Raw genomic sequence first — 72089 nt, 5'->3', positions numbered from 1 at the left:
AGACCGATCCCCTTGCAGAGTGGCAGCAGGACCCCCCACCCCCACCAATTGCCCCAGGCCCCTCCCACAATAGGCCCCACCCCCTTGGCACTGCCCGATGCCTGATGGGCAATGCCATGGTGCCCCCTGAGCATGGGCACTTTACCCCTTGGGCAGTGCAGGGGGCACAGGCTGGCACTGCCAGCATGACCATGCCCAGGTGGCACCCCCGCCCCCCGATTGCCCCCCACTTCATTCCGGCAGGGTCTCCCGCTAGTTCCGCGAATGTGGGGAGCTTGTCTGAACCCTGAATGAAGTATTCCTGGCAGGGTGGGAGATTCAATCAGGACCCAAAAGTCCCCGATTATGATATTGAAAATATATTTAAATTACATTAAAAAAGGATTGAAATCACTGACCTGTCTTCCCGCCGGTTTCCAGCGGGGTCTGGTCTCCGACTGTTCTCCGGCTCTGGGAGATGTGCATGTGTTCCCGGCGAATGCGCAAATCCTGGAAAAAGGCCGCGATTTTCCCAGCCCGACCCGCCAGGAAAGCTGCGGGGCTCGATGGGGGAATCGCTCCCGGTATTTCTGAATAAGAATTGTACAGCAGCCTCGGGGCTGTCGCTCGCTCCCAAAATGTTTCTCCATCTCGGAGCCTCTCTTACCATGCTGTGATTCCACACTCTGTCCCGATTGGTCACCCAGGTCAGGTGACCCTTACTCTGCTGTGTTGTCATTAAAGGGACAATCACCACAGAATGTTTCAGCCTCATCTTTCACACTGATAGAACATAGAACATAGAACATAGAACATTACAGCGCAGAACAGGCCCTTCGGCCCACGATGTTGCACCGACCAGTTAAAAAAAAAACTGTGACCCTCCAACCTAAACCAATTTCTTTTCGTCCATGAACCTATCTACGGATCTCTTAAACGCCCCCAAACTAGGCGCATTTACTACTGATGCTGGCAGGGCATTCCAATCCCTCACCACCCTCTGGGTAAAGAACCTACCCCTGACATCGGTTCTATAACTACCCCCCCTCAATTTAAAGCCATGCCCCCTCGTGCTGGATTTCTCCATCAGAGGAAAAAGGCTATCACTATCCACCCTATCTAAACCTCTAATCATCTTATATGTTTCAATAAGATCCCCTCTTAGCCGCCGCCTTTCCAGCGAAAACAATCCCAAATCCCTCAGCCTCTCCTCATAGGATCTCCCCTCCATACCAGGCAACATCCTGGTAAACCTCCTCTGCACCCTCTCCAAAGCCTCCACATCCTTCCTGTAATGTGGGGACCAGAACTGCACACAGTACTCCAAGTGCGGCCGCACCAGAGTTGTGTACAGTTGCAACATAACGCTACGACTCCTAAATTCAATCCCCCTACCAATAAACGCCAAGACACCATATGCCTTCTTAACAACCTTATCTACTTGATTCCCAACTTTCAGGGATCTATGCACACATACACCTAGATCCCTCTGCTCCTCCACACTATTCAAAGTCCTCCCGTTAGCCCTATACTGTTATTCCTACCAAAGTGAATTACCTCACACTTCTCCGCATTAAACTCCATCCGCCACCTCTCGGCCCAACTTTGCAACCTGTCTAAGTCTTCCTGCAAACTACGACACCCTTCCTCACTGTCTACCACACCACCGACTTTGGTGTCATCAGCAAATTTGCTAATCCACCCAACTATACCCTCATCCAGATCATTAATAAATATTACAAACAGCAGTGGCCCCAAAACAGATCCCTGAGGTACACCACTTGTAACCGCACTCCATGATGAATATTTACTATCAACCACCACCCTCTGTTTCCTATCCGCTAGCCAATTCCTGATCCAATTTCCTAGATCACCCCCAATCCCATACATCTGCATTTTCTGCAGAAGCCTACCATGGTGAACCTTATCAAACGCCTTACTAAAATCCATATATACCACGTCCACTGCCTTGCCCCCATCCACCTCCTTGGTCACTTTCTCAAAAAACTCAATAAGGTTAGTAAGGCACGACCTACCTGCCACAAAACCATGCTGACTATCACCTATCAATTCATTACTCTCCAAATAACTATAAATCCTATCCCTTATAATTTTTTCCAACATCTTGCCGACAACAGAAGTGAGACTCACCGGTCTATAATTCCCGGGGAAGTCTCTGTTCCCCTTCTTAAACAATGGGACAACATTCGCTAACCTCCAATCTTCTGGTACTATACCAGAGGCCAACGACGACCTGAAGATCAGAGCCAGAGGCTCTGCAATCACTTCTCTTGCCTCCCAGAGAATCCTTGGATAAATCCCATCCGGACCAGGGGATTTATCTATTTTCAGACCCTCCAGAATATCCTGCACATCCTCCTTATCAACTGTAATACTGTCTATTCTACTCCCTTGCAACCCAGTGTCCTCCTCAGCTATATTCATGTCCCCTTGCGTGAACACCGAAGAGAAATATTGGTTCAATGCTTCACCAATGATGAGCTGGGCTCCGCCATCATTGAGGATGGGGATATTTGTGGAGCCTCCTCCTCCAGTGAGTTGTTTCATTGTCCACCACCATTCTCAACTGGATATCGCAGGACTGCAGAGCTTGGATCTAATCCATTGGTTATGGGGTCACTTATCCCAGTCTAGTACTTGCTGCTCATGCTGTTTCCACACAGGTAGTCCTGTGTTGTAGCTTCACCAGGGCGACACTGCAATATTAGATCTGCCTGGTGCTGCTCCTGACATTCCCTCCTGCACTCTCCATTGAACCAGGGTTGATTCCCTGGCTGGATGGTAATGGTTGAGTGGGGGATATCCCGGGGTTACAGATTGTGCTGGAGTACAATTCCACTGCTGCTGATGGCCCACAGCGCCTCATGGATGCCCAGCCTTGAGTTGCTGGATCGGTTCGAAGTCTGTCCTATTTAGCACGGTGATAGAGCCACACAACACGAGGTTATTCTCAATGTGAAGGCAGGGCTTTGTCTCCACAAGGACTGTGCGGTGGTCACACTTATCGATACTGTCATGGACGGATGTATCTGCGGCAGACAGGTTGGTGAGGATGAGGTCAAGTATGTTTTTCCCTCTTGTTGGTTCCCTCACCACCTGCTGCAGTCCCAGTCTCGCAGCGATGTCCTTTAGGAGCCAGCCAGCTCGCTCTGTGATGGTGGGCGGGGGGTGGCGTGGGCGGGGGTGGTGGGGGAGGGGGGTGGCGTGGGCGGGGGTGGTGGGGGAGGGGGGTGGTGTGGGCGGGGGGTGGCGTGGGCGGGGGGGGTGGCGTGGGCGGGGGTGGTGGGGGAGGGGGGTGGCGTGGGCGGGGGTGGTGGGGGAGGGGTGTGGCGTGGGCGGGGGGGTGGCGTGGGCGGGGGTGGCGTGGGCGGGGGGTGGCGTGGGCGGGGGGTGGTGTGGGCGGGGGTGGCGTGGGCGGGGGGTGGCGTGGGCGGGGGTGGTGGGGGAGGGGGGTGGCGTGGGCGGGGGTGGTGGGGGAGGGGGTGTCCGGGTACCTTTTCAATATGGTGCCCGGAGATGACAATGGGGCAGCCACCCTCCTGTCTGACCCGCCCCGAGTCTGATTTACTCAGAATAACAGGACAGGTTTATTCTCAATGTGAACAGATTCAGGAACAGTCGAGAATAGAGAAACATGGAGTCTTTTTACAGATATCTTTCCTCACACTTTCTGCTTCTCTGCATCAATCACACAAGGAGTGACCCTTCCCCAACTTCACTGATGATAATGAACCGGGAGGATAGTGTCTGCACTGTGACTCTTCTCTCTCGCTGCTGTATCGAGTTCACAGTTCACACTTCGACACCCACACAAGCTGCAGTCCACAGACACAAAGAACGACACAGGAGCAAGTCCATCCCAATCGGCCTTCAGAACGACAGCCTCCCGGCTCCAGAGCTTTTCAGCAAAGTGCCTCTCAGGAGCTGTCAGCGTTCTCTGCTCTCGGAAAACATTCCTCCACCATTTTCTACCTCTGATAATCGGGGTTGATTTGGACAGAAGTCAATGGGAGTTTCACACCGATAGATCCAAGTGTCTCTCACACTCTGGGTGAAAGAAATCAGTAACAAGTCTCACAACACCAGGTTAAAGTCCAACGGGTTTATTTGGTAGCACAAGCCACAAGCTTTCGGAGCGCCGCTCCTTCGTCAGGTGAGTGGGAGTTCTGTTCACAAACAGGGCATATAAAGACACAAACTCAATTTACAAAATAATGGTTGGAATGCGAGTCTTTACAGGTAATCAAGTCTTAAAGGTACAGACAATGTGAGTGGAGAGAGGGTTAAGCACAGGTTAAAGAGATGTGTATCGAAAGGTAGTGGCTGGTAGTGGTAGTGGCTCCGAAAGCGAGTGGCTTGTGCTACCAAATAAACCTGTTGCACTTTAACCTGGTGTTGTGAGACTTCTTACTGTGTTTACCCCAGTCCAACGCCAGCATCTCCACATCATGAAAGAAATCAGACAGATCTCTCAGAGCAGGGAGGAGACAAACTGGCAGTCCCTGCACAGAATCAACTGATTCTCCTCTTTTGCTGACAGGTCAGGTTCCTGGTGGATATCACTCTGTAGTAGCAGGTACTTACACATCCCGGACAGCCAGTGTCCTGTTAGCCACGTGAGGCAGTAATATAGAAACATCCAAACTAGAAGCAGGAGGAGGCCATTCGGCCCTTCGAACCTGCTCCCCCGTTCATTCTGATCATGGCTGATCATCGAATTCTATAATCTGATTCCCCCCCTTCCCCCGCCATATCCCTCGATCCCTTTCGCGAGAGAATGTGGATTCCGGAAGATGCAAAGTGGACATTCGGTGAGATCTCATCCACCAATCGGGAAGCTGCTGCTGTTGGGAAGAGGAATGTGGGTGGATTCGGTCAGGATTGAAACAGGAAGCAGCTGAGGATTGGTGGCGATGGAGAGATGGGTGGAATTTTCCCGCCCCGCCTGCCACGGGAATCGGAGTGGGCGAGAGGCGGACAATGGAAAGGTCCGTTGACCTCAGGCGGGATTTTACAGTTTTGGGAGAGCGGGGCTGTAAATTCTGGCCCTTGAAGACAGAAATTGTTTTATATTCTGAGGCCAGTTATGACAGAATTAGTTTGTTGTTGAAAATGTCAAATGATAACTGTTGTGTATGTTGAGGCGTGGTCCCTTTAAGGGAACAGGTCATGTGACCTGGTGTGGGGGTGAGCTGGTTAGGAACCGCCCTGAGTGGAGAGTCAACGTTTGGAGTGTGGAGCGAGTAGGCCGAACAAAGATAGATCTGTGTTCCTTGAGCCCCGGCTGCAGAGTCGTTCTGGAGGAGACACCTCGGCATTAAGAGATTTAACAATGACTTTAACTGGGGACCGGGTCTCGAATGAACTGGACTTTGTTAAAGCTAAACCCACTCTGAAGACCAATATTCCCAAATCCCACGGTTCAACAACATTCACACTTCACTCTCACACAAGCTGCAGGAATTCACTCAGAGGACGGAATCTTGCTGTCCCAGACTAAGTTCCGTGTCGGGGACGGGATGTCAGAGGGATTCCCGTCAGAGAGCGTAGCGGCTAAATGTGCCAAATGGAGAGATATTCAGCTCATTAATTATGCAGCCGTGAGGTTCTTGTTGAATCTCGGGGCGGGTCAGACAGGAGGTCGGCTGCCCCACTGTCATGTCCAAGCGCTGTATTTAAAAGAAACTCGGACACCCCTGGGGAAAGAGGAATGACCCCACCATGACCCCACCATGAACCTGCCATGACCTCGCCATGAATCTGCCATGACCCCACCATGAACCTGCCATGACCCTGCCATGACCCCACCATGAACCTGCCATGACCCTGCCATGACCCCTCATGAAGAGGCTGAGGGGAAGACTGCGTTTTGGAATTCCAACTGTGGGCCTGACTCCGAGTTTTCCTGTCCCGCCCGCCGTGATTCCCGCTGCGATTTCCACAGATTGTCACAGAGCCCCGGAATTGGCCACTCCACATTAATAAAATAAACTGTTTCCATCAGTTGCTAATTATCCCCCTCCCGACACTTGGCTAAAAACCGTGAAGCCCCAATCCCTGAGCAGCTCCCCGGAGACTGGGGAAAGTGGTCCCAGTGTGTGATAGGCTGCTCCCAGCGTTCTGAGCTCCCAACCAATCAGTGAAAGCAGCAGCAACATCTGGAGGAACATCAGGAAATATTCTCTTCACACTTTTATTATGATCCACAGAATACAACAACAACACACACCAAAGGACAGAACATTTACAAACAATAGAATCTCCCAGTTACAGTGAAATGTACAGTCAGGAACCCCAGCCCCCCCCCCCCACCCCGCCCCCCCCCCACCCCGCCCCCCCCCCCCCGCCCCTGCCCCCCCACCCCACCCTCCCCTGCCCTGCTACCCTTATACATGAAGGAGTAAAGGACAATTGAGAACATCTTCTTCAATGGGAATGAGGTCTTCTTGTGTTGACACCAAGCTGGCTCTTTCAGACGTTTCATTCAGGGTCAGTGTGGGACTCTTGAATCATCACTGTGTTCCTGCAATCAACACAATCAGCAGAATGGTCATTTTCAGATGGGCTGACTTCAATCTGAACTCAATGTTTTATTATTGCTGATCCAGAGACAATTCTCCCACACAAATCCCCGTTTCTACTTACGTTTGAAATCCCTCGCTGTGACCAGTCTTTTGATTTGTTTGACACCTGGATAAAAATATTCACATTTATCCGGTTAGAATTGGGGGTTAGTGAGAGATTCTGAATTTTTATAAACTTTCAGATTCATCCGTAAATAACAGATTCCAGTGAAATTCGATTTTCAAAATGTTAACCCCTTCAATTCCCGAGTTGGGATGGAGTGAGTGAGTGATGGAGAATCCCTCAGCAAACACCTCCTGTTCCCCACCACAGCTATAATCATTCCAGCTCTGGGACAGTGGGGTTGTGGCTCGATGGATAAACTAACAGAGACTGAGATTATTAATCAGTGTGTCCCTGCTGTGTTCTCCTGGAACACAGGAATTATTATCTGGTAAATATTCAGAATGTTGACTCTGATGCCTTCACATTGCTCGACAGTGAGGAATCTTCACCGGAAAATATAATCACCTCGACTGAAGCTCATCCCAGAATACTTTAACTGGGGCTGGAAAAGAGTGAACAATATTTCAGTATTCCCCCCCTCCCCCGACTCTGGAACGATACTGAGTTAAATAAAAGCTCATTACTCTCGCAGGGCGGCATGGTAGCACAGTGGTTAGCACTGCTGCTTCACAGCTCCAGGGACCTGGGTTCGATTCCCGGCTCGGGTCACTGTCTGTGTGGAGTTTGCACATTCTCTTCGTGTCTGCGTGGGTTTCCTCCGGGTGCTCCGGTTTCCTCCCACAGTCCAAAAACGTGCGGGTGAGGTTGATTGGCCATGCTAAAATTGCCCCTTAGTGTCCTGAGATGTGTAGGTTAGAGGGATTAGTGGGTAAAATATGTAGGGATATGGGGGTAGGGCCTGGGTGGGATTGTGGTTGGTGCAGACTCGATGGGCCAAATGGCCTTTTTCTGCACTGTCGGGTTTCTAGGTTTCTATATTTCTATGTATTACACTGCAACAAAAGAAATCCAGATATCAACAATTTTGTGTCAATAATCTCTGGTGAAAATCCTGTTTTATACTTACGTTTATAGACTGCTGGCCGTGAGGTCCGCTTGTTTATCACCTGTATTAAAAGATTAATATTTTTATGCTGGGTGGAGATTTGATTTTTACAAAGCATTAGTTTCAGCATCATCCTTAAATCAATGATCGAACTGAGATTCAATGAAGAATGAGATATGTTGGGTGAGATTTTACAGCCTTACTCGATCCGAGACTGGAAAATCCCGCCCCAGGTTAACGGATCTTCCCATTGTCCGCCCCTGGCCCGCTCCCATTCCTGTGGCGTGTGGGCCGGTAGAATTTCGGCAATTAACTCATTAAATTTCTGATAGGTTGCAGTGGGGGATCAATGTTGGAGAGAGAATAGAGCCAATGTTTCGAAGGGTCATCCAGACTCGAAACGTTGGCTCTATTCTCTCTCGATGTGGAGATGCCGGCGTTGGACTGGGGTAAACACAGTAAGAAGTTTAACAACACCAGGTTAAAGTCCAACAGGTTTATTTGGTAGCAAAAGCCACACATCCGAAAGCTTGTGTGGCTTTTGCTACCAAATAAACCTGTTGGACTTTAACCTGGTGTTGTTAAACTTCTTACTCTATTCTCTCTCCACAGAGGCTGTCAGACCTGCTGAGATTTTCCAGCACTTTCTGTTTTGGTTTCAGGTTCCAGTATCCGCAGTATTTTGCCTTTATTTTGGGGTTCAATGTTGATTGGTGAAGATGTCATCAAACATCTGGACAGTTTCTGATGGAACAGTGAAGAGTTCAGCCCTGATAGAGTGGGAACGATGCTTACAGTGTTAAAGTGATGACATGGACTCGGTTGTGTGAACTCCCTGACAGTAAGGAGCAATTATTTTCCTTAGTAACAGGAAGAAGAGATCAAATCTCTGTCCTGATTCACTGCCTGTGAAAGCACCAAGAACAGCTCAGATAGTTCATCCCTGACAGCAGGGCTTCTCGAAGGGAAGCGTTTGAAAGTCTGACAGCTGGAGAAATCCGAACACAAAGTGTCGCAGTGCCATTGTCCTAATGTGTAGAACGGTGACATTACCTCAATGCTGTTTTCACTCGACTCGAATGATCCACTTTTGCTGTCAAATGTCTTCAAACCTCGGCACTCCACATCAACATCCAGCACCTCATCAGCAAAATATTCCACACGGCTTTTACACCAACCTTTCCTCTGTAAAAACAGAAGGGAAATGATTAAAGTTATTGATAACTACAAGCTCAGCACTGAGTTTCTATGCTATAACTCCGTACACACGAGGTAATCGATGTGACAATCTAACTCTGGACTTACTGCGGACATTTTGGAACGGAATCGACAGCTGGGATCATCAAATTCCAGTCCGGAATTCTTGGAGCAGACGGTTTCTTTCACAGAGAATGTTAAATCCACGTTGTATGACAATTTTCCTGTGCGATAAACCTAATGAGTGGAAAACAGGTCATTAGTGTCTGAGTGTATCTCGTGTTCCTACCCTGGGCTGGTTCACCCATCAGTGTGAGAGCAATAGAATATTCTGGTCCTGTTTAATAATCAGTGTCTAACTGCACTCTGCAATATTCTTGTAGACTTTAGACAGTGAAACGCACTGAGAGCTGGACACACTTACATCCTTCACTCTTCTCCGGGTTATCCCACACAGATTGGTGATGGCGGTGATTTCATTCAGCTTTCCAACTGACACTCTCAGAGCATCCTTAGGGCTGGGGATTCCTGTAGAGAGAGAAAAGGAAAGTTGTACCAAACACTCCAGCATTCTCCAGTCAATTCTTTCTAACACATTGGTGACATCTCAGTCAGTGAGTCTCACTGGGAAGAAGGTGTTGCTTTATGAGGTGTCTCTCTCTCTCTCTCCAGTACCTACCTGAGCACTGGAGGATCTGCACTGCAGCAATGGTGAGGAGTAAGGATTTCATTCTATGTCTTGTCTGATCAGCTGGCTGCTTACGAAGAGTAAAGGAGCTGCTTCTCTCTCTCGCTCTGCCGTTTCCTTACAGCGTTCAGTCTTTATATCCTCACCTCCACCACATTCAAACACTGACTCATATTGACTCAGTGCGCTGATCCTGGACAGGGGCAGCTGCTGCCAAGTGGCTGCAAAATGGGCACAACTTCCTTCCAATATCATCACCCTGTTTAGATTTGGTGAGATCAGAGATTCTTCCTGGCAGTTGAATACTGTGAGGATTGATGAAGATTATGGTTATGTTCCTGGATTAGGAATTCAGATGATTGGTCCAATGGTGTCGGGACATGTTTTCAGATTTTTGACAGCATCAGAATTAATATTCAATTAATTAAATAAATCTGTAAGATGTTATCAAACTATTGTCTTGTTTCCAAATCCATGAGGCCCACTTATGTTTTCTTGTTATGGAAATGTTTTGGGAGTTTGGCCTCCACGTGACTCCAGACCCACAGCACTGCGGTTACCTCTGAACTGTCCCATGAAATGGCTGGGCAATCTTTCATTGTACTTGGGAAGGTGAGTGACTGTGATCTTTACAGCGACAGTTAGGGATGGATAATAATTGCTGGGGCGTCATTTTACAGCCCCTCCCACCAGCGGGAATGGAAAATTCCACCCCTGGTCTCTCCATCGAACCTCACCTCCCATGAATGAAAAGTAAAATATGGCGGAAGATTCTGTTACCTCCTGGATATAAAGTCACTCTCCTCTCAGTGGGATGAACGCAGATCCAGAGAGCATGGTTGTCTTCGCAGTTTTCACCAGAATGTCAGTTTATTAATGGATGTAAGTTTCATATTCTTTGTTAGGTGATGCTTATGGAGGACTGCACTACCCTAAGGGGACTCATCCAGCTCCCTGGAGTAGCCCACTCTCCTGATGCCCTGCCAGTGTTCAAACACAATTTTCCCCCAACGATGTCATCTGATTCCTGAAAATCAGTTTAAATGCTCTGTGATTGTCTTTGTCAGGTGTTGTATTTTGATTGGAGGGTGGCTCACTGATGTGGAAATTCCTGTCAGAATGATATCTCCCAATAAAGGCACGGATTGGGTTGTGGAACATTGCAGTCACCTTGTCTTCAACAAGGCAGCAGGTTTGCTCTGCACCATTTCTGGGTGGCCATGTTCTGGGTTGGGGTGTAAAACAAACAAGCACCACCTGCCCAAGTCCCACTCCCCCTTGTACAGATCACTAAAACATTCAGCTTCCTCCAGTATTTTCATGTGCTGGTGTGCGCTTCATCAGCTCTAGAGAAACACGCCTTCTTGGAGTGTTCCTGACCACTGAGGAGTCCAGAACATTCTGAAAGACAATATTTTCACAGCTCAAATGTCACAATTAGATGCTGGACTCTAATTTAGATGTTTTGAAAGCACTGATTTATCACAGAGAACAGTCCTGTCTTTTCAGCCTTACTTTTGCCATCTTGGTGTCAGTGTTGTCACTTGGTACAATACTTTTTGGAAGTACCAAAATGCATTTTTTTAAAAGTAAGAAAATGTCAGCCTCTGCTGTCAGGTTTTGTACTGTGATTTAAACAACTACCATGCCTGGCTATGTTTTTGAAAGGTGAAGAAATAAATCTCCACACCAACTCCCCTCCTGTCCACCAAATTCCTCTGACCTAGACCCTCTGGTTTGAAAAGGAAATTCTGTTCTATCAATTTCAGGCAATGTAACTTGAAGCTTTTGTTATGACAGCTGTAGCCATTATGAATGCTTGGCTGATTTTCAAAATCCGTTATTAGAAACATAGAGAGAAACATAGAAAAACTACAGCACAAAACAAGCCCTTCGGCCCCACAAGTTGTGCCGAACATATCCCTACCTTTTTAGGCCTACCTATAACCCTCCATCCTATTAAGTCCCATGTACTCATCCAGGAGTCCCTTAAAAGACCTTATTGAGTTTGTCTCCACCGCCGCTGACGGCAGCCGATTCCACTCGCCCACCACCCTCTGTGTGAAAAACTTCCCCCAAACATTTCTCCTGTACCTACCCCCCAGCACCTTAAACCTGTGTCTTCTCGTAGCAGCCATTTCCAACCTGGGAAAAAGCCTCTGAGAGTCCACCCGATCTATGCCTCTCAACATCTTATATACCTCTATTAGGTCTCCTCTCATCCTTCGTCTCTCCAAGGAGAAAAGACCGAGCTCCCTCAGCCTATCCTCATAAGGCATGCCACTCAATCCAGGCAACATCCTTGTAAATCTCCTCTGCACCCTTTCAATCTTTTCCACATCCTTCCTATAACGAGGCGACCAGAACTGAGCACAGTACTCCAAGTGGGGTCTGACGAGGGTCTTATATAGCTGCATCATTATCTCCGGACTCCTAAACTCAATCTCTCAATTGATAAAGGCCAGCACACCATACGCCTTCTTAACCACCTCCTCCACCTGCGGGGACGATTTTAGAGTCCTATGGTTGGTTGAGATCAGCATGTGATTCATTAATCCAGGGCTGATTGAAAATTTTAAGAGGCTGTAATAACAGAATGTCCATCTGATTTGATTTTTTAATTTAATGGCGTATTAAAGTGTAACAATTCTTTTGGACTGGAACAGTTTTTTTCCCCAGTATCAATAATATTCGCTATTACATGGTGCCTGGGGACTATGCATGGCATTCTGGGTGAATGTAAATGGAGGATGCATCAGGGACATGGACTGGTATTGGAGATCAGAGGGGATGTGAGGTGGCATGGGGGATGAGTAGGCACATGAGGGATCATGGTGATGGCATGGGGGCCAGAGGGTGCATGAGTGGTTTGGGGTGATGGGGCATTGAAGTGATATGAGAAACTAATGGGGGCAGAAGGTGGCATTGTTGATCTAAAGGGGCACGGGATGGGCGTGGTGAGTGGGTGTGATGGGTGTTAGAACGTAACCAATGTTAACATTGGATCTGTTATAATGTGACCAATGATAACATGCTGCGAGGGTCAGCTGACCAGCTGACCTGGTAGGCTATGTAACCAATGAGAAAATGATGTGGTGGTCAGCTGACCAGCTGACTCAGTATAAATAAGAAGCAGTTGGGAATTGTGGGGAGCTTGGAGTGACCCAGGATGAGGCCTCAAGTTTTTGGAGTAATGAAGTTTCTTCATTTACTTGTTGGAGTAAGTTTTTATTTTATTTTGTTGCTTACAACTGAAGAGTTCCTTCTGCTGGATGGACAGTGGGGGGAGGGGGACATTGAGAAGTGAGTGTTAGGGGCCTTTTCACAATGTTGGGAGCTGTGTTGGAGAATGGAGGCGGATCCCTCTCACTGGCCCATCTCAGCATCCACACTGCCCTCACACTCCGCTGTGTTGGACTAAAAGCAAACCCAAACCCTCCCTGAGAAAATAATGGTTCAAAGTCACACTTGGGGGGTGGGATGTGCATTCCCGAAGACACGGAAATGCACAAGTCGGATTTTCCCTAGTCCACAAGGGAGTCCGGCCCCGTGGGAAGGATTTTTCCCGCTGCGTGTTTTGGCCACAGAAGAGGCTATCAGAAGGATCCTCCTGTTGTCAACGGGAGTTCCTGTTAAACGCACCCCCTGCTGCCGGGAAACCCGTTGGAAAATTCCGGTGTGTAAATGAGGTGGACACCTAAAGGAATGCCGTGAACAACCACAACAATCAGTAAATGTAGCAACACAGACTGACAGGCACTTCCGAAAAGGCAACGAAAGGAAATATCAGTCCACTACTTCGAGATGAAGAAGAGGGAAATAACTGTGAAACTTGTGTAAAACATTGTTTAGACGGCACTCTCTATACAGTGAACTGGTCTCCATGTTATAAACCAAATGGGGGGGCGCTGGAGAAGGTGCAGAAATATTTAATTAGGATGAGACTGGAACTGGTTATTCAGGAATGACTCGATCTCATAAATATAAAATCATTAATACATCCACTGAGGAGATCAGGAGAAATGTCTTCATCCACACTAATGTGGAACTCGAAACCACGAAGAGTGTTTGAAGTGAATAACGCAGATATGTTTAAGGGGAAGATGATAAGTATATGAGGCAGAGTGGAATAACAGACTCTGCTGGCAGGGGTGGATGGAGAGCGGGTGGGAGAAGGTTCTGATGGAGCACAAACACCAACATGGTCCCTATGGGTCAACTGTGCTGTGGACACCATTTGGTTTGTTATTAAACCCTGCAAAGTTTCATACCTGTGCTCAGAGTTTTACTCAGGCTTTCCTTGTAACCTATTTTCAGTAATTTCTCATGACGTGGTTAACCGCTGTCAGGCAGGAGACCTTCTGCCCATCTAGTCCACCTAGCCACAGTATTTCCTTTGTACAACTCTATTGACTTTTCCCAATTCCTGACATAATGCAGCAAATAGGATTGCAATGTTCTGACTTCCGAGCAAATGACTCAAGAATAGTTTCAGTAAGAGACAGAACAAAACTGTCTCCTGGAATCGCGATTTCCGGCTTACAATCAACTCACATCAAATCGCAGAATTCACACAGCACAGAAGGGGCCATTCGGCCCATTGAGTCGGCACTGACTCTCTGACAGAGTATCTTACCCAGGCCCTCTTCCCTGCCCTGGCCTCGTAACCCTGTGCCAATCCCCCTAACCTGCATATCTTTGGACACTAGGGGGCAATTTAGCATGGCCAATCCACCTAACCTGCAAATCTTTGGACACTAGGGGGCAATTTAGCATGGCCAATCCACCTAGCCTACACATCTTTGGAGTGTGGGAGGAAACCGGAGCACCCAAAGGAAACCCACGCAGACATGGGGAGAACATTCAAGCTCCACGCAGACAGTGACCCAAGGCCAAAATCGAATCTGGATCCCTGGTGCTGTGAGGCAGCAGTGCTAACCACTGTGCCACCGTGCCGCTCACTGCTATAAGATGCCAGTCTGATCAATAAGAAGACAAGATTACAACCTTTCGGCCCCTCTCCCTGCTGTTGTATTGACTTCATTCTAAAATAACCAGCAGACTGACAAATATATTGACATCTCCTCAGCATTAATGGCTGTAGGTTTGAACAGCTGCTACACCGGTCAGTTCAGTCCAGCTTCACACTGACTGATCTTCATTTTGATCAATCTGATTCTGTGGACCTCAAAACAGCTGAATCTTGTACATTTCAAAACAGAATCTGAAAAGGAACCATTGAGAGATTTCACGGCAGCCTCGCCCTAACAACACAGGCTATTCAGTTCCACATGTGTAGGAATAACACCAGAAGTTTGTTTTGGACTGGGGCTTGTCGATTGGTTGTGGAGAATTTCGTGGCTGAGGTTTCCTGCTTTCCTGGCTTTAGCTGGCGGGACCCTGTGCAGGTTTTGTGGGGGAGGGGAAGCTGTAAAGAAAACCTGGGAGAAGATAAACATGGGTCGCTGCTCAATATTTATTCCCTCAGGCAAGATAATTGATGTGTGGTCATTTACTCAGCGCAGCTTGCGGGATTATTCGATGTGTATGTTGGCCACCGTGCCTCCCTACAGGTCAACAGTGACTCCCCCTCAAAAAATCTATTGGCTCCGGCACATTTTGAGGTTTTGACGGAGCTTCACGGAAGTAAACTTCCTGCTGAAATTGTGTTGGTTAAAAAGTGAATAGCGATCAGTTTCAAAGCTGGAAATTTCCTCAGCATCTCTAGCCACTCAGCGGATGACTGTTGGAGCACATTTCTTAAACAGTATCCAAAGAAAGATAAAATCCTGCATATATGCCAGGTTTTTCTTCTTTGTGAAGTGGGCGGTACTGTTGGAAGGGTGGCAGCCAGTTTGCACATGGCGAGATTCCCGACACAGCAACAAGATAATGGTCAGGTCATTAAGTTTTGTAATGTGGACAGAGGGGTAAATATTGACCAAGGACACTAGACAATGCTTCCCTACTGTTCCTCAAAGGGTGTCACATTACAGAGCGGATGGAGCACACTATTACATTTCAGACAGATCACTTTTAATCTATGTTCTGTGTCTGCCTCTTTGATGTCTTTTTAAGCAAGTTAATGGAATCAAAAACAATAGGGCATATGGAACAATTATATTCCACTCACAGATAATAAATATTTATAAATAGATGAGGAATGGATTTATTAAAATTTCCTTTCTTACCTTCTAAAATATTATTTATATTAAAATTGGACTCAGTTGATCGACTTATCTGCCAGAATCAGAGTTAATATTATTCACAATATTATCAATAAAGCTGTTTAATATTGTTATCAAGAGATGGCGGCTGGGATTCTCCCACCTCGCCCGGGGCTGGGATTCTCCGACCTTACACCATGGCTGGGATTCTCCGGATTCGCCTGCGGCTGGGATTCTCCGACCTTACACCATGGCTGTGATTCTCCGGATTCGCCTGCGGCTGGGATTCTCCGACCTCGCCCGGGGCTGGGATTCTCCGACCTCGCCCGGGGCTGGGATTCTCCAGATTCGACTGTGGCTGTGATTCTCCGACCTCGCTCCGTGGCTGTGATTCTCTGCTCCCGTTGCAGTGAACGGTGATTTGGTTGAGCGCCAAATTCCCCGTTCTCGCTGGCAGTGGCAGCGGGATGTGAACGGCTGGAGAATTCCGGCCGGCATGTCTGAGAGCGCGGCGCTCTCTTGCCGGAATTTTGCCACCTCGTCCGCCCAAGACCAATGGAGAATGCCGTTGTGTGAGCCTTGCCACCCCGATTCCGGGGCTGGCATGCTGGTAAAATTCCGGCCTCTCATTGGAATGTCAATCGGGATTTTGCATTTAAATCTTTTCAGTGGGATTTGAATCCACGAGCATTTAAATCAGAGGCTAAAGCTGAGGTAAACCTTATACCATCGGGAAATCCATGAGGAAATACCTTAGTTAATAGTGTCACTAACAATTTAAAATCATCTTCAAACATTGTGGCATCGAAACACAGCAATGCACTATCCATCTTGTTAAAACTAGTACTTGTGAAATATGATGATAGTCACGGGTGTGAGTGACTCTCCTTCATCTCCGTGGCTGCAAAACTGAACTCTGGCTTGTTCACTAAACGTCAAATATTTCATAATGCGTTACAGGAAATGCTTCATCTTTAATAGAATTGTCATCAACTTCAAATGATCAAAAACAGAATAAACATTGATGCTTTGGACACGGAGGGAGCGCACAGCTCTCACACTCAATGTTGTGAGCAACCAGCACACACCTCACTTCACTCACCCTCTCTTTAACTGTGAATCACTTCAGTCCGACCGGGAGGAAACAAAACTACACGGGCGGGAATGAGTGGAATGGAGTAACCCTGTGCGCGGGCAACAGTCAACAAAATATCTTGTAGGGGCTGCACCCAGAATGCAGACATGTGGCCCCCAGTCTGCAGGCTGCCCACCACTGTTATAGATTGTGGATTGGACCCGCATTATAGCTGTGTACCAGTTGAGGTTATGTCAATATCTCAAGGATGCAATTTCAGGAGTCGGCAGAGATTTATCCTGGACTGTAGTTATACTGCAGGTAGTGCAAACCCATGATCAGCTGCGTTTGGAACAAGGCCTCATACACAGATTAAGCTGCGTCAATGATGGGGGGATCTGTCTCCAGCAGGGCTCCCAAGTTTTATTATTCACTGGTTCAATCCCCGTGGTGATGCCTTGATCTATCAAAGTCAACTTGCCTGGCTTGAATTCAACCAAAGATTTGGTAGTTAACTGATCCCTGATGCACACTCGATGGCAACATCTCTACCAATCAAAATCCTCTTGTCAACCAATCAGCACCCTCTTCTCATGCAGTATAAATTGTCTCTTCCTTTGAGATTTGGTGTCGGTTCGAATGAGTGCAAAAAAAAGTTTCGACAGCATGTCATTTTTTTCAGTGACCCTTCTATTCCTTTCTCCCGTTGTATACTTACTCAGCCTCTCCTTCAATGTAATTATTTTATTCACCTTAACCACTCCATGTGGTGGCCAGTTTCATATCCTCATCACTTTGTGTGAAATGAGGTTTCTCCTGAATTCCCTTTTGGATTTTTAAGGATTATCTTATACTTATGGCCCCCAGTGTTAGTCTTACCCTAGAGTACGGTTAGAGAGATACAAAATACCCTGGTACTAAAACACCAATAAAGACTATCAAAACAGAGAGGATTAACTTAGGATAAGAATCACAGATTGCCTTATGCATATATTTTACAGAGGTACTGCCTGCATAGAAACACATATAACCACAGTTAGAGAATTTAAACATGTATTTCTGAAGTGTGTTACAGCTTGGCGAATGGCACAGAGTTCTAAGGCATCATGGGAAAATAATCAAATAAAGTGAACCACATTCTTTATAACAATACATTCACAGAAACGCATATTTGATTTTAATTTGATTTGATCCGATTTATTATTGTCACATGTATTAACAAACAGTGAAAAGTATTGTTTCTTGCGCGCTATACAGACAAAACATACCATTCATAAAGAAGGAAGTGAATGAGTGCAGAATGTAGTGTTACAGTCATAGCTAGGGTATGGAGAAAGATCAACTTAATGCAAGGTCGATCCATTCAAAAGTCTGACTTATTGGCATGGACTCTAGATAGTCTTTATCAATAGAAAATTCATAAGAACATAGAACATAGAACAGTACAGCACAGAACAGGCCCTTCGGCCCACGATGTTGTGCCGAGCTTTATCTGAAACCAAGATCAAGCTATCCCACTCCCTATCATCCTGGTGTGCTCCATGTGCCTATCCAATAACCGCTTAAATGTTTCTAAAGTGTCTGACTCCACTATCACTGCAGGCAGTCCATTCCACACCCCAACCACTCTCTGAGTAAAGAACCTACCTCTGATATCCTTCCTATATCTCCCACCATGAACCCTATAGTTATGCCCCCTTGTAATAGCTCCATCCACCCGAGGAAATAGTCTTTGAACGGTCACTCTATCTATCCCCTTCATCATTTTATAAACCTCTATTAAGTCTCCCCTCAGCCTCCTCCGCTCCAGAGAGAACAGCCCTAGCTCCCTCAACATTTCCTCATAAGACCTACCCTCCAAACCAGGCAGCATCCTGGTAAATCTCCTCTGCACTCTTTCCAGTGCTTCCACATCCTTCTTATAGTGAGGTGACCAGAACTGCACACAATATTCCAAATGTGGTCTCACCAAGGTCCTGTACAGTTGCAGCATAACCCCACGGCTCTTAAACTCCAACCCCCTGTTAATAAAAGCTAACACACTATAGGCCTTCTTCACAGCTCTATCCACTTGAGTGGCAACCTTTAGAGATCTGTGGATATGGACCCCAAGATCTCTCTGTTCCTTCACAGTCTGCAGAACCCTACCTTTGACCCTGTAATCCACATTTAAATTAGTCCTACCAAAATGAATCACCTCACATTTATCAGGGTTAAACTCCATTTGCCATTTTTCAGCCCAGCTTTGCATCCTATCTATGTCTCTTTGCAACCTACAACAGCCCTCCACCTCATCCACTACTCCACCAATCTTGGTGTCATCAGCAAATTTACTGATCCACCCTTCAGCCCCCTCCTCTAAGTCATTAATAAAAATCACAAAGAGCAGAGGACCAAGCACTGATCCCTGTGGCACTCCGCTAGCAACCTGCCTCCAATCCAAAAATATTCCATCCACCACCACCCTCTGTCTTCGATCAGACAGCCAGTTACCTATCCAATCGGCCAACTTTCCCTCTATCCCACACCTCCTCACTTTCATCATAAGCCGACCATGGGGGACCTTATCAAACGCCTTACTAAAATCCATGTATATGACATCAACTGCCCTACCTTCATCAACACACTTAGTTACCTCCTCAAAAAATTGTATCAAATTTGTGAGGCACGACTTGCCCTTCACGAATCCGTGCTGACTATCCCGGATTAATCCGCATCTTTCAAAATGGTCGTAAATCCCATCCCTAAGGACCTTTTCCATCAATTTACCAACCACCGAAGTAAGACTAACCGGTCTATAATTACCAGGGTCATTTCTATTCCCTTTCTTAAACAGAGGAACAACATTTGCCACTCTCCAGTCTTCTGGCACCAAGGATAAAGCTAGTGATCCCAAGTGACTTCATTGCAATGTTAATGTAAGCTTTACTTGTGACTAATAAATAAACTTTAAAACTTATTGAGTAGACAAAGTATTTAACCAGATCAGGGAGTCTGAAACGAACAACTGGTGACCATGGGAAAGACAGGAAGGAGAAGCCTGGGAAGGTTTTTGGAGGGTTTAAAAAGGGCTTACCTTGGAGGTTTCAGCCTCATTGTTCCACAGGAGCAGGCTGAGGGTAAGAGAGTGTGTTTCAGCATTTTATTTATTTATTTATTTTTCAGTTAAACTTGTGTTAAAAATCAGAGGTTTTTTTTATCCAAATCAGGAAGTAGGCCCAGGAGAAGCCTGGGAAGGTTTTTGGAGGGTTTAAAAGCAGGCCGCACTTTTGAGCGGGCAGCGTCGGGAGCGGGCAGCAGAGTGAGCGGGGAGTAGAGTGTGAACTGTAAGGGCTTTGGCTCACAGCGCTTCAGCGAGGACAGGCAGAGGCAGGGTAGGGTTTCACTTTTAAATTACACCAACTTATACAAGGTAAATTGGGATGGAGGGATATGTAATGTGCTGTTTCTGCATGATGTGGGAGCAAGTGGACCTCAAGGTGGACCCCAGGGACCATGTCTGCAGTAAGTGCTGGTTGCTGGAGGATCTCCAGCTCAAGGTAGATGAACTGGACTCTGAGCTACAGACACTGAGGCTTATCAGGGAAGGGGAGAGCTATCTGGATAATGTGTTTAAAGAGAAATTCACGCCCCTTAGACTGACTAACTTAGCTGGGGGTCAGGGACAACAGGGAGTGGCTGCGGGTGAGGCGGGCAGTGGGGGGAAGGCGGCGGGCAGTGGGGGGAAGAAAGAAAGTAGTTTGCGGGAAGTAAAGTCCCAAGAACCTCAGCCCTTAAATCTGTGCAACAGATTTGAGGTTCTTGCCACCAGTGTAGATGGAAAAATGACTGCGAGAAGGACGAGCAAACTGTCGGCAGTACCAGGGTGCAGGGTGCTGCTGCAACGGAGAAATCAAAGAGAAATGTAGTAGTAATTGGGGAGAGTGTAGTTAAGGGCACAGACACTGTTCTCTGTGACCAGGATAAGCAATACCGTAGGTTGTGTTGCCTGCCTGGTGCTCGGGTCCAGGATGTATCATCTGGGCTGCAGAGGAATCTGGAGTGGGAGGGTGAAAATCCAGTTGTCGTGGTCCATGTAGGTGCCAATGACATAGACAAAACAGGAACTAAGGATCTGCAGAGGGAGTACGAAGAGCTAGGGAACAAATTAAAAAGCAGAACCAACAAGGTGGTAATCTCTGGATTACTACCTGAGCCACGCGCAAATTGGCGCAGGGTTAATAGGATTAAGGAGATGAATGTGTGGCTCAAGGATTGGTGTGGGAGGAATGGGTTCGAATTCATGGGGCATTGGCACCAGTATTTGGGCAGATGGGACCTGTATAGATGGGATGGTCTCCGTTTGAACCGTGCTGGGACCAGAGTCCTAGCGAATCGTATCACTAGGGCTATTGATAGGGCTTTAAACTAATTTATGGGGGGGAGGGTGCAGAGGTAAGAGGAATTACGAAATCAATGGTAGAGGAGAGGGAGCGAGTGCAAGTGAATGAGGGCATTCAAGTAGTTAAAGGAGTAGAGGGAGAGGGAGAGGTTGATAGTGTTTCATCAAATCGGGTCCAGATAAAAGCTGGAATAAAGACACTTTGCCTGAATGCACGAAGCATTCGGAACAAAGTTAATGAGTTGATGGTGCAAATCAGCACTTATGGGTATGATCTAGTGGCCATTCCAGAAACGTGGCTGCAGGGAGACCAGGACTGGGAGATGAATATCCAGGGGTATCAGGCATTTAGGAAGAATGGACAGGAAGGAAAAGGTAGTGGGGTAGCTCTGTTAATAAAAGATAATATCAGGGTAGTAGTGAGGGATGACATAGACTCTAAGGAACAAAACGTGGAATCGTTGTGGGTGGAGATAAGGAATAGTAGGGGGAGAAAGACATTAGTAGGCGTGGTCTATAGGCCCCTAAATAATAATGTTGAGGTGGGGAGGGCTATAAACAAGCAAATAATGGATGCGTGCAAAAATGGAACGGCAATAATCATGGCGGACTTCAACCTGCATATTGATTGGCTGACTCAAGTTGGAAGGGGTGGGATGGAGGAAGAGTTCTTAGAATGCTGTCGGGATAGTTACCTTGAACAGTATGTTACAGAATCGACGAGGGAACGAGTTATCTTAGATCTGGTAATGTGTAATGAGGTAGGTAGAATTAAGGATGTTCTTGTGAAGGACCCTCTTGGGTCAAGTGATCACAATATGGTCGCATTTCTGATACAAATGGAAGAGGAGAAAGTGTCCTCTGTTTGAACAGAGGGAAGTACGATAGGATGAGGGCTGAATTGGCTAAGGTGGACTGGGAGAGCAGACTGGTAGGCAGGACAGCTGAGGAACAGTGGAGGATTTTTAAGGAGATGCTTTTCAGTAATTAGCAACAATATATTTCGGTGATAAAGAAGGACTGTAAGAAAAGGGATAACCAGCCGTGGATAATGAAGGAAATTAAGGAGAGTATTAAATTAAAGACCGACGCGTACAGAGTGGCCAAAAATAGTGGAGAATCGGAAGATTGGGAAAACTTTAAGAAACAACAAAGAACGACTGAGAAAGTGATAAAGAAAGGAAAGATAGGTTATGAAGCTAGGCTAGCTCTAAATATAAAAAATGATAGTAAAAGCTTTTACAAATATATAAAAAGGAATAGAGTGGCTAGAGTGAATGTTGGACCCTTGGAGGACGAGAGGGGGGGATTTAATAGTGGGAAATGAGGAAATGGCTGAAACTTTAAATAAGTTTTTTGTGTCGGTCTTCACGGTGGAAGACACAAATAGTTTACCGAATATTAACGATAGAGGGTTGGTAGGAGGAGAGGTACTCGATACAATTAATGTTACCAGGGAGGCAGTGCTTGGTAGACTAACGGGACTGAAGGTGGACAAGTCCCCGGGCCCAGATGGAATGCATCCCAGGGTACTGAAAGAAATGTCAGAGGTAATAGCAGATGCGTTAGTGGTTGTTTATCAAAATTCGTTGGATTCTGGGGTAGTGCCGGCAGATTGGAAAACGGCTAATGTTACGCCGCTGTTTAAAAAAGGAAATAGACAAAAGGCGGGTAACTACAGGCCGGTTAGCTTAATGTCTGTAGTTGGGAAAATGCTGGAATCCATCATTAAAGAAGAAATAGCAGGCCATCTGGATAAGAATGGCTCGATTAAGCAGACGCAGCATGGACTCATGAGGGGAAAGTCGTGCTTGACGAACTTGTTGGAATTTTATGAAGATGTGACTGGTGCGGTTGACGGAGGGGAACCGGTGGATGCGGTGTTTTTGGATTTCCAAAAGGTGTTTGATAAGGTGCCTCACAAAAGGTTGCTGAAGAAGATTGGGTCACACGGAGTTGGGGGTAGGGTGTTAGCGTGGATTGGGGATTGGCTATCTGACAGGAAGCAGAGAGTCAGAATAAATGGGTGCTTTTCTGGTTGGCGGATGGTAACTAGTGGCGTGTCGCAGGGATTGGTACTGGGGCCTCAACTATTTACCATTTATATAGACGATCTGGAGGAGGGGACTGAGTGTAGGGTAACAAAGTTTGCAGACGACACAAAGATCAGTGGAAAAGTGAATCGTGTGGAGGGTGTAGAAGGTCTGCAGAGAGATTTGGACAGGCTGAGTGAGTGGGCGAGGATCTGGCAGATGGAGTATAACGTTGACAAATGTGAGGTTATTCACTTTGGAGGAAATAATAGCAAATTGGATTATTATCTAAATGGAAAAAAATTACAACATGCTACTGTGCAAAGGGACCTGGGGGTCCTTGTGCATGAGACGCAAAAACCCAGTCTGCAGGTGCAACAGGTGATCAAGAAGGCAAATGGGATGTTGGCCATATCGCAAGGGGGATAGAATATAAAAGCAGAGATGTCTTGCTGCATCTGTACAGGGCATTGGTGAGGCCGCAGCTGGAATATTGTGTGCAGTATTGGTCCCCTTATTTGCGGAAGGATATATTGGCCTTGGAGGGAGTGCAGAGAAGGTTCACCAGGTTGATACCAGAGATGAGGGGTGTTGATTATGAGGAGAGACTGAGCAGATTGGGTTTGTACTCGTTGGAATTTAGAAGGCTGAGGGGGGATCTTATAGAGACCTATAAGATAATGAAGGGGCTGGATAGGGTGGAGGTGGAGAGATTCTTTCCACTTAGAAAGGAAGCTGGAACTAGAGGGCATAGCTTCAAAATAAAGGGGGGTCAGTTTAGGACAGAGTTGAGGAGGAACTTCTTCTCTCAGAGGGTGGTGAATCTCTGGAATTCTCTGCCCACTGAAGTGGTGGAGGCTACCTCGTTGAATATGTTTAAATCACGGATAGATGGATTCCTGATCGGTAAGGGAATTAGGGGTTATGGGGATCAGGTGGGTAAGTGGAACTGATCCACTTCAGATCAGCCATGATCTTATTGAATGGCGGGGCAGGCTCGAGGGGCTAGGTGGCCTACTCCTGCTCCTATTTCTTATGTTCTTATGTTCTTATTAGAACTCACAACTCCCAAGCTGTCAGAGAATAATTGTAATTGGCCAAGGTATATGACAATTTACTCACGATGATTGGTTCATGATGAGCCTCTGGTTGGGTAAAATGACTTTTGGAAATGGTATAATTATATTGCCAATGTGATGCAACTTCAGAGAAGTGTTGGATTGCCCAGCCCTTCTCTCCCAGCGTACGTTGGTCAATAAAAAAATTTTTTCACCTGGATACTCCAGTTACGAGTCTTTATATTAGCTAAAGTTAGGCTCAATATTTTGCCTCTGAAAAAGTCCCAACATGTACCCTATCAAGTATTTTAATCATTTTGAAGATGTGAAGCCTTCACTTGATTCCAACTTCTTCAATCTCATCTGATCGATAGGGAATTATTACATTCAATGTTAATTCTATGTAATCACGGTCAGAAACTTTTTTAGCACCTTTTTCAGTGCCTCTTTGTTATTTTTATAATGCGGACCCCAGGACTGATTGCAATGCTCCAAGTGTTGTCTCAGCATTGTTCAAAACAAGTTAATTTTTAAAAAATTAATTGACAGGATGTGGGTGTCACTGGCTGGCCAGCATTTATTGCCCATCCCTAACTGCCCTCTATTTTAAAGGGGTAGTTAAGAGTCAATTATATCGCTGTGGCTCTGGAGTCACATGTAGGCCAGACCGGGTAAGGACGGTAGATTTCCTTCCCTAAAGGACATGAGTGAACCAGATGGGTTTTTACGAAATCAACAATGGTTTCCTGGTCATCAGTAGATTCTTAATCCCAAACTTTTTATTGAATTCAAATTTTATCATCTGTCGTAATGGGATTTGAACCCAGGTCCTCAGACCTTGCCCCGGGCCTCTAGATTACTCGTCTAGTGATAATACCGCTGCACCATCTCCTCCCGAACATAATGTCACATAATTACTCCACTTTTCAACTCCAATCCTCTGAAAGTGAACGCTCGTACTTTCTACCCTGCACCAAACCTTTTTAACTGCTCCTTCCCAATTCAGACACGATTATTTTTCAAGGATGACCTCCTTACTCTTTCTACCAAAACATGATCTCACAATTATCTATACTGAAGTTCATTTGCCAATTGCTCGCCCGTGCTGTAAGTTTATTTATGTCTTCCTGTAATTTGTACAGTTCCCGGCTGTAACCAGCTTTGTGTCCTCTGCAAATTTCTGTATTATATTTCCGGCTTCTGAATCTCCATGTTGAACAGTGAGTCGCCCCAGCAGCTGGAACACAACCTCTCGCCCGGGTTCATCACCCTTAACCCCGATTCTCCTCACCATTATTTTGTAGCCAGCTTTATTGACTATCTGCCACTTTGCCCGGCCTTAGTCATGAGTCGATATGAAGCACCATATCAAAGGCTTCATGCAAATCTAATATGTTTTTCACAGTAACTTCATTGCAGTGTGAATGTAAGTCTACTTGTGACTAATAGATAAACGTTAAAATAAACTTTGTTTAATGTCTCAACCTCATCTACTCTGCCCATTACTTTGTCGAAGATTTTAATAATATTAGTCAAATATATTAGTCTGCCTGGTAAACACTGAAGAACAGTAACTATTTCACTCTAATTACCTGTGAGTTTATTGTGTTCTCTTGGTGACCCTATTCCTAAGATCTTGAACAGGTTTGGAAGCATGTAGATAAGAACTGCTTCATTATCTGATGATGTGGAGATGCCGGCGTTGGACTGGGGTGGGCACAGTAAGAGTTCTCACAACACCAGGTTAAAGTCCAACAGGTTTATTTGGAATTGCGAGCTTCCGGAGCGCTGCTCCTTCATCAGCTGATTATCTGAGGAGTTGTATCTGAGACACTGAGTGAGATGTAACATCACTGACAGAAATTCCCAGGATGTGTGCTCCAAATGAAAGGTTCACGTCCCAGTTTACAGGGTAGAAAGATAATGATATGGGGACTGTATTCCAGCCTTGGATGGACCTGGGCTTTATAGAAGATTGATCTCTACTGAGAAGAAAAAGAGAACAACTCAACATGAAAGAGGAAATCTGATTTATTCCTTTTCTTATTTGTCCAAAGTTCTTGTTCCGCTCAATGTGAAATGTCTGCATTTGGGATTCTGTTTTTGAGAAATCTGTCATGGATTATTGCCAGACGCAGCGTGACATCAATAATGATGGGTGTGGAGAAAGCAACTGGAGATTAATCTTCAAACTGTCTGACATGGTTTTCCTGCCTGACAGAATTGTCCCATGGACGAGTTTTTTAACATCCTCACATAGTCACGCTCACTGAATCAGATTTTACCCGTATCGCAGATTCCTCCATCATCATCGTGGGTCTCTCCTGCCCTACCAGGACTGAACCGCCAGAGTCTCATGCCGTCAGGTCAAACACTGGCAATGAAACCTGGCCACCACCTAGCACCACTCCCCACCCCCTCCACCCCCCGCCCATCAGCTGATGAATCTCTACTCCCCAAATCTGGGACACCACTTGGAAGAAGAACTGAGGGTGGTAAGGGCACTGAATGTATTCTGGATGGGAGGAGGGGGGCGCTTCTATGCCAATCATCAAGAGTAGCTCAGTTGCATCATTACTGACTGATCCAGCCAAGTCCTGAAGGACATATCTGGCAGACCGAACCTTCAGAGCTGGTGAGAAAACCAAAAGGAAAAACCTACTAGACCTCACTCTCAACAATAGACTTGGCACAGACACATCTATCTAGGCATGTCAGTTTTGTTGGAAGGTTTTTGAAGTGAGATTACCACTCGAGTTGGGCGGGGGGGGGGGCAATGTGTGGGGAAAGTGGGGGGGGGGGGGGGGGGGTGTGGTCTTGCTCCCACCACCTCCGTGTTTAATCCCTGCCCAGGAACTGCGCTTGCATTTGGCATTTTCCCCAAGGAATGAGTAAAATCATTTTTTATCTTATTCATTCACTGGATGTGGGCGTCGCTGGTTGGCCAGCATTTATTGCCCATCCCTAATGACCTTTGAGAAGGTGGTGGTGAGCTGCCTTCTTGAACCTCTGCAGTCAATGTGGTGTAGGTACATCCATAATGCTGTGAGGGAGGGAGTTCCAGGATTTTGACCCAGCGACTGTGAAGGAACGGCCGATATATTTCCAAGTCAGGATGGTGAGTGGCTTGGAGGGGAACCTCCAGGTGGTGATGTTCCCAGGTATGGGGGCAGCATGGTGGCACACTGGTCAGCACTGCTGCCTCACAGTTCCAGGGACCCAGGTTCAGTTCCGGCCTCAGGTCACTGTCCATATGGAGTTTGCACATTCTCCCCATGTCTGCGTGGGTTTCCTCCGGGTGCTCCAGTTTCCAAAGATGTGCGGGTTAGGTTGGATTAGCCATTCTAAATTGACCCTAGTGTCAGGGGGATTAGCAGGGTAATGCGTGGGGTTACGGAGATAGGGCCTGTGTGGGATTGTGGTTGGTACAGACTCAATGGGCCGAATAGCCTCCTTCTGTACTGTAGGGATTCTGGGATGATTCTATGATCTGCTGCTCTTGTCCTTTGAAGATGTCCCCACACCCCCCCACACACATCTCTGGCCTCATCGCTGGCCCCCATAACCGTGCCCCCCCACCCCCCCCCCTCTCCACACACATCACTGTCCCCACAACCCCCCCACACACATCACTGGCCCCCACAACCAACGCCCCACCCTCCCCCCTCCCCCGGCCCACAGACATTGCTGGGCGCTCACCTCATGCCCCCATGGATCCGGACAATGCAGGTATCCAATCCCTCCATCCATTGCAAAAACTAACCTCACTGCTGCCCTGCAGAGAACTTGCATTATGCTGACATGCACAACCCCAGCTTGTGCTCATTCCCTCTCCTGAATGGGAGCCCTGAGTATTGCAACCGTACTGCCTCCCCCCCCCCCGCCCCCCCCCCCGCCCCCGCCTCCCCCATCCCCTCCCCACTCCCTGCAGATACAGCAGCATATCAATTAGGAGGCCTGCGTATTGCCCCATCCGGACACAGCAGCTTATCGATGAGGACTCCTGAGCATTGCGCCCCCCTCCATCCCCCTGGACACAGCAGCGAATTGAATCAGGACCCCGAGGGTGGAATGACACTCAACAGAAATCAGCCTTCAAAATTTCCCACAAGTACTGTTGCCAAAGGGCCCCTGACTGGCCGCACTCACTGCACCCGCACTCCCCTGACTGGCCGCACTCACTGCACCCGCACTCCCCTGACTGGCCGCACTCACTGCACCCGCACTCCCCTAACTGGCCGCACTCACTGCACCCGCACTCCCCTGACTGGTCACACTCACTGCCCCCGCACTCCCCTGACTGGCCACACTCACTGCCCCCACACTCCCCTGACTGGTCACACTCACTGCCCCCGCACTCCCCTGACTGGCCACACTCACTGCCCCCACACTCCCCTGACTGGCCGCACTCACTGCCCCCGCACTCCCCTGACTGGCCACACTCACTGCCCCCACACTCCCCTGACTGGCCGCACTCACTGCCCCCGCACTCCCCTGACTGGTCACACTCACTGCACCCACACTCCCCTGACTGGCCGCACTCACTGCACCCGCACTCCCCTGACTGGCCGCACTCACTGCCCCCGCGCTCCCCTGACTGGCCGCACTCACTGCCCCCGCGCTCCCCTGACTGGCCGCACTCACTGCACCCGCGCTCCCCTGACTGACCGCACTCACTGCACCCGCACTCCCCTGACTGGCCGCACTCACTGCCCCCGCGCTCCCCTGACTGGCCGCACTCACTGCACCCGCACTCCCCTGACTGCCCGCACTCACTGCACCCGCACTCCCCTGACTGGCCACATTCACTGCACCCGCACTCCCCTGACTGACCGCACTCACTGCACCCGCACTCCCCTGACTGGCCACACTCACTGCACCCACACTCCCCTGACTGGCCGCACTCACTGCACCCACACTCCCCTGACTGCCCGCACTCACTGCATTCGCACTCCCCTGAATGGCCGCACTCACTGCACCCACACTCCTCTGACTGGCCGCACTCACTGCACCCGCACTCCCCTGACTGGCCACATTCACTGCACCCGCACTCCCCTGACTGACGGCACTCACTGCATTCGCACTCCCCTGACTGGCCACACTCACTGCACCCACACTCCCCTGACTGGCCACACTCACTGCACCCGCACTCCCCTGAATGGCCGCACTCACTGCACCCACACTCCTCTGACTGGCCGCACTCACTGCACCCACACTCCCCTGACTGGCCGCACTCACTGCACCCGCACTCCCCTGACTGACGGCACTCACTGCATTCGCACTCCCCTGAATGGCCGCACTCACTGCACCCGCACTCCCCTGACTGGCCGCACTCACTGCACACGAACTCCAATACTGCCCACAATGACTGTGCCCACACTCTTCCTCCTCCCCCTCCCCCTCCTCCTCCTCCTCCTCCTCCCCCTCCTCCCCCTCCTCCTCCCGCAGCTGGTCTCCCCGCTGCTGGCTGATGTTGTGCAGAACGCAGCAAATGATGATGATGCGTGAAGCCCGCACAGGGTCACACTGGAGGGCCGCCCCAGAGCGGTCCAAGCAGCGGAACCGCATCCTCAGCAGGCCGATGCACCACTCTACGACAGACTGCATGGGCCTCGATGTAGCGGGTATCCACCTCGGTCTGGGGCCTCCGCACAGGCTTCATCAGCCATGACCTTAGTGGGTAATCGTTGTCACCCAGTAGCCATCCCAGGAGCCTGGGCTGGTCTTCAAAGAGCCCAGGGATATCCGACTGCCGGATCACAAAGCTGTCATGGACACTCCCTGGGTGGCGTGCTTCGACCTGCATGATCTTGAGCCGATGGTCGCAGACGATTTAGATGTTCAGGGAGTGGAACCCCTTCCGGTTCACAAATCACTGCGACCCTGCATGGGAGGTCCGCAAGGTGATGTGCGTCCCATCCACTGCTCCCTGCACATTCGGGATCCCGGCGATGGATGTGAAGCCGGCAGCCCGGGCCTCCTGCTGTACACGGCTCACATCGAAATTAATGAACTGCCCTGCCCAGGCACACAGAGCTTCTGTGACCTGTCGCACACATCTGTGCACGGAGGCCTGGGAGATCCCGGCTAGGTCGCCACTGGGAGCCTGGAATGACCCGGAGGCATAGAAATTCAGGGCAGCGTCACCTTCACATCCACAGGGAGCGGGTGGCCTCCCCTCCCCTGAGGTGCCGGGTGTGAGAGCACCTCACAAAGGTGTCGCACAGTGGTCTTGGAGAGCTGCAGCCGGCGACAGCACATCTCCTCCGAGAGGGCCTGGAAGGAATTGTGGGGCCTGTACTTCCTTGGCCTCAGCACCCTCCGCCTTCTGTGCACCCTCTCGGGAGGCTGCTCACCCACCTACTGACCCTCAGTGGAGGCCCCCTGCCCTTCTTCCTGAGGGTCTGGTGGTGGCTGCTCCTGCGGTGGTCTCTCCATGCCCGCCACCTCCTGAGCTGCCTCCCTCCTCCTCCTCCTTCTCCGGCCCTGCTGCCACCAACATGGCCAGCTCCAGATCGAGCAAACCCAGATCCATCTGCACAGTGGGGTTTGGAAAGGGCGTAGAATGGGAAGGGTGAGCGGGAGCCCTCGAGGCGGCCTCTCACAGTGCGCTTCAGCGCTGCTTGGTGGGGGACGTGGAGTGGGACTTGCTGACGGAACCTCACCCAGGGAGCTGTGCGGAAATGGAAGCCCCCCTCCTCCCCCCCCCGCACCAAGATGTTACTCGTCAATGGGCCAGCATCTGAAGGCAGCAGGAGGAAGGCAGCAGGAAGAAAGCCACCAGGCATCTCCAGGGCCTGCCTGCACCATCCCCCGCACTCCGCTGGCAGCACTTACCTCCTCACGCCAGCTCAAGGCTGCCACGCCAAGTTGAGACTTTTACAAACCTACTCTGATTCGCGCCAAAGTTACATCACGCCAAAGAGGTGGGAGATGCAGACTTGGGCGGAGATTGCCGTGTGGATTCCGACAATGCCGTGTAAAGGTATGTAAACTCATGCTAATCAGCGGCCCGCTGGTTTCTGTGGGCTCCCGGCAGCGCCATTTTTCTCCGGCTGGGAGACGCGAGCGGGTCGTAAAAGCTGTCGGGGAACCCGCAAAATGGCCGACATGCGCATCTCCTGGCCAGAAAAGTTGTGGGTCGCGATGGGAGAATCATGGCCATTAATTCAATTAAAGTGTGTGTGATATAAACGTGTGTTAAACTCAAACAGGGTCCAATACCAGCTTTAAAATCATCAACTTATTCAGCAGCTTTTAACTGAACAGTGTCGGAATATCTTCAAACTCTGAAATATGGTCAGAAAGGTGCAAAAAACACAGAACACAGAAATTCTCCTTGGAAAGTTCCGTGACAGTTCTGAATGCACGGGGTTTCTGCAGTAACGGGGAGTGGGAATGAACAGAATGGTCACTGTCCCCAGTCACACACACTACACTGTACCCATGGCAGTGTGACACCCCCACCCCCACCCCAGAACCCTCAGATTGGAAAGAGGATGCCAGATTCAAAATAAACACCTGAAGAAAAGAATTCAGAGGAACATGAAAATATCAGGATAAGAAATGTCAATTATCGCCCCCCCCCCCTCCCTCCGCTGCACATACCCAACAGCTGTTACTCTGAGCCAACAGTTCTGTTAAAGGCCACATTAGGGGTCTGATTCCCCACTCCCGCTGCAGTGAATGGAGGTTTGGCTGAGTGTCAAATTCTCCGTCCTCGCTGGGAATGGGGTGTGCGAGACCGGAGAATTCCGGTCGACATCCCATCTTGTACTCATTGGAAAAGAGGACTTGGAAATTCTTTAATATTCTTTTCTGAATCGCTTCTTCTCCTCACCCACTCACTGTCCTGCACTGCCAGAGTGCTTGGATTAAAATGGACGAGCTATCTTTCCTCTGTACACACACTCCCAGAACTCACAGGATCTTTCCAGTGCAGAAGGAGTCCATTTGGCCCATCTAGTCTGCACAGACTCTCTGAAAGAGCATTCTACCCAATCCCACTGCCCTGCCTTATCCCCGTAATCTTGCACATTCTTTCTTTGCAGATAACAATCCGATTCCCTTTTGAATACCTCGATCGAACCTGTCTCCACCACCCTCTCAAGAAATCCGTTCCAGACCACCCTCTGGGTGATAATATTTTCCTCACAGTAGATGGTTTGAGTTATAAGGAGAGGCTGGATAGACTGGAATTGTTTTCTCTGGAGTGTAGGAGGCTGAGGGGTGATCTTATAGAGGTCTATAAAATAATGAGGGGCACAGATCAGCTAGATAGTCAATATCTTTTCCTAAAGATAGGGGAGTCTAAAACTAGAGGGCATAGGTTTAAGGTGAGAGGGGAGAGATACAAAAGTGTCCAGAGGGGCAATTTTTTCACACAGAGGGTGGTGAGTGTCTGGAACAAGCTGCCAGAGGTAGTAGTAGAGGCGGGTACAATTTTGTCTTTTAAAAAGCATTTAGATAGTTACATGGGTAAGATGGGTATAGAGGGATATGGGCCAAATGTGGACAATTGGGATTAGCTTAGTGGTTAAAAAATAGGGCAGTAGGGACAAGTTGAGCCGAAGGGCCTTTTTCCCTGATGGAAAATCTATGACTGTATCACTTTTACACAACGGTTCCGCAAGTTGCCATTTGACCAATACGTGCAACAGCAGCGAGCTCCATGCTGGGGAGAGAGGGGTGATGTTTCCATCTCAGATGGACCTTCTCACCATTTCTGTTCTTTTGCAGCCAAAGTCGCTGCTCCCAGCAGTAGATATTGGACGGAGGAAAGCTGTTGTTAAGTACATGTTCGGCAGGTCACTCACTCTCTGTGCTAGAATTCCTACTTCATCATGAAATGAAACTAACAACAGCACGGTGGCACAGTGGTTAGCGCTGCTGCCTCACAGCTCCAGGGACCCAGGTTCAGTTCCTGGCTTGGGTCACTGTCTGTGCGGAGTCTGCACGTTCTCCCCGTGTCTGTGTGGATTTCTCCGGGTGCTCTTGTTTCTTCCCACAGTCCAAAGATGTGCGGGTTGGGTGCATTGGCCGTGCTAAATTGCTGCTTAGTAACCTGGGATGCGTCGGTTTGAGGGATTAGTGGGGTAAACACATTAGTGGTTACGGTGATAGGGCCAAGGTGGTATTGTTGTCAGTGCAGACTGGATGGGCTGAATGGCCTCCTTCTGCACTGTAGGGATTTGATGATTTCTAAGAACAGTCTGGGGCATGTCAGAGAGAATGACTTTGTTGATAATAACTACATACAGATAAGACCATCTACAAAGCACAGAGATTTTTTATTGTTAGAACATGTTTGCCTTAAACATGAAGGAGTAAAGGACAATTGAGAACATCTTCTTCAATGGGAATGAGGTCTTGTGTTGACACCAAGCTGGCTCTTTCAGACGTTTCATTCAGGGTCAGTGTGGGACTCTTGAATCATCACTGTGTTCCTGCAATCAACACAATCAGCAGAATGGTCATTTTCAGATGGGCTGACTTCAATCTGAACTCAATGTTTTATTATTGCTGATCCAGAGACAATTCTCCCACACAAATCCCCGTTTCTACTCACCTTTACAGACGCCTCTTGTGATGCTTCCTCTGATGCCATCTGCATTGAGATATTAAGATAGAGATCTTTAGCACAGGGAACCAACATTCACAAACTTCAGAATTATCTTCAAACAAAAGATGAAACAATAAATAATATTGCGAAACACGTGTAACTGATATTGGGCTGATTCCAAGCCGTCTGCGCCCCGAGAGTGGAGATCCCTACCCCAGATCAACAGACCTTTAAACCCTTCGCCAAGCTTTCTGCCTCAACCTGCTCCCATTCCCGTGGCAGCTGGAAGCGGAAAGCACCCATCATCATTCCTGAATCAGAGGTGACATTGTGGCTCAGTGCTGGGCTAAATTAATCCTGCTCTGTACAACAATAACTTTCATTTATGTAGCACCTTTAATATAATGCAATGCTCCCCCTTCCCCCCAACAAGATGTTTCACAGGAGCATGATCGAGCAAAGCATGAAACCGAGCCACAGACGTTGGTGGAGATGGCGGCTCAGTGGTAATGACCCTGGGCTAGAGGCTCCAGGTTAACGCCCATGGGGACAAGGGTTCAAGTCTCACCACAGCAACTGGAGGATCTTGAGTAAATCCAGAATATAAAAGTTAGTCTCAGTAACAGTGACTGTGATAGGGAAAGAATTCATAGATTCATAGAATCCCAACCATGCAGAGGGAGGTCATTTGGCCTATTGAGCCTGAACCAACCACAATCCCACCCAGGCCATACCCCCGCAACCCCATGCATTTACCCTGTTAATCCCTCCTGACACAAAGTGGAATTTAGCATGGCCAACTGACCTAACCTGCACAGCCGTCCTTACCCAGTCTGGCCTACATTTAACAACACCAGGTTAAAGTCCAACAGGTTTTGTGTATCACTGGTTTCAATAACTCTGTAAGAATTTTAACAACACCAGGTTAAAGTCCAACAGGTTTATTTGGTAGCAAATACCATTAGCTTTCGGAGCGCTGCTCCTTCGTCAGATGGAGTGGAAATGTGCTCTCATTTGAATAAACCTGTTGGACTTTAACCTGGTGTTGTTAAAACTCTTACTGTGTTCACCCCAGTCCAACGCCAGCATCTCCACATCTTCAATAGCTCGACCATTGGTGGCCATACCTTCAGCTGCAAAAGGCCCGAAGATCTGGAATTATCTCCCTGAAACTCTATCCCTCTCTTTCCTTCTTTAAGATGCTCCTTAAAACCTTTTGCTTTGACCAATCCTTTGGTCGTCAGCTCCCAAATCTCTGTCTGTGAGTCGGTGTCAGATTCTGGCTCATGCGAAGCATCTTGGGCTGCTTTGCCATGTTAAAGGTGCTATATAAATGGAAGTTGTTGTAATCTAGGTGGCTCTCATGTGCTGAGATTGCTTTTGTGGCCAGTTTGTATTGTGAGTGGACATTGGGCATCAGTGAAGCAGACGGTTCCGCAGGCTAGACTGCTGTCCTCACTGAGACACCTGGGCCATTGTGATGGCCATAGCTACAGAAGATAGGCAAGCATTGAGGAAAGTACAGTTTGCCTGTCTCTCTCCTGTCTATGACATCAGTCAGGCTGCAGCAGCCCTCCCTTTCAGATCCTCTGAACCCATCGCCAACAGATGAAGAACGTGAAATAACCGTCCTGCCAATTGCTACCTGGAGCTTGAAATAAACAGATTGTGGATCCTGATGCAAATATCATCATTTAGCTTTGGTTGAAACAATCAGGTTTCCCAATGAGACAGCGTGCCAAAAAGCTGGAGAAGGATCTGGAGCAGGGGTATGTTCACCACTGCAGGTAGTGATATTGTCACTGGGCCTATAATCCCCCAGGGAATTCTCTGGGGACCTGAATTCGAATCCCACCACAGCAGATGGTGAAATTTGAAGTCAATATAAATCTGGAATTAAAAAGTTTGATGATGACCACGAAATAATTGTTGATTGTCGGAAAAACCCACCTGGTTCACTAATGTCCTTTAAGGAAGGAAATCTGCCGTCCTTACCCAGTCTGGCCTACAAGTGACTCCAGAGCCACAGCAATGTGGTTGACTCTCAACTGCCCTAGCAAGCTGCTCAGTTCAAGGGCAACTAGGGATGGGCAATAGCTGCTGGCCCAGCCAACGATGCCCACATCCCATGAATGAATGACATAAATTCAGAATGCTACCAGCCACCTCCACCCTGCCGCCCCCCTCCCCCGCCCCCCCTCCGCTTTCTATTCACCTATGGGAAACCAGTAAAAGAAACAGCACAATCTTCATGTGAGCTTAGACCAACAAACCTGCAGCAAGACTGGGTAATACACCACGCAGGGATCCCCAGAATCAACCCATCATTGAAATCAGCAAAAACATACTGGGGTCTTCATGGAATCAACATGCACCAATAGATAGAGAGAAACAGTTAGAAATAGTCAGCAAATATTTCACTGAAGGGGCAGTCATGCTTGGTAAACCCCATAGAGATATTGGAGGAGGCAACACACATGTTAGACGAGGGAATTTTTTTATTCATTCGTGGGACATGGGCGTCACTGGCCAGAATTTATTGCCCATCCCTACTTGCCCTTTATAGAATCATAGAATCTCTACAGTGCAGAAGGACACCATTCGGTCCATCGAGTCTGTACCTACCACAATCCCACACACCCACTCCGCCAATTCACCTAACCTATACATCCCGGGAGACTAAGGGGCAATTTTGCATGGCCAATCAACCTAATCCGCACATCTTTGGACTGTGGGAGGACACCGGAGCACCCGGAGGAAACCCACACAGACATGGGGAGAACGTGCAGACTCTGCACAGCCAGTGACCCAAGCCAGGAATCGACCCCGAGTCCCTGGCGCTGTGAGGCGGCAGTGCCAACCACTGCCACCATGCTGCCCTTGGAGGGTAGTTGAGGGTCAAGAACATTGCTGTGGCTCTGGAGTCACACGTAGGCCAGACCAGGTAAGGATGGCAGATTTCCTTCCCTAAAGGACATTAGTGAACCAGATGGATTTTCCAACAATCGACAATGGTTTCATGGTCATCAGTAGATTCTCAATTCCATATTTTTAAAATTGAATTCAAGTTCCACCATCTGCCGTGGCGGGATTTGAAACCGGGTCCCCAGAACATTAGCTGAGTTTCTGGATTAATAGTCTAGCAATAATACCACTAGGCCATTGACTCCCCTGTGGATGTGGTCTACATGGACTTCAGGAAGTCCTTTCATAAAGCACCACAGAGAACGTTATTGGAAAACGTTATGGGAACGGGAGGAATGATTGGATCAGGGCACCAATTGCCCTGAAATGTAACCTTTTTTAACACGTAGTAATGGTGATGGTGGAAGAAGAGAAAGAGGGAGGCCATGTTCACCTGATTAAAAGCTTCAAAAGATTGGGAGATTACCTCTTCACTGCTGTTGACATATTCTGATGATCCACCATTATTGTTGAACCTTCCTGCTTGTTTTCTGCGACCTTTTCCCACTTTGGTGGGTTTACTGTGAACCTTCCCTCCTTGAGGAGCCTCCCTTTGCTCTTTTGCTCCTCGGAGTACTTCCCGGTCGTTCCTCATCTTCTCCAGCAAATCTCCACTACCCTTGACCCTCCTGAAGCCGTGACATTCCACATCAACATCCAGTACTTCATCTGCTAAGTATTTCACACGACTCCTGCACGAAGCTGTTTCCTGTGGAAACGGAAAGCATGGTTGGGAACAGCACTGTTAATATGCGATTGCTGAAATCTCTTATCAGCTATTGTCCAGAATTTTTACGCTGCAGAATTCTGAGGCTATTCAGCCCATCATGGCTACACTGGCTCTTGGACTGAATCTTAGTGAGATTCTCTCCCCGTTGGCAATGAAATCCTGAGTTTACAACCTGCTGTCTTTAGCTTGACCTGGTCACTGGGAAATGGCTGTGACTTGCTCTTGGGTCCCTCTGCTTTCACTCTGAAAGCAAGCTTTGCGACCTGGGTATGATACCCAATGGAGAAAGCCAATGAGAATTAAATCTTGGGCATAGTTATCCCACTATTGAGGAATTGGGATACAGGGATGGATATTCCAGATATCCCTCCCACTGGAGATTGGCAGCTGCAGAGTTTGGAGAGTTGGGGTGTGTTCTTTCCTCTCTGTGCTGTTGGCCCAATCACTCCATAACCAACCGAATCAACTGTTTGTTGAGGAAGGGCATTATGGGATATGGACCAAATGCAGGTACATGGAGTTAGGCCACAGATCTCATTAAATGGTGGGACAGTCTCAATGGGCTGAATGGCCCACTCCTGTTCGTAAGTTCCAATATTATTCTGCCTTACCAGCACACCCAATGATGATAGCTTAATTGAAATTACCTCTTCATTCACTCTAACCCATCACTCTGGAACAGGGGTCCTCTGTAGGAGGCCAACAGATTTCAAGCCCTGAGCCCCATCCCAATGCTCAGAAAAGTCAACCCAACTTCATGTGGAGCTGAATAGCTGAGCTGTTACTGCAAAGTAACGTGTAGCAACCCTGTCTGGGACCATGGGCTCTGATGAATGGGACCATTCATTCTCTCTATGCCGAGGGATAAATATATTGCTGATTTTGCAAAGTGAGACTACATGACTCCCCGGTTTAAAACAAACACGCTGCTGGTATATGGAGTTAGCATTCAGAAACAGTGTTGGTCATTACCGCAGTGTTAATTTCACAGTGAGTCACTAACGTGTGCTATGCCAGTGAAGAAAGGAAGGTGGGAATGTTTTCTTGTGAACTCAGTACTCACAGCGATCTTGGCAGGCCGGAAATTGCAGCTGGAATCGTCAAACTCAAGCCCAGAGTTTTTGGAGCAGACAGTTTCTTTCACTGAAAAAGCTAAGTCCACGTTGTAGGAAAGTTTCCCTGTGGGAGAAAGCTAGATTAAGAAATAGATGTCAGTCGTGCGTCCTCTTGGCGGTGCCCCGAGATATATCAGCCCCACCATTGCCAGTAACAGGAGGGGGCAAATGCCCTGAATAACTGGCTCCCCCTCACAGTGGCAGGTACATTGATAGCTTGTCAGTATTTGCACCTGGCATTGATGGTGGATCGTGGTGTCCTCGTAGACACCAACAAATCGAGGGATTCAATTCATTGATCGTGGGCCAGTTATGTGATTTGGACCAGTTCCTTCCTTCTACTGACTGTGTGTATGTTAGAAAGGACTAATCTCTGTTGTAAAGGATTGTTGCAAACTCGATATGATGAGGGCTGAATTGTAGATTAATCAGATCAGTAAATTAGCTGACCGTGAGTGGTGGGAGGTTGTGGAGAATGTAGAACAGTATCTTTAGATGAGAATTCTCCCCCAGGTCTGAATCATTTTACAATGTGGGTTCATCCTGGTGAAACTCTCATCTATGTCTTTGTTAAACTCGATTATCCCATCGCTCTCTCTCCTAGCCACTTGAGTTAATTTAAAACTCTGCTGCCTCTGTCGCATTCCCCCTCTCCTCACTGAGGAATACTTTTTCCAAATCCCTCCCTGTCCTTGCCCCTCTCTATCTCGCTAACCTCCTTCTTGTACAACCCTCCGAGATCCCTGCACTCATCTCATTCTGTACGTCCCCAATTATAACCCCATTGGCAGCGGTGTCTTCAGCTACCGGAGCCCCTGGAATTCCTTCCTGAAACCTCCCCGCCTCTCGAGCTCACTCACTCCTCTTTGAAGATGCACCTTAAAATCTACCTCCTGAAAAAAGCTTTTTATCTTTGACCGAATGTCCAGTGTCTGATTTGCCCAATACCTGCTCCTGTGGAGAAGCGCGTTGAGGAGGTTCTGATGTTAAAGGTGCAATAGAAACACATTGTTGGACTGAGTTCAGGATTGGGTGTGGGTGGGGATTGGGTGTGATGTGGTGGTGTTTGGGTGTGGGGGGGTGTGTGGACTGGGTGTAGGTGTGGGGGTGGGGGCATGTAGGTGTGGGGGGATGTGGGTGCGAGGGTGGGGTGATGATGGGGTGTGTGGATTGGGTGTAGGTGTGGGGGTAGGGATTGGGTGTGGGTGGCGATTGGGTGTGATGGGGTGTGTGGGGGATGTGTGGGTGGGGGGTGTGGGGGTGTGTGTGCAGGGGGTGTTTGATTGGGTGGTGATGGTTCACTGTGCTCACTAATGCTCTCACTGCCCAGGCAATGCCGACTCTTCCCCTGCCCAATAGCCTGCAATCTGCCCAGGGGACCATTCAAACATCATCCTGCTGATGTCCCAGGCCCGGGCTGTTTGCATTACTGAGGGGTACCAGCCTGAGGAGAGCTGAGCTTCCCCAGAGTCCACTGGCAACACCATCATCTTAATTTAAACCCCACATCTCACTGGGATCTCAATGTAAGCCCCACATCTCACTGGGATCTCAATGTAAGCCCCACATCTCACTGGGATCTCAATGTAAGCCCCACATCTCACTGGGATCTCAATGTAAGCCCCACATCTCACTGGGATCTCAATGTAAACCCCACATCTCACTGGGATCTCAATGTAAGCCCCACATCTCACTGGGATCTCAATGTAAACCCCACATCTCACTGGGATCTCAATGTAAGCCCCACATCTCACTGAGATCTCAATGTAAGCCCCACATCTCACTGGGATCTCAATGTAAACCCCACATCCCACTGGGATCTCAATTTAAACCCCACATCTCACTGGGATCTCAATGTAAACCCCACATCCCACTGGGATCTCAATTTAAACCCCACATCTCACTGAGATCTCAATTTAAACCCCACATCCCACTGGGATCTCAATGTAAGCCCCACATCTCACTGGGATCTCAATGTAAGCCCCACATCTCACTGGGATCTGGGGGGTGTTCAAATCCCCTCGTTTACCCTGCGTTCATTTGCAAAACATTCAAATCCTGAAAGGCCGCTGAGATTTCTCACATAAAAATCTTGGAAGAGATTCAAATCCCATTCACAACTGTTCCGCTAATTCACTACCTACAATTTCCAGAATCTAACACTGAATTGGAATTAACCTTGCTGAAATCTGATCATGGCCAGGGGGTGAAGTATAACATTCTGCTGCGGTTAGTAATCAGTGTCTAACTGTGCTCGGTAATGTTCCTGTCGATTTTGGACTGTGAGACACACTCAGTGTGGGACACACTTACATCGGTAACAGTGCTGCTGACTGTACGGCACAAATGACTGATCTCACTTATTTCATTCAGCTTCATAACTGCGGCTCTAAGAGCGTCCTCAGGGTTTGGAACTCCTGTGGAGAGAGAAAGAAGGTTGTGTAAAACCCTCCTGGAAAATTCCATTACTGCTTCGTACTCGATTAAATAAATTACCAACAGCTGAAGTGCCCCGTGTTGGATTCGCCAGTCTAACACATTGGTGACATCTCAGTCAGTGAGTCTCACTGGCAAGAAGGTGTTGCTTTATGAGGTGTCTCTCTCTCTCTCTCCAGTACCTACCTGAGCACTGGAGGATCTGCACTGCGGCAATGGTGAGGAGTAAGGATTTCATTCTGTGTCTTGTCTGATCAGCTGGCTGCTTGCGAAGAGTAAAGGAGCTGCTTCTCTCTCTCGCTCTGCCTTTTCCTTACAGCGTTCAGTCTTTATATCCTCACCTCCACCACATTCAAACACTGACTCATATTGACTCAGTGCGCTGATCCTGGACAGGGGCAGCTGCTGCCAAGTGGCTGCAAAATGATTAAATATTCTTCCATTATAGCCAGATGTTTAGTTCTAAAAATGTAACAGTTCATTTGTTAATCTTTCTGATGATGGAATGAACTCGCCAAATAACTCGGCGTCAACTGGATCCAAAGCTGGCGTTAATTCACTGTTTTTAAACGTTGGTTTTCTTCATTCAAGCCGTGTTTTCATTTGGAATAAAGGGATTGTTTGGTTTTGATTTTGTGCTTGACCGTTGCTTCATTGATCTCCTCACACAAATCCACTTCTCTCACCCACCACAGATGATCTCATTTGGTGAGTGTTGTGGAGAGTAGGAAGGACTTGGGAAGGATCTGAGAGTGTTTACTTCACCCAGATGTTGTGGAAGATTCACATTTTTTCTGGGATGAATCACCTCTTGTGTGTTTCTCTGCTTGCCAATTTCCATTCTTGGCTTGTGAGGAGAATCGGAATGCTTTGCTGTTGTTTACATGCTCAGGTTTCCAATCCCTTCAATGAAACATAAAGCCCGTGTATAACGCTATCTCTTCAGTTTTGTCTTATCAGATAATGGATTCCCTTCAATAGTTTGGAGTGGGGGAGTGGTGAAGGGTGCGGGGACGGGGGAGGGAGGGGGGGGGGGGGAGCGTGGTTCCATGATTAAAATGCTCATCCTATTCACCATTTTAGGGAGGGACAGATCGGAATACACTTAACCCACTCTCTGGCCAATTTTCCTGCTAATTAAAGCCAAATGTTTCTCAGAGAATGTTTGTCCTGTCACCAGCCCAGTCAGCTAGGTTGCTGAGATGCCATTTTCCCCCCACCACAATGATAGCAACCCCCTGGCCCTCAGCCCAATGAACTGCCTGACCTCCAGACCAGTGTTTTTCAAAGGTGGGGGGTAACGACCCGCGGGTGAGTCGCAGGATGTTGAAAAATGAGTCGACAAAAATGATCCTAGAAATAGTAGATCCATTGGTGATCATTTTCCAAAATTCTTTGGACTCTCAGGTGGTTCCTACAGTTTGGAAATGTAAGCTCACTATTCAAAAAGGGAGGGAGAGAGAAAACAGGGAACTACAGCCCAGTGAGCCTAACGTCTGTACTGGGGAAGCTGCTAGAGTCTATTATCAGGGATGGACTGGACAGTTTGGGCTACACCCCAAGGTTCTAAAAGAGATAGCTGAGGAAATTGTGGAGGCATTGGTGGTGATCTTTCAGGAATCACTGGAGGCAGGGAGGGTCGCAGAGGACTGGAAAGTAGCTAATGTAACACCGCTGTTTAAGAAGGGAGGGAGGCAGCAGACGGGAAATTATAGGCCGGTTCGCCTGACTTCCGTCATTGGCAAGATTTTAGAGTCCATCATTAAAGGTGAGATCACGGGGTACTTGGAAGTGCATGATAAAATAGGACTGAGTCAGCACGGCTTCGTCAAGGGGAGGTCATGTCTGACAAATCTGTTAGAGTTCTTCGAGGAGGTAACAAGGAAGTTAGATAAAGGAGAACCAGTGGATGTGATTTATTTTGATTTCCAGAAGGCTTTTGACAAGGTGCCGCAGAGGAGACTGTTAAATAAGTTAAGTGCCCATGGTGTTAAAGTAAGATTCTGGCATGGATTGAGGATTGGTTGACTGGCAGAAGGCAGAGAGTGGGGATAAAGGGGTCTTTCTCAGGATGGCAGCCGGTGACTAGTGGTGTGCCTCAGGGGTCAGTGCTGGGACCACAACTTTTCACAATATACATTAACGATTTGGAGGAAGGAACTGAAGGCACTGTTGCTAAGTTTGCAGATGATACAAAGATATGTAGAGGGACAGGTAGTATTGAGGAAGCAGGGGGACTGCAGAAGGACTTGGACAGGTTAGGAGAGTGGGCAAAGAAGTGGCAGATGGAATACAATGTGGGAAAGTGTGAGGTTATACACTTTGGAAGGAGGAATGGAGGCATAGACTATTTTCTAAATGGGGAAATGCTTAGGAAATCAGAAACACAAAGGGACTTGGGAGTCATTGTTCAAGATTCTCTTAAGGTTAATGTGCAGATTCAGTCAGCAGTTAGGAAGGCAAATGCAATGTTAGCATTCATGTCGAGAAGGCTAGAATACAAGAGCAGGGATGTACTTCTGAGGCTGTATAAAGCTCTGGTCAGACCCCATTTGGAGTATTGTGAGCAGTTTTGGCCCCACATCTAAGGAAGGATGTGCTGGCCTTGGAAAGGGTCCAGAGGAGGTTCACAAGAATGATCCCTGGAATAAAGAGTTTGTCATATGAGGAACGGTTGAGGATTCTGGGTCTGTACTTGTTGCAGTTTAGAAGGATGAGAGAGGGATCTTATTGAAACTTACAGGATACTGTGAGGCCTGGACAGAGTGGATGTGGAGAGGATGTTTCCACGAGTTGGAAAAACTAGAACCAGAGGGCACAGCCTCAGGCTAAAGGGACGATCCCCTAAAACAGAGATGAGGAGGAATTTCTTCAGCCAGAGAGTGGTGAATCTGTGGAACTCTTTGCCGCAGAAGGCTGTGGAGGCCGGGTCATTGAGTGTCTTTAAGACAGAGATAGATAGGTTCTTGATTAATAAGGGGATCAGGGGTTATGGGGAAAAGGCAGGAGAATGGAAAATATCAGCCATGATTGAATGGCGGAGCAGACTCGATGGGCTGAGTGGCCTAATTCTGCTCCTATGTCTTATGATCTTATGGATTTCATAACTCAGCACTTGGAAGGCAGTGGTATAATCAGACAAAGTCAGCATGGATTTACAAAAGGGAAATCTTGCTTCATAAATCTACTGAGATTCTTTGAGGATGTAACTAGTAGAGTTGACCGAGGACAGTTGGTGGATGTGATTTATTTTATTTAGACTTTCAGAAAGATTTCGACAAAGTCTCATATAACAGATTACTATGTAAAGTTAAAGCACATGGGATTGCAGGTAATGTCTTGAGATGGATAGAAAGCTGGTGAGCAGATAGGAAGCAAAGAGTTGACATAAATGGGTCTTCTGATTGGCAGGCAGTGAGTAGTAAGATTCCGCAAGGACCTGTGCTAGGACTCGAACTATTCACATAATATATTAATGATTAGGAAGAGGGAACTGAGTGTATCATCTCCAAATTTGCAGATGATACAAAGTTGGGTGGGAGGGTGAGCTGTGAGGAGGATGCAGAGATGCTTCAGCGTGATTTGGACAGGCTGAGTGAGTGGGCATCTGCATGGCTGACGCAGTATAATGTGGATAAATGTGAGGTTATCCACTTTGGTAGCAATAATAGGAAGAACGATTATTATTGGAATGGGTGTAAATTGGGAGGGGTGGATACTCAACGAGACCGTGGAGTCCTCGTGCATCAGTTGCTGAAAGTAAGTGCGCAGGTACAGCAGGCAGTAAAGAAGGCAAATGGTATGTTGGCCTTCATAGCGAGAGGATTTGAGTATCGGGATAGAGATGTTTTGCTGCAATTGTACAGGGCATTAGTGGGGCCACACCTGGAGTATTGTGTGCAGTTTTGGTGTCCTTATCTGAGGAAGGATGTCCTTGTTATAGAGGGAGTGCAGTGAAGGTTTACCAGGCTGATTCCTGGGATGGCAGGTCTGTCATATGAGGCGAGATTAAGTCAATTAGGATTATATTCACTGGAGTTTAGAAGAGTGAGAGAGGATCTCATAGAAACTTTAATATTCTAACAGGGTTAGACAGGGTAGATTCAGAAAGAATGTTCCCGATGGTGGGGGAGTCCAGCACTAGGGGTCATAGTTTGAGGATAAGGGGTAAACCTTTTAGAACTGAGGGGAGGAGAAATTTCTTCACCCAGAGGGTGGTGAATGTGTGGAATTCACTCCCACAGAAAGTAGTTGAGGCCAAAATATTGTGTGATTTCAAGAAGAAATTAAATTCTTGGGGCTATAAGGATCGAGGGATAAGGGGGGAAGGGGGGATCAGGATATTGAATTCGATAATCAGCCATGATCAAAATGAATGGCGGAGCAGGCTCGAAGGGCCGAATGGCCTCCTCCTGCTTCTCGTTTCTATGGGAGTGATTCTCCCAAAAAGTGCTGAATTGGTGAGAAAACTGTTCTGGATCCCGACTGTTTTGTCAGTTCAGCTTCTCACCTGAATCTCCGCACTCTGTGCACTGCAGAGGTCCCAGTCGTGAATCTCATTAAAATGTCGGGGCCGGAGTTTGACAGTTCTGGAACTCTGCGCATGCGCAGTGGCTCCGATCTGTCAGTCCCCCCCGATCGCTGGCCAGCCCGGGACCCCCACAGTGCTGCCCCTCCAGCAACCCCCCATGGCCCAATCGGGGCCCCCATAGTAATTCATGGGCCAGCCCTGACCCCCTCTCCCCTGTCCTGGAGTGCCCTGATGGCAAGGCCCCACCCCCCAGCATTGGTGATACCCCCACCCCTGCTGCAGACCACCCCCCTCCCGCTGAACCCCTCCGGGATCAGACTCCCCGGAAGCAGGCCCCCCCCCGCCCCCCCAGCAGACCACCATCCCCCCGCAGAAGTGGCGATCCCCCATCCCCCCTCACCCTAACAGACCCCCCCCACCCCCTCTGACCACCCTCCCCCTGGGGTCAGACCCCCCGGAGGCAGGCCCCCCCCTCCCCCCCCAAGCAGACCACCCTCCCCAGCAGTGGCCATCCCCCATCCACCCTCAGCCTAGCAGACTCCCACCCTGCTGATCACCCCCCCTGGGGTCAGGCCCCCTGGAGGCAGGACCCCCCGCCACCCCTCCCCTCCGGCAGATCACTCCCCTGCCCAGCCTGCCCAGCCTGCCCCAATCGCTGCCCTCCCTCCAGCCCAGACTGATCCCAAAGCAGAGAGGCAGTGAGACCCCCATCCCCATCAATCACACCATGGCCCCGCCCACAGTAGAGCCCGCCCCCTTGGCACTGCCTGATGCCTGATGGGCAGTGCCAAGGTACCCGTGGGCATGGGCACTTTGCCCCTTGGGCACTACTGGGGGCACAGGCTGGCACTGCCAGGGTGTCCATGCCCAGGGGGCACCACCCCTCCCCCCCCATTGCCCATCCCACTGGGGAGCCCCAATTGCCCCATCCCCTTCATTCCGGCCGGCTCTCCCACTTGTTCCCCGAAGCTGGGGGGCTAGTCTGAACCCTGCCCGAGTGAAGTACTCCTGGCCGGTGGGAGATTAACAAATCTACATCTTTAAAATACATTTTAAAAAGATTTAAATGACTTACCTGCCTTCCTGTCGGTTTCCAGCGTGGCCTGACCAGCGACTCTGGGAGATGCGCATGCGTTTCCCATGCTTGCACAAATCCAAGTTCAAGGCGATAGACTCGCGTCTCGCACAGCGACTCGAAGGTTGCGGGTCACAGTGGGAGAATCATGGCCTCTAATTTCATTGAATTCACAGGAAACAAAATTGGGCAGAGTTTTACAACAATCCTCCCAGATTGTTACTTCACACAGCCCGGAAACAAATTACATCCTGTATTCCTGATGTGTTTTAAGAAAACACATTTGGGTAGCACAGTGGTCAGCACTGCTGCCTCACAGCGCCAGGGACCCGGGTTCAATTCCAGCCCCGGGTCACTGTCTGTGTGGAGTTTGCACGTTCTCCCCGTGTCTGCGTGGGTTTCCTCCGGGTGCTCTGGTTTCCTCCCACAGTCCAAAGATGTGCGGGTTAGGTGGATTGGCCATGGTAAATTGACCCTCGTGTCAGGGGGATTAGCAGAGTAAATACGTGGGGTTGCAGGAATAGGGCCTGAGTGGGATTGTGGTTGGGACAGGCTCGATGGACTGAATGGCCTCCTTCTGCTCTGGAGGATTCTATGATTCTATGAAAAGTTCAGGCAGTATCCTGAAATAGTTGTACAATTTTCTCTTTATCCAATGGGTGTACATATTCCCCATTTCCTCTTCCTCAGCTCAGCAACTGAAACCTGGCGTTTATCCTTATTTATAGAACTCAACCTTTTTCATCTTTTTGACGTTTTGCTGTTCTGCTGTATTAAATAAATACATGTTGGTTATTTAAAGTTCCCTGTGATAGTTTTGTCAGATGTTGTTTAAGGATTTAACAGATATTATTGCTGCCAATATCGCTTTGAAGTTGAGGAAGTGTCTTCATCCAGATTTGGATACATTTCCTCAAGCCATTTCAGGTCACAAGGAATCCTCTTCCAAAACCCAGGCTTTCCACTGGCTTCAAGCCAAAACATACATCTATCCAAGTCCCAGAATTGATTGCAAATAATTCACTGCATCTCGACAGACCAAAGTAAAGTCTGAAGCCAAAAGAAAGCAATGAGGAAATATTCACGGACAGTACAGTTTTATCAAGATAAAATAAGGAATAAAGGCAAAATGCTGCGGATGCTGAATCTGAAACAAAAACAGAAAATGCTGGAAAATCTCAGCAGGTCTGACAGCATCTGTGGGGAGAGGAGAGAGCCAACGTTTCGATCTGGATGACCCTTCGCCAGAGCGGACAAGGGAATAAGGAATGATTGGTATAGTCCGTGTAGATGTTCCTGAATTATTTGGTCTACAGTCCAGGCAAGCAAATCCAGGTGAAATAGTAAAGAAAAAGATGGCACCAGAGTGAGGCAACTTCTTGTGAGCTATTCCCAGCAAACCCTCCAATTCCATCCTCTACTCCCATCCTATGCTCTTAAAATTGAACTCCAACTTTTCTAAACTTTCTGATAATGCTCTTTTTCAGTCTCTTACAGATTTGTCACTATAATTGCTACACTACCTTCTGCACCCTCTCATTTCTTTCTCTATGAACGGTATGCTTTGTCTGTAATGCGCGCAAGAAACAATACTTTTCACTGTGTCCCAGTACATGTGACAATAATAAATCAAACTCAAATTAAATGGTGGCTGAAACATTGACTGAGGACAGTTGTACCTTTTAAAGTAAAAGTTTGAAGTTTATTTATTAGTTACAAGTAGCCTTACATTAACACTGCAATGAAGTTACTGTGAAAATCTCCAAGTCGTCACACTCCGGCACCTGTTCAGGTACACTGAGGGAGAATTTAGCATCTAACCAGCACATCCTTGTGGGAGGAAACTGGAGTACCCGGAGGAAACCCACGCAGACACGGGGAGAACGTGCAAACTCCACACAGACAGTGACCCAAGCCGGGAATCGAACCCCAGTCCCTGGCGCTGTGAGGCAGCAGTGCCACCGTGTCACCCATTTAATCATCTGCCTTTGTAGGTGTGTGCATATTTTGAAATCTCAGTGGAAAACATCGGCGAAAAGCCAGCCTGATGGAACCCTTTGGGTTTTATTTTGTGTTCTCGATTTTTAAGCTGTTGAGACATGTTAAGGTGAAAGAATTTAAGAGGAGGAAATGAATTTTCGACCTGTGTTTGGGTCTGTTTTCTGCAGCTGTGCAGGTGCTGATGATGACATACCCCCTCAGTCAGAGAGGTTGTCTAGACATGGTTAACACCAGCTCAACAAATTTCAACAGCAATCAGCCATTGTGGCTTCACAATAGATTTAATTTGCAGAAGTGTTGAATAAGAACACCTGCACACTTACAGAGGAGAATACAAATTCGGGTCACCCAGCAGCCACTTCCATTCTTCAGCCCGCTTGTTTAAGTATAGTAGGCGTGTACCACAAGACCATTTGCTTTCAACACAGATTTCTGTCAGTTGCTTTGAGTGGAAATGTGGAATTGTTCACTTTTGCCAGTTTATATGGAAAATAATTCTCAATCTTTTGGCTGAGAATCGAGAGCAAAGTTCCACTGAGGATGATTCATTGGAAAAATGCAACTGAGGTGAATGAATCCTTTCCCAGCAATGTTTTGAGAAGTTGGCATCACTTTCACTGCGGTCCACATCAAAGCAAATGTCAACTGCATTCAAAATATATTTGCATAGCAACAGGTGTAATTTTCAACTTAGCTTTGGTTTTAACCCTGATAACGGTGCCAAACGGGGCTCATCAGAATGGAGTGACAGGGACCATCCCGGTTGTGGGGGAGACTCAAAGCCCCTTCGCAATCTTTGGCCTCACATTCAAGTTAAAGATAAGGTCAGAAGACCTGGAACTTGAGCTCTGTTCAAGTCTCCACAGATGCTGCCAGATCTTCAGGACGACACAGTGGTTAGCACTGCTGCCTCACAGCGCCAGGCGCCCGGGTTCGATTCCCGGCTTGGGTCACTATCTGTGCAGAGTCTGCACGTTCTCCCCATGTCTGCGTGGGTTTCCTCCGGGTGCTCCGGTTTTCTCCCACACTCCAAAGATGTGCGGGTTAGGTGGATTGGCCATGCTACGTTACCCCTTAGTGTCAGGGGGACTAGCTAGCGTAAATGCATGGGGTTATGGGGATAGGGCCTGGGTGGGATTGTGGGTGGTGCAGACTCGATGGACCAAATGGCCTCATTCTGCACTGTAGGGATTCTATGATTCTATCGACTGGTGCATTTTCTGTTTTAAGTTGCCATTTAAGTTGCCTTTCTTCCGCTGGGTAAAATTCATTGTTCAGGTTTATTTGCGTACATCACTGTTGCTCTGGATGAATTAATACAGAGCCAACAAACCCAGCAGTTTACAGTGACGGGATGAAGGAGATACGGGAATATAATGCTCCATAAGATACAGAAATAGTAATGTCGCTTCCTTGATTGGTACCCGAGCTACCATCCAACTTCTCCATCACTGGGGCACTGTATTTTCGGTGTGTACCATCTACAAGATGATGGTTGGTACCTCACCACCGTTACTCTGACACCACCGTCCTCTTGTCCAAACTCTACCACCGAGAAAAACAAGAGCGGTTTTGTGGAAATGTCACCACCTTTGATCGTTAAATGCCTCCTGATAGTAGAACAGTAGAACAGTACAGCACAGAACAGGCCCTTCGGCCCACGATGTTGTGCCGAGCTTTATCTGAAACCAAGATCAAGCTATCCCACTCCCTATCATCCTGGTGTGCTCCATGTGCCTATCCAATAACCGCTTAAATGTTTCTAAAGTGTCTGACTCCACTATCACTGCAGGCAGTCCATTCCACACCCCAACCACTCTCTGCGTAAAGAACCTACCTCTGATATCCGTCCTGTATCTCCCACCACGAACCCTATAGTTATGCCCCCTTGTAATAGCTCCATCCACCCGAGGAAATAGTCTTTGAACGTTCACTCTATCTATCCCCTTCATCATTTTATACACCTCTATTAAGTCTCCCCTCAGCCTCCTCCGCTCCAGAGAGAACAGCCCTAGCTCCCTCAACCTTTCCTCATATGACCTACCCTCCAAACCAGGCAGCATCCTGGTAAATCTCCTCTGCACTCTTTCCAGCGCTTCCACATCCTTCTTATAGTGAGGTGACTAGAACTGCACACAATATTCCAAATGTGGTCTCACCAAGGTCCTGTACAGTTGCAGCATAACCCCACGGCTCTTAAACTCCAACTCCCTGTTAATAAAAGCTAACACACTATAGGCCTTCTTCACAGCTCTATCCACTTGAGTGGCAACCTTTAGAGATCTGTGGATATGGACCCCAAGATCTCTCTGTTCCTCCACAGTCTTCAGAACCCTACCTTTGACCCTGTAATCCACATTTAAATTTGTCCTACCAAAATGAATCACCTCACATTTATCAGGGTTAAACTCCATTTGCCATTTTTCAGCCCAGCTTTGCATCCTATCTATGTCTCTTTGCAGCCTACAACAGCCCTCCACCTCATCCACTACTCCACCAATCTTGGTGTCATCAGCAAATTTACTGATCCACCCTTCAGCCCCCTCCTCTAAGTCATTAATAAAAATCACAAAGAGCAGAGGACCAAGCACTGATCCCTGCGCCACACCGCTAGCAACCTGCCTCCAATCCGAAAATTTTCCATCGACCACCACCCTCTGTCTTCGGTCAGACAGCCAGTTACCTATCCAATCAGCCAACTTTCCCTCTATCCCACACCTCCTCACTTTCATCATAAGCCGACCATGGGGGACCTTATCAAACGCCTTACTAAAATCCATATATATGACATCAACTGCCCTACCTTCATCAACACACTTAGTTACCTCCTCAAAAAATTCTATCAAATTTGTGAGGCACGACTTGCCCTTCACGAATCCATGCTGACTATCTCGGATTAATCCGCATCTTTCTAAATGGTCGTAAATCCCATCCCTAAGGACCTTTTCCATCAATTTACCAACCACCGAAGTAAGACTAACCGGTCTATAATTACCAGGGTCATTTCTATTCCCTTTCTTAAACAGAGGAACAACATTCGCCATTCTCCAGTCCTCTGGCACCATCCCCGTGGACAGCGAGGACCCAAAGATCAACGCCAAAGGCTCTGCAATCTCATCCCTTGCCTCCCACAGAATCCTAGGATACATTTCATCAGGCCCAGGGGACTTATCGACCTTCAGTTTATTCAAAACTGCCAAGACATCCTCCCTCCGAACATCTATTTCCTCCAGCCTATTAGCCTGTAACACCTTCTCTTCCTCAAAAACATGGCCCCTCTCCTTGGTGAACACTGAAGAAAAGTATTCATTCATCACCTCGCCTATCTCTACTGACTCCATACACAAGTTCCCACTACTGTCCTTGACCGGCCCTAACCTCACCCTGGTCATTCTTTTATTCCTCACATAAGAGTAAAAAGCCTTGGGGTTTTCCTTGATCCGACCCGCCAAGGACTTCTCGTGTCCCCTCCTAGCTCTCCTAAGCCCCTTTTTCAGCTCATTCCTTGCTAACTTGTAACCCTCAATCGAGCCATCTGAACCTTGTTTCCTCATCCCTACATAAGCTTCCCTCTTCCTTTTCACAAGACATTCCACCTCTTTTGTGAACCATGGTTCCCTCACTCGGCCATTTCCTCCCTGCCTGACAGGAACATACCTATCAAGGACATCCAGTATTTGTTCCTTGAAAAAGTTCCACTTTTCATTAGTTCCTTTCTCTGACAGTTTCTGTTCCCAACTTATGCCCCCTAATTCTTGCCTAATCGCATCATAATTACCCCTCCCCCAATTGTAAACCTTGCCCTGCCGTACGGCCCTATCCCTCTCCATTGCAATAACAAAAGACACCGAATTGTGGTCACTATCTCCAAATTGCTCTCCCACAACCAAATCTAACACTTGGCCCGGTTCATTTCCCAGTACCAAATCCAATGTGGCCTCACCTCTAGTCGGCCCATCCACATATTGTGTCAGGAAACCCTCCCGCACACACTGCACAAAAACTGCCCCATCCAAACTATTTGACCTACAAAGGTTCCAATCAATATTTGGAAAGTTAAAGTCCCCCATGACAACTACCCTGTGACCCCCACACATATCCATAATCTGCTTAGCAATTTCTTCCTCCACATCTCTATTACTATTTGGGGGCCTATAGTAAACTCCTAGCAGCGTGACCGCTCCTTTCCTATTTCTAACTTCAGCCCATATTACCTCAGTGTGCAGATCCCCCACGAAGTGCCTTTCCGCAGCCGTTAAACTATCCTTGATTAACAATGCCACTCCTCCACCTCTTTTACCAGCTTCCCTACACTTAGTAAAACATCTATACCCCGGAACGTCCAACAACCATTCCTGTCCTTGTTCTACCCATGTCTCCGTAATGGCCACAACATCGTAGTCCCAAGTACCAATCCACGCCCCAAGTTCATCTACCTTGTTCCGGATGCTCCTTGCATTGAAGTAGACACACTTCAACCCACCTTCCTGTCTACCAGTACCCACCCTTGACCCTGATACCTTCCCCAATACCTCACCACCCTCACTGACTTCTGGACTACAACTCCCTTTCCCACTCCCCTGACAAATTAGTTTAAACCCCCCTGAAGAGCCGTAACAAATTTCCCTCCGAGGATATTGGTGCCCCTCTGGTTCAGGTGCACCCCGTCCTGTTTGTACAGGTCCCACCTTCCCCAGTACGTGTTCCAATTATCCACGTATCTGAAACCCTCCCTCCTACACCATCCCTGCAACCACATATTTAACTGCACTCTCTCCCTGTTCCTCAACTCGCTATCACGTGGTACCGGCAACGTACCAGAGATGACCACATGTTTCGTCTTGGCTCTCAGCTTCCAGCCCAGCTCCAGAAATTCCTGCTTTAAATCCCCGTCCCTTCTCTTACCTATGTCATTGGTACCAATGTGCACCACGACTTGTGACTGTTTCCCCTCCCCCTTCAGAATCTGGAAAACACGGTCTGAGACATCACGGACCTTGGCATCCGGTAGGCAACATACCATCCGTGAGTCTCTTTTGCTGCCACAGAACCTCCTATCTATCCCTCTAACTAACGAGTCCCCAATAACTATCGCCCTCCCGCTCTCCCCCTTTCCCTCCCGAGCCACAGAGACGGACACAGTGCTGGAGATCCTCTCACTGCGGCTCCCCACTGGTATGTCATCCCCCTCAACCGTATCCAAAGCGGAATACTTGTTGCTAAGGGGAACGACCACCGGGGATCCCTGCACGGACTGCTTCCTCCCAGCCCCTCTCACCGTCACCCATCTGTTTTCAATCCTCGGAGTAACTGTATTCCTAAAGCTTGTGTCTATGGCCATCTCTGCGTCCCTGATGATCCTAAGTTCATCCAACTCCAGCTCCAGTTCCCTAACACGGTTTTGGAGGAGCTGCAGATGGGTGCACTTCCCACAGGTGTAATCAGTAGGGACACTGTCGTCGTCCCTCACCTCAAACATAGTGCAAGAGGAACATTGCACTGCCTGCACACCCATCCCCTCGAGATACCTTGCCAGTACCAGGTAGAAAGTGCAAAAATGAATTCAACTCACCCCTGCTCGCCCTTTCAGCCTAAGCCCTGTGAGCCAAAGTCTTATAGCTCACACTCTGCTTCCCACACACTACACTGCCTGCTCCTGACGCTGCCCGCTGTATACTGCAGCCTACCTTTTATACTTCACGCGCTTAAAAAACCCTTCCCAGACTCCTTTGCTGCCCACTTCTAGTTTTCACTTTAAACTTGAAAAACTGCTGTTAAAGTAAAGGCCAAAAAAATACACACACTAGCTGACTAATTAAATAAATAAACAATTCAATTAATCTCTCACCAGCACTGCTGCCTTCAATCACCCCTCTCAGCTTGCTCCAGTGGATCAATGAGCTGCTCCAGTGGATCAATGATCTGGGTAAGTATCGCAGCTAATCCACCATCACATGGTTAATCTGCTGGAATCTTCTTCCATCATTGCTACATCATCGCTCTGCATCAAAAGGGATCGTGTGAAAATAGCGACATGTTTATTACCTTGTCATTAATATCTCTAATAATATTTACTGGGATTAGTCACAAAAACAAGGTTTCCCTTTGAGTGACAATACCACATGATGCAGTTACTAAAATGGTGAGCGGTAACTGTAAGTATGACTTGTCCCAGTGAAGACAGTTCAGTTAGTTCAAGTAGAGGCTGGGATTTTTCCAATCCTGTCGACAGCGGGATTCCTGACGAGTGGGAATGGAGAATCTGGCTGAAGGCAAAAAGTCGGAAACCCACCAGCGTGAGAACCAGTTGCAATGCCCCCAAATGGCAGGTTAATGGCAGGTCAGTTATGGTGCTGCCTCGTGGCATGGACGCCATTTACATTCATTTAAATCTCATGAATGTTCATTAAAAGTGCTGCTCGCTGGCTCCTCCCCCCGGCGTCCAATCTTGTGTCACACCAACGGGAATTACTCTGGCCTCAAACCCATTTGGAAAGGAGTGGCGTGCACAATGTGGACCTCAGTTGACTCGTGACTTTGAGGTGAGTAAAAAAGAAAGGGCGGCATGGACAAGTTGGGCTGAAGGGCCTGTTTCCATGCTGTAAATCTCTATGGCTCTATGAGTACAACACACCATAGTGCTGTGTCACCCTTGTAGAGGGAGTGCAGGGAAGATCTACTGGACTGAATCCGAGGATGACGGGACTAACATAAGAGGAGCGACAGAGTCGGTTAGGATTGTATTCGCTGGAGTTCAGAAGAATGAGGTGGGGTCTCATAGAAACCCATAAAATTCTAACAGGGTTAGACTGGGTAGATGTGGGAAGGATGTTCCCGATGGTGGGGGACTCCAGAACCACAGGTCACAGTCTGAGGTTTCGGGGTAGACTGTTTAGGATGGAAATGAGGAGAAATTTCTTCACCCAGAGGGTGGTGAATGTGTGGAATTCACTCCCACAGAAAGTAGTTGAAACCAAAACATTGAATGTTTTCAAGAAGAAATTAGATATAGCTCTTGGGGCTAAAGGGATCAAGGGACTATGGGGGGAAGGGGGGGATCAGGATATTGAATTTGATGATCAGCCATGATCAAAATGAATGGCGGAGCAGGCTCGAAGGGCCGAATGGCCTCCTCCAGCTTCTAGTTTCTATGTTTGCTGTGATGAACATCACACTGCTGTGGCTGGAGGGTTAGCCTGCTCCTGATATTTGCCAACATTGATTGCAAGGACACCACTCAGCTGTGGGAGTCACACAGGCCTCCATTTTCAGACACTGACCAGTACACAGCCCAGGGGTGAGGAATGCAGAGGTCATCTGCTCCGGGTGGTCGACACTGTTGTCCACAAGTACACCAGAATTGGACTCAAGCAGAACTCCACTTTCACACAGGAATATTTCAACTGGGGATGGGGTGTCAGGGGAAGGTGGGGATGATGAACACAAGGGAGACAGTGGGGGCGGAGTAGGGGAGCACGGTGGAAGGTAGCAAGGCCTGGGGCTGGAGGAGGATGGGGGACAATGGCAGGCAGAGGGGGAAGTATGTGCAGCGAGAAGCTGGAGCCCAGTAAGGGTACATGAAACACTGACAAGACAGGGAGGGTCAAAGGGGTGTCACATCTTTGACTAGAAGGGGATACACGTAGGTTCGGAATAGGAGGGCTGTGTGGCCAGGTACATTACGGATGGACACTAAGCACCTGGGAGTGGTAGTTTGGGAAGACTGTGGCCATTAGTCCTCGTGGCAATGGGGAACTCTGGGAAAGTTTAGGTCCTCGGTCCCTGAGGATTGCACAGCAAGGGCAGGTCAGAGGTGGGAATCCTGTGGCGAGTAACTCACCTCCTGACTCCCCAAAGCCTGTCCACCATCTACATGGCACAAGTCAGGAGTGTAATGGAATGCTTTCCACTTGCCTGGATGGGTGCAGCTCCTGTTGAAGTGGAAACTTTCCTGCTTCTTGGCTGTGATAGAAAGACTCAACAAAATTCATTCCGACAAAAGAACTAGGCTTTATTTACGAAAGACTGCATGCAGTTTTGGCTGAAAACTTGAGTTCAGAGAGCAGTTGGTACAACTTGCTAATTCCCCCTCAAGTCCACAATTACATAAAGAATCAGTTCAGTATTTATACATAATCATTATCAGTTTGCGTGACCAGAGCATATTCAGGAATTCGATTAGTAATAGAATCATAAGCAATGTCATTAATCATGACATAACTTGCTGACCTCCTAGAACTCTGTCTCATCATTCATACCCTTATCTTGTCCTTTGATGTAACAGAAGGTCGGTGACTCCGTCATCCCTGACCTTATCTTGTTTTCTTTACTCATACAGCCTTAAGTTATGCAGAGTCAGCCTTGCTTATATTGTACCAAATAGCTGACCAATTTTCCCATCATGCTGTTCCTTAGTTCGTACAACTTCACACTCCAACGACATTCAAGAAGCTTGACACCATCCAGGATAAAGCTGCCTCATTTGATGAGCATCCCTTCCACAAACATTCACTCCCTGCATCACCAACAGTGTACCATCTACAAGATGCACTGCAGCAACTCACCACGGCTCCTTAGGCAGCACCTTCCAAAGCTATGATTTCTGCCAAGAAGGCCAGAGCAGCAGATGCCTGGGAACCACCACCTGGAGGTTCCCCTCCAAGCCACTCACCATCCTGACTTGGAAATATATCAGCCATTCCCTCACTGTTGCTGGGTCAGAAACCTGGAATCCCCTCGCTAACAGCACTGTGGGTGTACTTACATCACATGGATTGCAGTGGTTTAATAAAGAACAAAGGACAAAGAACAAAGAAAATTACAGCATAGGAACAGGCCCTTCGGCCCTCCAGGCCTGCACCGACCACGCTGCCCGACTGAACTAAAACCCCCTATCCTTCCGGGTACCATATCCCTCTATTCCCATCCTATTCATGTATTGGTCCAGACGCCCCTTAAAACTCACTATCGTATCTGCTTCCACTACCTCCCCCAGCAGCGAGTTCCAGGCACAAAGAAAGCAGTTCACCAGCACATTTTCAGGGGATGGGCAACTGATTCTGGCCTCGCCAGCGACACCCACATCCCATGAATGAATGATTAACAATTTTTAAAATTGATGGGGACACATGTCAACACTCATTCTTTGATGGAGACTTTCACATCAGCACGATCTCATCCATTACATTGCTCACACTCCATCCACTGGGGCCTCTGGGGAGGGTTCATTGCTCACACTCCATCCACTGGGGCCTCTGGGGAGGGTTCATTGCTCACACTCCATCCACTGGGGCCTCTGGGGAGGGTTCATTGCTCACACTCCATCCACTGGGGCCTCTGGGGAGGGTTCATTGCTCACACTCCATCCACTGGGGCCTCTGGGGAGGGTTCATTGCTCACACTCCATCCACTGGGGCCTCTGGGGAGGGTTCATTGCTCACACTCCATCCACTGGGGCCTCTGGGGAGGGTTCATTGCTCACACTCCATCCACTGGGGCCTCTGGGGAGGGTTCATTGCTCACACTCCATCCACTGGGGCCTCTGGGGAGGGTTCATTGCGCACACATCCATTCACCCTCTTCTTGAACTGGATGCTGTTTTGGATGTGGTTTCCAGACACATTGAGCTGCTGTGTGGGAGCCACCCAGGCCACGGGTGTGAGGTTTGTGTGCTTCCTGGAGCCATGCCTGGGATACGGGGATGCCTGTGAACCCACACTCCTCTCATCAGGGTCTTGATGGCCTGTGGGGTGAATTGGGTGCAACCTTCTACTTGAAGCTCTTGGCTTTCCTCTTGTGGCTGGAAGACATATCTGCAAACACCCTGGAGACAGGCAGGCTGGAGAAGGAGAGATATGTGTTATAGAGTGACATCTAAATGTGGCATCCAGAGCTTTGTCTTCACCAGCTGACGGCGGAAGAGGAATCAGCTCCCGACCCACCCAATGATTCAGCCCGATAGAATCCCTACAGTGCAGAAGGAGGCCATTCAGCCCATCGAGTCTGCACAACTACAATCTCACTCAGGCCTATCCCCACAACCCCGCACATTTACCCTGCTAACCCCCCTGACACTAGGGTCAATTTATCATGGTCAATCAACCTAACCCGCACATCTTTGGAGTGTGGGGGGAAACCGGAGCACCTGGAGGAAACCCACGCAGACATGGGGAGAACGTGCAACCTCCGCAAAGGCAATGACCCAAGCCGGGAATTGAACCCGGGTCCTTAGCGCTGTGAGGCAGCAGTGCTAACCATTGTGTCACTGTGCTGTGGATATTCATCTGTGCAAAATTAATGAGATTCCAAGTGTGGAATTGGCCGTGAGTTCCTGATATTCCAGCCAGTGGGATGGACGCTGCCGGAACGATCGACCTCCATACTTACCTCGCTCAGAGTATTCCGCCCACTATCCCGGCGTTCCTAGATATATTAGGGATATTGGAATGTCGGGAAAGTTGTAGAAAATCCAGGTCTGGGTTTGGTTCTGTGTGGATCAGGCCCATGTGGAAATTGAAATGTGAGTATTGGTGTCGCTGGGTGGACGATGTTCAGTTTATATTTGTCCGCTTGGAAGGGGAGCTTTGTCAAAGTCGCTGAAGATAAAACATGGAGAGCAGGCGGAATGGCAAGGTCAGGATGCAAACTGAACCCCAGCAAACTGAACCCCAGCAAACTGAACCCCAACAAACTGAACCCCAACAAACTGAACCCCAGCAAACTGAACCCCAGCAAACTGAACCCCAACAAACTGAACCCCAGCAAACTGAACCCCAACAAACTGAACCCCAGCAAACTGAACCCCAACAAACTGAACCCCAACAAACTGAACCCCAACAAACTGAACCCCAGCAAACTGAACCCCAACAAACTGAACCCCAGCAAACTGAACCCCAACAAACTGAACCCCAACAAACTGAACCCCAACAAACTGAACCCTAACAAACTGAAATCCAACAAACTGAACCCCAGCAAACTGAACCCCAACAAACTGAACCCCAACAAACTGAACCCCAGCAAACTGAACCCCAACAAACTGAACCCCAACAAACTGAACCCCAGCAAACTGAACTCCAGCAAACTGAACCCCAGCAAACTGAACTCCAGCAAACTGAACCCCAACAAACTGAACCCCAGCAAACTGAACTCCAGCAAACTGAACCCCAACAAACTGAACTCCAGCAAACTGAAGTCCAGCAAACTGAACTCAGAACGCCATCCAAAGGGAAACAAGGAGAATTGTGCTTTTGTCAAACTCACTCAGAGACATTGTGCTTTTCACTGAGAAACTTCGATAACTTAATCAGCTGTTGTCCAGTTAATGTTGAAGGCAAAACACAAGACAGAACGTGTGTTACCACCTGGTCAGGGGGAAGGTGTTGATGAAAGAAGGGATGATTATTTCATGGCGCTTTTACAACTTCAGGAAGCCCGGAAGCTTCCAAACCCAGTGAAACACTTTAACTGAGATAAAAACCACCCCCCTACCCGCCTCCCATACACCCCACCCCTACACCCTCCCCCACACGTAAACCCCTCCCCTACCCCTGCTCCCCTACCCCCCTCCCCTACCACCCTTCCCTACCCCCGCTCCCCTACCCCACTCCCCTACCACCCTTCCCTGCCCCCCTCCCCTACCCCACTCCCCTACCCCCTCATCTTTCCCCTCCCCTACCGACCACCCCTAAACGCCTCCCCTAAACCACTCCCCTACGTCCCTCCCCTACATCCCTCCCCTACCTCCCTCCCCTACCCCCCTCCCCTACCCCACTCCCCTACCCCCCTCCTGTATCCCCCTCCCGTACCACCCTCCTCTACCCCCCTCCCCTACCCCCTCCCCTACCCCTCTCCCCTACATCCCTCCCCTACATCCCTCCCCTACCCCCTTCCCCTACCCCTCTCCCCTAACCCCTCCCCTAAACCCCTCCCCTACAACGCTCACCTACATCCCTCCCCTAAAACCTTCCCCTAAACCCCTCCCCTAAACCCTTCCCCTACACCCCTACCCTACACATCTACGTTAAACCACTCCCCTAAACCCCTCCCCTACATCCCTCCCCAACCCCCCTCCCCAACCCCCCTCCCCAACCCCCCTCCCCAACCCCCCTCCCCTACGTCCCTCCCCTACACCCCTGCCCTAAACCCATCCCTTAAACATCTCCCCTAAATCCCTCCCCGACACCCCTCCCATAAAGCCCTCCCCTACACCCCTCCCCTACACCCCTCCCATAAAGCCCTCCCCTACACCCCTCCTCTAGAACCCTCCCCTAAATACCTCCCCTATACCCCTCCCCTAAACCCCTCCCCTACACCCCCCCCATAAAGCCCTCCCCTACACCCCTCCCCTACACCATTCCCCTAAACCCCTCCCCTAAACCCCTCCTCTGCACCCTCCCCAACACCCCTCCCCAACACCCCTCCCCTACACCCCTCCTCTGCACCCTCCCCTACACCCCTCCCCGTCACCCCTCCGCGACACCCATCCCCAACGCCCATCCCCGACACCCCACCCCTACACCCCTCACCTACACCCCTCACCTACACCCCTCCTCCACAACCCTCCCCTAAACCGCTCCCCTACACCCCTCCCTAAACCCCTCCCCTAAACACCTCCCCTGCACTCCATCCCTAAACCCCTCCCCGAAACCACTCCCCTACACTCCACCCCAAACCACTCTCGTAAACCCCTCCCCTAATCCCCTCCCCTAAACCCCTCCCCTACACCCCTCCCCTAATCCCTCCCCCAACACCTCCCCTACACTCTTCCCCTAAACCCCTCCCACACATCCCTCCCCTCCACCCCTTCCCTGAACCCCTCCCCTAAAATCCTCCCCAACACCCTTCCCCTAAACCCGTCCCCTAAACCCCTCCCCTAAACCCCTCCACTACACCCTTTCCCTAAATCCCTCCCCTACACCCTTCCCATGCACCCTCCCCTACACTCCTATCTTAACCCCTCCCTTACACCCCCCAACACCCCTCCCTGCACCCCTCCCTGTGCCCTCTCCTGTGCTCTTCCCCTGCGTCCGTCCCCGACACCCCTACCCTACACCCCTCTCCAACACACCTCCCCTGCGCTCCTCCCCATGCCCCTCCTCTGCACCCCACCCCTGTGGACCTCCCCTGCACCCCACCCCTACCCCTCTTCCCTGTGCCCCTCGCCTGCACCCCACCATTGCGCCCCTCCCCTGTCCCCCTACCCTGTGCCCCTCCCCTAAACCCCTCCCCTACACTCCTCCCCTAAATCCCTCCCCTCTACCCCTTCCCTGCACCCCTCCCCTGCACCCCTCCCCTGCACCCCTCCCCTTCATCGCTCCCCTAACGCCCTCCCCTAAAGCCCTCCCCTAAACCCCTCTCCTAAAGCCCTCCCCTACACCCCTCCACCACACCCCTTCGCTGCGCTGCTCCCCTACACCCCTCTCCTACACCCTCCCCTACACCCCTCCCCTACACCCGTCCCCACCTCTGCTCCCCTCCCCTGCGACCCTCCCCTGTGACCCTCCCTGCACCCCTCTCCTGCACCTCTCCCCTGCGTCCCACACCTGCACCCCCTCCCCTGCACCCCTCCCCTGCACCACTCCCCTGCGCCCCTCCCCTGCACCCCTCCCCTTCATTGCTACCCTAAACCCCTCCCCTAAACCCCTGCCCTCCACTACACTGTTCCCCTAACCCCCTCCCTACACCTCTCCCCTAAACCCCTCCCCTAAACCCCTCCCCTAAATCCCTCTCCTAAAGCCCTCCCCTACACCCCTCCACTACACCCCTTCCCTGCGCTCCTCCCCTACACCCCTCCCCTACACCCTTCCCTGAAACCCCTCCCCTACACCCTTCCCCTATACCCCTCCCTTGCGCCCCTCCCCTGCGCCCCTCCCCAGCACCCCTTCCCTGCACCCCTCCCCTTCATCGCTCTCCTAAACCCCTCCCCTAAACCCATCCCCCAAACCTCTCCCCTAAACCCCTCCCCTAAACCCCTCTCCAAAAGTCCTCCCCGACACCCCTTCACTACACCCCTTCCCTGCGCTCCTCCCCTACACCCCTCCCCCTACAACCTTCCCCGCCCCAGCGCCTCACCCGTGCACCCCACCTCTGCGCCCCTCCCCTGCGACCCTCCCCTGCACCTTTCCCATGCGCCCCACCCCTGCACCCCTCCCCTGCTCCCCTCCCTGCGCCCCGCCCATGCACCCTCCCCTGCACCCCTCCCCTTCATCCCTCCCCTAAACCCCTCCCTAAAACCCTCTCCTAAAGTCCTCCCCTACACCCCTCCACTACACCCTTCCCCGAAACCCCTCCCCTGCGACCCTCCCCTGCACCCTACCCTGCACCTCTTCCATGCGCCCACCACCTGCACCCCTCCCCTGCACACCTCCCCTGCGCCCCTCCCCTGCGCCCCTTCCTTGCACACCTCCCCTTCATCGCTCCCCTAAACCCCTCCCCTAAACCCATCCCCTAAGCCCCTCCCCTACTGTTCCCCTAACCCCCTCCCCTACACCTCTCCCCTAACCCCCTCCCCTAAACCCCTCCCCTAAATCCCTCTCCTAAAGCCCTCCCCTACACCCCTCCACTACACCCCTTCCCTGCGCTCCTCCCCTTCATCGCTCCCCTCAACCCCTCCCCTCCACTATACTGTTCCCCTGTGCCCCCTCCCCTACACCTCCCCTCTAAACCCCTCCCCTAAATCCCTCCCCTACACCCCTCCCCTACACCCTTCCCCTAAACTCCTCCCCTAAACCCCTCCCCTAAACGCCTCCCCACACCCCTCCCCTACACCCCTTCCCGCGCTCCTCCCCTGTGCCCCTCCCCTGCACTTCTACCTGTGCCCCTCCCCTGTGCCCCTCCCCTGCCCCCCTCCCCTGCACCCCATCCCTGCACCCCTCCCCTGCACCTCACCCCTGCGCCCCTCCCCTTCACCCCTCCCCGCGCTCCTCCCCTGTGCCCTTCGCCCGCACCCCTCCATGTGCCCCTCCTCTGTACCCCTCCCCTGCACCCCATCGCTGCGCCCCTCCCCTGCACCTCACCCCTGTGCCCCTCCCCTACACCCCTCCCTGCGCTCCTCCCCTGTGCCCCTCGCCTGCACCCCTCCATGTGCCCCTCCTCTGTACCCCTCCCCTGTGTCCCGCCCCTACACCCATCTCCTACACCCCCCCCCGTGCTCCTTCCCTGCGCTACTCCCCACGCCCTCCCCTGCACCCCACCCCTGCCCCCCTTCCCTGTGCCCCTCCCCTGCACCCCACCATCGCGCCCCTCCCCTGTGCCCCAACCCTGTGCCCCTCCCCTGTGCCCCTCCTATGCCCCACCCCTGCACCTCTTCCCTACATCCGACCCCTGCGCCCCTCTCCTACACCCCACCCCTGCGCCCCTCCCCTAAACCCCTCCCCTGCGCTCCTCCCCAGCGACCCTCCCCTGCACCCCACCCCTGCACCTCTCCCCTGCACCCCTCCCCTGCACCCCTCCCCTGCACCCCACCCCTGCACCTCTCCCCTCCACCCCACCCTTGCGCCCCTCCCCGTGCCCCTCCCCTGTGCCCCTCCCCTGCGCCCCTCCTGCCTCTCCCTGTGTTATATTTTGGAGTTGGGAGTTTGCAGCTTCAGGTTGTAGTCACTGCAGAATGAGAATGGCAGAGAGCGGAGAGAGCACAGAGGGCACATTGATACAGACACATCTGCGGAGGATGTCCCCACCTCACTGCCAAGCTAACTGTGAGCTTTTCTTTTTTCAAGTGTCCTCAGTTGGTCAGGATGAATGAGTCATGGCTGGAAAATTCAGAGATATAACCATGAAGCAACTCCAGAAGCCAGACACCACCAGCACAGAACGGAACTGAGATCTTTCCTGTTGTAACGCGGGGGAAGCTAGATGTCTGGAGGTGAAGATGGGGCAATGCAAAGAGTACAAAATGTCACTCCATCCCAGCCAGGTGTTAGTGCGATTGTTGCTCAATCTCCACTCTGTCATTTAACCTTTAACAAGAAGAACCGGATAAACATCTGACTAGGAACATGTGATAGAGCATTATTGGAAGCATAAATTCACCACAAGCTTGTAAGGCTGGTGCAGCAAGGATTTGGGGGAAATGTCCTTCACGGAAAGGGCAGAATAAGATGAATTAAGATACTGGATTAAGATCAATGATAACTTTTGCAATGTAGAGATGTTGTTGGTGTCATTATAATTGAGCCATATGCAATTGGCATTGAGACAATTGTTGTAGTTAGGTATTTGCATCGACTGTTCCCCTTGGTTGAGGGGTCAATCACGAGGGGCAGAGTTTTAGGGTGAGGGGCAGAAGATTCAGAGCGGATTTGAAAAAAAACCCTTCACTCAGAGGGTGGTGGGAATCTGGAAAGCGCTGCCTGGGGAGATAGTGGAGACTGGAAACCTTACAATCTTTAAAAAGTATTTGGAGGAGCACTTGAAACATCAGAACATTCATGGATTTGGGACAAGTGCAGGAAAATGGGATTAGTGCAACTTTAGTGGTAGATATTGTCGGTGCAGAACTCGATGGGCCGAAGGGCCTTTCTTTACCCTATGATTCCAGGGGTGGGAAGTTCTGGCCGTGCTCGCCCCAAGAGTGGTAAATCCCACCTGAGGTCAATGGACCTTTGCACGGTCCACACCACCCCCACCCCCCACACCACCCCCCACACCACCCCCCCCACACCACCCCCACCCCCCACACCACCCCCACACCACCCCACCCCCACACCACCCCCCCCACACCACCCCCACCCCCCACACCACCCCACACCACCCCCACCCCCCACACCACCCCCCCCACACCACCCCCACCCCCCACACCACCCCCACACCACCCCCACCCCCCACACCACCCCCCACACCACCCCCACCCCCAAACACCACCCCCCACACCACCCCCACCCCCCACACCACCCCCACCCCCCACACCACCCCCACCCCCCACACCACCCCCACCCCCACACCACCCCCACCCCCCACACCACCCCCACCCCCCACACCAACCCCACCCCCCACACCACCCCCACCCCCCACACCACCCCCACCCCACACCACCCCCACCCCCCACACCACCCCCACCCCCCACACCACCCCCACCCCCCCACCAGCCCCCACACCACCCCCACCCCCCACACCACCCCCAACCCCCACAGCACCCCCACCCCACCCCCCACCCCCAGCCCCCACACCACTCCCACCCCCCACACCACCCCCACCCCACCCCCCACCCCCACCCCCCACACCACCCCCACCCCCCACACCACCCCCACCCCCCACACCACCCCCACCCCCCACACCGCCCCCACCCCCACCCCCCACACCACCCATCCACCACCCCCCACACCACCCCCACCCCCCGCACCACCCCCACCCCCCGCACCGCCCCCACACCCCACACCGCCCCCACCCCCCACACCACCCCCACCCCCCACACCACCCCCACCCCCCACACCACCCCCACCCCCTGCACCCACCCCCCACACCACCCCCACCCCCCACACCACCCCCACCCCCCACACCACCCCCACCCCCCACACCACCCCCCACACCACCCCTCCCCCACACTGCCCCCACCCCCACCCCCCACACCGCACCTCCCCCACCACCCACACCACCCCTCCCCCACACTGCCCCCACCCCCACCCCCCACACCGCACCTCCCCCACCCCCCACCCACCCCCCACACCACCCCCCACACCACCCCTCCCCCACACCACCCCCACCCCCCACCCCCACCCCCCACACCACCCCCACCCCCCACACCACCCCCACCCCCCCCACCCCCCACACCACCCCCACCCCCCGCACCACCCCCACCCCCCGCACCACCCCCACCCCCCACACCCCCCCTCCCCCACCCTCTACACTGCCCCTCCCCCACCCCCCACACCGCCCCTCCCCCACCCCCCCACCCCGCCCCTCCCCCACCCCCCACACCGATCCTCCCCCACCCCCCACACCACCCCTCCCCCACCCCCCACACCACCTCTCCCCCACCCCCCACACCACCTCTCCCCCAGCCCCCACACCACCCCTCCCCCACCCCCCACACCACCCCTCCCCCACCCCCCACACCACCCCCACCCCCCGCACCACCCCCACCCCCCGCACCACCCCCACCCCCCACACCACCCCCACCCCCTACACCACCCCTCCCCCACCCCCCACACCACCCCTCCCCCACCCCCCACACCCCCCCTCCCCCACCCTCTACACTGCCCCTCCCCCACCCCCCACACCGCCCCTCCCCCACCCCCCACCCCGCCCCTCCCCCACCCCCCACACCGCTCCTCCCCCACCCCCCACACCACCCCTCCCCCACCCCCCACACCACCTCTCCCCCACCCCCCACACCACCTCTCCCCCAGCCCCCACACCACCCCTCCCCCACCCCCCACACCACCCCTCCCCCACCCCCCACACCACCCCTCCCCCACCCCCCACACCACCCCTCCCCCACCCCCCACACCACCCCTCCCCCACCCTCCACCCACTACAATTCCTGTGGTGCGCTGGCGGGAAAATTCCACCCTCGGACTCTAAGACTGAAATAATTCATCTAGTTTTGGAATATTTAGAATATAGTGTTCAATTCTGGTCACCACACGGCCAGAAAGATGTGGAGGCTTTGGAGAGGGTACAGAAAAGATTTACCAGGATGTTGCCTGGTCTGGAGGGCATTAGCTATGAGGAGAGATTGGAGAAACTTGGTTTGTTCTCACTGGAACGACAGAGGTTGAGGGGCGACCTGATAGAAGTCTACAAGATTATGAGAGGCACGGACAGAGTGGATAGTCAGAAGCTTTTCCCCAGGGTGGAAGAGTCAAGTACGAAGGGATGTGGGGAAAAGTTTAGAGGAGATGTGGGAGGCAAGTTTTTTTACACAGAGGGGGGTGAATGTCTGGAACGCGCTGCCCGGGGGGGGGGTGGGGGCAGGTACGATAGTGACATTTAAGGGGCAACTAGACGGATACATGAGTAGGATGGGAATGGAAGGATACGGACTCTGTAAGTGCGTACGGTTTTAGTTTAGGCAGGCATCATGATCGGCGCAGGCTTGGAGGGCTGAAGGGCCTGTTCCTGTGCGGTATTGTTCTTTGTTCTTTATTTCAATACATGTTTTACCAATAACATTTGGCATTTTGAATAATACACACTCAGACCTCAATACTAACGCCCACATCCTGCTACGATGGGACAGAGAGAGTTAAGGAGAATTAAAGAAGAAGAAATCGGGGCCTTGTCTCCAGCCCGCTGTAAACTAACCTGCCGCCATTTCCATGGGGGTGGGTCTAATGTGGCTCTCCTTTGCAGGGGAGGCACTTCAGTGACAAATCTAAATCATACTCCCCACACTCGAAAATGGGATTTGAATTCAACATTTGCTGCACAGGGATCCAGGCCTCGGGAAACCTGGCAGGGCGAGGGAGGAGGGAGATGTCAGACCCGGGGGGTACAGGCCGTACTCAGCACTCCCCGTGGGTCAGGAGGAACAGAGGTTCCCCCCGCCGCCCTCCCTCCCCCCGCCGCCCCGAGACCCTTTCTGCCTCCCTCAATAATCAGATGGTTGCTAGCTGTGTCTGCCGCTCCGCCCAGAGGGTTAAACCCAGGGAGCTGCTCCATCGCCCAGATTCACAATATTCAACCCCGTGTGTCTGCCTGCGAACTCCACACCCCCCTCACCCCTCCAACCTCCCCCTCACACCCTCCCCCCTCCCCCTCCTGCTCCACCAATGAATGTGATCCCACCCTCTCCCCTGATCTCCATTTCTGATCTCCCCCCAGCCTTCCTCACATCCCTCTCTCCTCTCCCCTTCCCAGTGGTCTCTACCCCTCTTCTCCACGCCCTATCCCCCTCCTCCCTCCCCCTCATCTCCACTCCCTCCTCCTCCCTCCACTGACCCACCTTGAAGCTGCTGTGTGGAGGGGGATTGTGGAGGAACCCCCTGACTCTGTTCAATGTGGAAGCTGAGGAGGTTTCCGCTGCGCATGGAGTTCAGTTTCAGTGTCAGACCCGTCTGGCTGGAAGTTCATTAGATTTAAATTCTGTAACACTGGCGTCGCAGGATGACAAATTCTCCAAGCACATCGAGGATAATAGGACATTTTCAGTAACTACACATCAAGATTAAACACACCCCTTCCTGTCAGTGAATAAACTCAGCATTTCACAACATTGACTCAATTCCATTGTGGAAATGCATAAACATTATAATTGAGTTTACCCGTGGCTTAGGCTGCAATGTTAAAACAGGGGAGTATAAATTACACATTAACATGCTGTAAGATTTAAAACCTCGCAGTAATTACCGATCATTGGCTAAATTCTCCCTGGAGTTGTGTTGGATAGGGAAGGAAAACGTGGAACCATCGGGTGGTAGTGGGGCCGCACTCCCCATTCCCCGAGGATCTTATCCCCCACCCCCCCCCCCCACCCTTTGTTAACCAACAAAACCCCCCGGACCTCCCTGCGGGTGACTGACTGCACATCACTCTGAGTAGAGGCACAAATAGAAATCGGAGACTTCCTGGGGGAAAAAATAAATTTCACCCACAGACTTTTATTTTGCGTAAGATTGGAGACCACAGTAAAGTTTTAAAGTTTAATTATTAGTCACTAGTCGGCTTACATTAACACCGCAATGAAGTTACCGGGAAAATCCCCGAGTAAAGACAGTTAAAGGAATCAGGTTTTCTGCTAAAATGGTTGTTCTTTCATCTTGCCTCATTGACAATACGTAATTCAATATCGTCCCGAATGGGGTGGAGCCATGATCGAATGGCTGAGTAGACTCAATGGGCCGAATGGCCTAATTCTGCCCCTATATCTCATGATGCTATGAATCCGTACTCTGGCTGAAATCACCCGCCCTCGTTCCGGCTGGGATTTTCCAGTGCCGCTGCAAGTGCATGGAGTTTTGGCTGGAGTGCCACATTTTCCATTCTCGCTTGCCATGGACAAGACCGGAAATCCCACCCTCCATCTCAGACTTTGATTAAGGTTGGGTAAGATGTTTTTATTGAACCTTTCGGGCCCCCAGGAAAGTTCCAAAGCTCTTTCCAGCCAATGAAGTACTTTCCGACGTAGTGTATCACTGTTGTAACGGAGGAAATATGGCAGCCAATTTCCGCACAGCACGATTCCGTAAACAACAATGTGATAACGGCCAGATACTCTGTTTTTGTGATAATGTTTCTGGGATGAACATTGGCCAGGATACTAGGGAGAACTTTTAGAAATACTGCCATGGGATCTTTCCCATCCACCCAAGAGGGCCAACAGGCCCTCAGTTTAACATCTCCTCCGAGCGACAGCATTTCCACAGTCTGTTAATCTTGAACTTCAACCCACAACATTCACTCCCAGGGGTGAAAATGCTGAACCACACTTGACCCATCAGGAAGGGGCATTATGTCAGAAACATAGAAAATAGGAGTAGGAGGAGTCCATTCAACCCTTCGAGCCTGTTCCACCATTCATTATGATCATGGCTGATTGTCCAACTCAATATCCTGATCCCGCCTTTCCCCATATCTTTTGGTCCCCTTCGCTCCAAGAGCTATATTTGGGGCGGCACGGTGGCACAGTGTTTAGCACTGCTGCCTCCCAGCGCCAGGTTTGATCCCTGGCTTGGGTCACTGTCTGTGTGGAGTTTGCATGTTCTCCCCTTGTCTGTGTGGGTTTCCTCCAGGTGCTCTGGTTTCCTCCCACAGTCCGAAAGACGTGCTGGTTAGGTGCATTGGCCGTGCTAAATTCTCCCGAACAGGCGCCGGAGTGTGGCGACTAGGGGATTGTCACAGTAACTTCATTGCAATGTTAATGTAAGCCTGCTTGTGACACTAATAAATCAACTGAACTGCTTCTTGAATACATTCAACGTTTTGGCCTCAACTACTTCCTGTGGTAATGAATTCCACAGGCTCACCACTCTTTGGGTGAAGAAATGTCTCCTCACCTCCGTCCTAAATGGTCTACCCTGAATCCTCAGACTGTGACCCCTGGTTCTGAACTCCCCCACCATCGGGAACATCCTCCTTGCATCTACCCTGTCTCGTCCTAACTACCTATCCTGAAAAATGAACCAAGCTGTGCTATTGATTTCCAGAACCCTCAGTCGCCTTCTCCAGAGTTATCCAGTTCCCCACTAAAATAATTCGCACTTGCAGGAAGCTTGAGCTCTCTGCAGGTCCTGGGTTTTTAGTCTGGACCAATGTGAAGAATCTAACCAGTGAAACCTAACCTCAGTTACTGCAGGAAGAAGCAATTGTTATTATATTTGAAACTGACTTGTTCCATTCTCCACGCAAACCAAACATGTTTAAATCTACAAAACCACGGAAATATTGTCAGCTTGTATCATCAGGGTTGTGCCTTTATCTGAGACCGCACAATATCTCTTTCTTCCTGTCATAATACAACATCTTGCTTAGTCACTCTGGCATTTACCATCACACTCTTTTGCAATTCCACTTGTTTTGTCTGCTGATATAAATCATTTATTCTGAGTCATTCCCAAGCATTTGATCTTTCTGCAATATATCCTGTAGTTCTTTTACAAACAGCATGTGCCTCATTTTTAGTGAATGCACAGCCCCATCCTCTGTGTCTCGAGCAGATTGGGGAGGCAATGGCCTAGTCGGGGGGCACGGTGGCACAGTGGTTAGCACTGCTGCCTCACAGCGTGATCTGGGTTCAACTTCCAGCTTGGGTCACTGTCTGTGTGGAGTTTGTATGTTCTTCCCCGTGTCTGCGTGGGTTTCCTCCGGGTGCTCCGGTTTCCTCCCACAGTCCAAAGGTGTGCTGGTTAGGTGGATTGACCTGAACAGGTGACTGTGGCGACGAGGGGAATTTCACAGTAACTTCATTGGAGTGTGAATGTAAGCCTTGCTTGTGACTAATAAATAAACTTTGCTTTAGTGGTATTATCACTAGACTACTAATCTAGTGATTCTAGGGACCTAGGGGATTTTCACAATAATTTCATTGCAGTGTTAATGTAAGCCTACTTGTGACTAATAAATAAATGAACTTTCAAAGCTTTAATGAAATAAACTTTTAATCCAGAAACTCAGCTAATGTTCTGGGGACCTGGGTTCGAATCCCACCACGGTAGATGGTGGAATTTGAATTCAATAAAAAATATCTGGAATTAAAAGTCTAATGGTGTCCATGAAACCATTGTCGATTGTCGGAAAAACCCATCTGGTTCACTAATGTCTTTTGGGGAGGAAATCTGCCGTCCTTACCCGGTCTGGCCTACACGTGACTCCAGAGCCACAGCAATGTGGTTGACTCTCAACTGCCCTCCAAGGGCAACTAGGGATGGGCAACAAATGCTGGCCCAGCCAGCGACACCCATGTCCCACGAATGAATTTTTAAAAAAGCTCCCAGCGTGTCTGTTGGCACCTCAAGCGGGGTCAAGTGACGGGATTCTGGGGTCACAAGCTCCAAGCAGCAATGGT

The 72089-nt window shown here is 50.0% G+C and overlaps 2 protein-coding genes across 4 annotated transcripts; both read right to left on the bottom strand.

The window, feature by feature from the left end:
• Positions 1-6444: 6444 nt before the first annotated feature.
• On the bottom strand, positions 6445-9564 carry LOC144504101 (secreted phosphoprotein 24-like). The gene is made up of 7 exons (XM_078229277.1): positions 9513-9564; positions 9258-9361; positions 8942-9070; positions 8690-8821; positions 7658-7697; positions 6646-6690; positions 6445-6523 (listed from the first exon to the last, which is right to left on the bottom strand). The coding sequence occupies exons 1-7, from the start codon at positions 9562-9564 to the stop codon at positions 6513-6515; spliced, it is 513 nt and encodes a 170-aa protein (XP_078085403.1). The 3' UTR covers positions 6445-6512.
• Positions 9565-33501: 23937 nt separating this feature from the next.
• Positions 33502-57904, bottom strand: LOC144504100 (secreted phosphoprotein 24-like). Of its 3 annotated transcripts, XM_078229276.1 has the most exons (9): positions 56564-57904; positions 54498-54650; positions 46649-46803; positions 41229-41945; positions 40920-41023; positions 38555-38683; positions 37189-37470; positions 33804-33842; positions 33502-33681 (listed from the first exon to the last, which is right to left on the bottom strand). In XM_078229276.1, the coding sequence occupies exons 4-9, from the start codon at positions 41278-41280 to the stop codon at positions 33649-33651; spliced, it is 639 nt and encodes a 212-aa protein (XP_078085402.1). In that variant the 5' UTR covers positions 41281-41945; positions 46649-46803; positions 54498-54650; positions 56564-57904; the 3' UTR covers positions 33502-33648. The 3 variants fall into 3 exon arrangements, with proteins under 3 accessions (XP_078085402.1, XP_078085401.1, XP_078085400.1); XM_078229275.1 differs by lacking the exon at positions 41229-41945 and having other exon boundaries at positions 56564-57385; XM_078229274.1 differs by lacking the exons at positions 41229-41945; positions 56564-57904 and having other exon boundaries at positions 54498-55053.
• Between the last annotated feature and the right edge of the window lie 14185 nt (positions 57905-72089).

This window comes from Mustelus asterias, chromosome 14 (genome assembly GCF_964213995.1).
Source record: "Mustelus asterias chromosome 14, sMusAst1.hap1.1, whole genome shotgun sequence".
NCBI lineage: Eukaryota > Metazoa > Chordata > Chondrichthyes > Carcharhiniformes > Triakidae > Mustelus > Mustelus asterias.
This window is presented reverse-complemented; position numbering and strand designations above follow the sequence as displayed.

Coding starts and splice junctions, on each gene's coding strand:
- LOC144504100 (XM_078229275.1), bottom strand. CDS start 46,715: ATGGGAAACGCATGCGCATCTCCCAGAGTCGCTGGTCAGGCCACGCTG. Junction 37,471..38,554: donor TCCGGCCTGCCAAGATCGCT/GTGAGTACTGAG, acceptor CCGTTTCCACAG/GAAACAGCTTCGTGCAGGAG. Junction 33,682..33,803: donor CACAAGAGGCGTCTGTAAAG/GTGAGTAGAAAC, acceptor TGTTGATTGCAG/GAACACAGTGATGATTCAAG.
- LOC144504101 (XM_078229277.1), bottom strand. CDS start 9,564: ATGAAATCCTTACTCCTCACCATTGCTGCAGTGCAGATCCTCCAGTGC. Junction 9,362..9,512: donor GCAGATCCTCCAGTGCTCAG/GTAGGTACTGGA, acceptor CTCTCTCTACAG/GAATCCCCAGCCCTAAGGAT. Junction 9,071..9,257: donor CCCGGAGAAGAGTGAAGGAT/GTAAGTGTGTCC, acceptor TCCACTCATTAG/GTTTATCGCACAGGAAAATT.